Here is a 72,089-nt window from a genome sequence, read left to right as displayed (position 1 = left end):
CGGTGCTACCCAGAGTTGAGGTGGTGAGGATGGCTCCCACCTGGCAGTCCTAGAACCTACGGTGAACTACCTCCACCATATTTAAAGCCTCAGAGAAGTGGAACCAGCACCCAGGGCCACTGAGACCAAGTTGCTTAGCATTTTATAAAAGTACTCTTGGACAGAAAATGATTTCAGATACACAATAGGACAGAAATAAGAATACTGTTGTTAGAGTCCAAGAAGGACCGAGGGGATTTGGGCAATGAGACTTTTCATCAGAAGCATCTGGTTCACTGACCCAGCTAAAGAGACAGGAAGCGATCATATCAGCTGGACTGGTTCACATCAGCTTTGAGAGAGTCTGGGGCTCTCGGATTTTACCTGGGCCTAGTATGATGCAGACTGCCTTTGGGGCAGTTTGCAGCCCTCAATTGATTTCTTGGTTGACGGCGTCTGTCAGCCAAGTAGAAATCCTCTAGGACAGATATGGACTAAGGACAGAGGTTTAAGTTAGCCATCTTAAAGAACCTGAAGCTTACATGAATTCTTTTAAGTTACAAAAGAGATTAGGAAACTGACTGAGACTCAAACCTTTGAGTCATAATAAAAGCTTGGAGACTCAAAAATGATTTTGAGTTCAGAAACATTAACATCTTTTTCTTTATTCAGATGACTGGATGGGTATATACATACACATATACACACATATGTGTACTATTAATGTATTACAATATATTATATATATACACTACATATATGTGTGCTTGTATGTATGTATAGGTTTATATATTTTGGACAGAGATGTTTTCAGCATGATGAGAAGCGTTTTTAAGTATCAGAACTCCATTGATTAATATGTTAAAACTGAATTTTTGAAGTCTTGACATCATGTATTATTTTTAAGTTCTTTTTTTTTAGACAAATCATTTATCATGAAATACAAGTGGCTGATTATTGAGAGCAGTCACTACAAAGGAAGTTCCTCTAAAATGAGTAGTAAAGAGTTACATTGAAACCTGTTATTGTCATTAAATCTTTCTCACCTAGAGACCTAATAACTCTCAAAAAACAAGGCCTGGTTTCCATGTATGAAATGCCTTGACCACGTGGCGGCTGCTAAACCGGTAAAGCTACTGCTAGCTGTCAACATCATCAGAGATCTGAGAAGGCTACATCAGAGCAGGAAGTACAAATGGCTCTGTATTGGTTAATGTGGCGGAGACTTACCAGCTCCCTGCACGATTACCCTAGCCTCCTATGGTGGTCTCCTTGACTTCACTGGGGAGGGGACAGAGCTTGTAAGGCTCTCATACAGGACATTAGCTTTCTACTGTCAAACAGAAAGTCTGAGAGATTTTCCTGTGGAGGAAGAACTTGGGAAAACTGACCTGCTCTGACAAAGCAGAGTAGAGCAGTCAGCCCCACAGTGTCCACAGGGCCCGGTGGGCGGGGCCTGGTGGGCGGGGCATAGTGCCCAGTGGTTAGCATTACCACAATCCAAATGGAGCAGTCCGTGCCCTATTGTCTCCTTTGGAGACTTTGGGGTTGCTTCTAGGACCTGTCATTTCTGTCTATCATGGGAAGCTTTTTCATTAAATATTTTAAATGCCATATTCAGCGGATCTCTGAAGAGTTTCAGGACCATTATCTATTAAGAATACCTAATTTTAAATACATTTTGTTTGTAGTTATTTGCTTTAGGTTTGACCTTGAAAACACATATATAAGCCGGGCGATGGTGGCGCATGCCTTTAATCCCAGCACTCGGGAGGCAGAGGCAGGCGGATCTCTGTGAGTTCGAGACCAGCCTGGTCTACAGAGCTAGTTCCAGGACAGGCTCCAAAGCCACAGGGAAACCCTGTCTCGAAAAACAAAAAACAAACAAACAAACAAAAAAAAAGAGAACACATATATAGAAGGCTAAATAAATTATTCTTATAAATAAATTGCATTTGTATTTAGCATTTACAAGTATAGACTTGAACATATTAAAGGATTTGATCATTTATAAGGTGACTATTAACTTGCATCACTTAATCATGACTGGCCAGTCAACACTGCATTGAGAGGAGTCTACTACATCAAGAGCTAAAGTTTTGGTTCTGTTGGTATAATATTCATTGATTTGTAAAAATAAAATAAAATAAAAAATAAATTAAAAACCAAAAAAAAATACAAAAAAAACAAACAAACAATAAAAGGCACATGCAGGAGGTCCAGTAAAGACTGAATGCTAGAACCAGGTGTGGCAGACACTTGTAATTACAGTTCTCTGGAGGAGGCAGATGTGAGGTCAGGAGGCTCTCAAGGCCAGCCTGGGATACATAGTGATACTCTGAGAAGAGAGACAGATTGAGAGGGAGGGGTAGGAGGGAGAGGATGAAGAGAAAGGGAAGGAAGGGAGGCCAAACACATGTGTTTTATTCATTGAACACCTTACAGTTTGCTGGCAAGGACCTTGAAACATTGTAGAGTTGTGGCAATGAACATGGCTCTGGCCGGTACTTCAGCCACAAGGCTGGATTGGCAGAAAGCTAAGGAATGGGTAGGCTTTAATCCTACCCATATTGCTCAGTAATTTAAAGGCTCATGTGGTCAGAAAAAAGAGAGAAAGAGATACAGTAAAGGGAGATTCAAAAACAAAGAAAACCTCTACATGATTTACAGTGTGTTAAAAATATATGCAGGCTAAAAGTTAAAGTTCTTAAAGTAAAAAACAAAAAGAAAGAAAGAAAGAAAGAAAGAAAGAAAGAAAGAAAGAGAATAGTTGGGTGTGGTAGTACACACCTTTAATCCCAACACTTGGGAGGCAGAGGTAGATTGACCTCTGTGACTTCAAGGTGTGGTAGCACATGCCTTTAATCCCAATGCCTGGGAGGCAGAGACGGATGGATCTCTGAGAGTTCAAGGACAGCCTGGTCTACAGAGTTATTCCAGGAAAAAGATACACAGAGAATTATTTGATATAAATTTTGTTTTGTTGATATAAATTTAAGGTCAATTTTGTTATATGTATATGTATTTCTGCTCTTAAGGTATTGTGATTGTGTAGTTCATTTAAAAATGTAATGTATATAGGTTGTTAATGGATAATCATCTATAATAGTCAAGCTTGTAGTCATGTTAGTTAGATTTTTTAGATGTGCATAGATATATTTCAGATAGGCATTCTTCATACCTTTCAAAGACTACAGAATATGGCATTTAGTATTTTAATAACTTAGGGCTTTTCAGGACAATGAGATACGTCTGCTCCTGACAGCACCAATCTACTTCAAGAGGAAGATGGGCATTGAAGAGGTTCCTTATGGAGTTTGATAGCCATTTGGGCAAGAAACTTCTCTTGCCTGGACTATTGCATAAACTGGACTCAGTGGCCAAAAGACACTTAAGGTCATGCTCAACTTCCTTAGCCATCAGGGAAATGCAAATCAAAACAACTTTGAGATATCATCTTACACCTGTCAGAATGGCTAAAGTCAAAAACACCAAGGATAACCTTTGCTGGAGAGGCTGTGGAGGAACTGGTACCCTCATCCATTGCTGGTGGGATTGCAATCTTGTGCAACCACTGTGGAAGTCAGTGTTTCGATTTCTCAGGAAATTCGGGATCAACTTACCCCTGAACCCAGCAATACCACTCTTGGGAATATACCCAAGAGATGCTCTATCAAATGACAAAAGCATTTGTTCAACTATGTTCATAGCAGTATTATTTGTAATAGCCAGAACCTGGAAACAACCTAGATGCCCTTCAATGGAAGAATGGATGAAGAAAGTATGGAATATATACACGCTAGAGTACTACGCTGCGGTAAAAAACAATGACTTCTCGAATTTTGCATGCAAATGGATGGAAATAGAAAACACTATCCTGAGTGAGGTGTCCCAGACCCAAAAAGATGAATATGGGATGTACTCACTCATAATTGGTTTCTAGCCATAAATAAGGACCACGGAGTCTACAATAGGTGAACCTAAAGAAGCCAAGTAAGAATGTGAACCCAAGGAAAAACATATAGTTATCCTCTTGGCTAAGGGAAGTAGACCAAATTTCCGGGGAGAAAATGGGATCTTGGGGGTGGGGTGGGATGGGGGTAAGGGGAGATGAGGAGAGAAAAGGTAGAAGGGAAGGAGGGGGGACCTGGGGAAACAGGAGAATTATAATAAAGGAAAGGTGGATAGGGGAGCACGGAACCACAATTCTTAGTTAAGGGAGCCACTTTAGGGTGGGCAAGAGACTTGACCCTAGAGGGGCTCCCTAGTGCCCAAGATGAGGTTCCCAGTTAGTTCCTTGGGCAGCTGAGGATTGGGAACCTGAAATGACCCTATCCTAGAGCAATACTGACGAATATCTTGATTATCATCATAGAATCTTCATCTGGTGATGGATAGAGATAGAGACAGAGACCCACACAGGAGCACTGGACTGAGCTCCCAAGGTCCCAAGGAGGAGCAGAAGGAGGGAGAACATGAGCAAAGAATTCGGGACCACGAGGCGTGCATCCACCCACTGAGACAGTGGAGCTGATCTACGGGGAGCTCACCAAGGCCAGCTGGACTGTGACCGAAAAAGCATGGGATAAAACCGGACTCTCTGAACATGGCGAACAATGAGGGCTGATGAGACACCAAGGACAATGGCAGGGGGTTTTGATCCTACTTAATGTGCTGGCTTTGTGGGAGCCTAGCCAGTTTGGATGTTCACCTTCCTAGATATGGACGGAGGGGGGAGGACCTAGGACTTACCACAGGGCAGGGAACCCGGACTGCTCTGTGGACTGGAGAGGGAGGGGGGGGAGAGGAGTGGGGGGAGGGGGAGAAGGGTGGGAGGAGGGGGAGAAGGGTGGGAGGAGGGGGAGAAGGGTGGGAGGAGGGGAAGGGAAATGGGAGGCTGGGAGGAGGTGGAAACTTGTTTTTTTTTATGTTTTTTTTCTTCTTTTCGCAATAAAAAAAAAATTAAAAAAAAAAATAAACTGGACTCAGAGAACCCTCAGAGAGAGGACTGCTGAACTTGCCTAAAGGTGAGATGATCTTTCGGGGTTCCTGATTCATGAAAGAGTCTGCGAGACATTCTGCAGGACACAGCATATAGTGACTGAACTGCCTTTGAAATTTCCTGCTTTGAAATGTCTGCTGGAAACTATGGGCCTGATGGCCGAAGATGGATGCCCCAACGGTACAAAGGAACTTTGGGTGACTGTCCAGGCAGCGAGATGTCTCTGTGATTTCTAGAGTTTTGTAAGTTGCTTACTTCTAATTTACTTAAATAATATTATATCCTTCTGGAGTCTTGATGGAGTTGAAGAATAGATAGATAGTTATAGTTATTTTCCTTTGTTATGATAAAAAATAAAATATAAATATTGTAACTGTAATTCTTATTTGATAACTGTTTTGTTATATGTAATTTTGCTATGTTAAAGTTAAAGCCTTTTTTTGTTTAAACAGAAAAAGGGGAAATGATGTGGGAGGGTCTTCTGTTTTGTGTTGATTTCATTGGTTAATAAAGAAACTGCCTTGGTCCTTTGATAGGACAGAAAATTAGGTAGGTGGAGTAAACATAACAGAATGCTGGGAGGAAGTAAGGCAATCGCCATGCCTCTCCTCTCCAGGGCAGACGCGATGAAGCCAGCCGCCAGGTCAAACATGCTGAATCTTTTCTGGTAAGATAGCACCTTGTGGTGCTACACAGATTATTAGAAATGGGTTAAGCAAGATATGAGAGTTAGCCAAGAAGAGGCTAGATATAATGGGCCAGGCAGTGTTTAAAAGAATACAGTTTCCATGTAATTATTTTGAGTAAAGCTAGCTGGTGGCCGGGAGCTAGGTGTCGGGAAGTGGCCCGCAGCTCCTTCTACAGTAAAGGGCTTAATAAACTTCTCAAGTTCAGTCAATTCAGTGGGAACAGACAGGGTCTAAGAAATGCATATTTAAAAAAAAAGAAATGCATATTTATTAGTGAACTATGGGCAAATCACGTGTGTAGGAGAAGGCCTGGGTATAGTGGTACACACTCTAGTCCCAGCACTCTGGAGGCAGAGGCAGGTGGATCTCTATGAATTCAAGGCCAGCCTCATCTATATTCTGAGTTCCACACTAGCCAAGGCTACACGGTGAGATTCTGTTTCCAAAAAAAACAAAAACAAAAATAAAACAAAATGTAAAAAGTTTAGGTAAGTGTTGGAAAAACAGGTGCAGTTTCTTATTTTGCTCTTTGGTTTCCTTCACTGGTGTTAAGTTTTGCTTTTGAAATTTTTAAGAGGAAGAAAATTAAGTGAGCTGAGTCAGTCAAGGGAGATGGAAAAGCTTGCTAGAGAAGTGTAGGGAGAAAAGGTGAGCAATGCCACCATGAACGAAGAGGCCTAGCTTGGGCCTTGTGTGGCTTTGCCACTGATGTCCCACCACTTAGATAAGTCATTGTCACCGTCACCGTTTCTACACATGAGAAAATGGACTGGAAAAAATGTGTGTGCAATGTCTCTCTTCCTGACATGATATGGACATTATTCTAATATGTTCTCTAAGTCTAGTAGACAAGTGAAGGCAGCAAGGACATGGCATCCTCACTGCTGAGTTCACAACTATCCAAAGTGTGACTCGGGTTTCTCAAGAGGTCCGGCTCAGGAGGAATCTCTTCCAATGCTAGCCTCAAGTCATCCTGCAAGAGGCAGACCCAATCTACCATTTGAAGCCAGTCTAGCCGAGGTGTGGCACCCAAGGCAAGTGTCCTTGCTTTGCCAAGTCATTCTATGCCAGTGTCCCCCTCTTTCCCTCCTCACCCACTGAGAGAGTCCCAGTCCAAAATCAACCTTAGCTAGATGTGCACAACTGGACTCCATCCATCCTGGCAAGGGTGCCTGCCTTGTGGAGACCGGAACAAACTGGTTTCCCACAGCAAAATCCTACAGTTTAATCTCCTGGCTGGAAAAGCAGGGTACAGTGTGACAGAGAAGCTGTGAATGAGAAAGCCCACCAGGGAGCTGTTAGACAAAAGCCCACCAGGAAGTCAGGTCAACTGAAGCTGCTTCTCCACAGCTGGGTTCAAAGGACAGAGTAAGAAAGTGCAGTCCTTCCTGAGGTGCTTCTAAACTTCGCTTTATTTCTTCCAAGTTATTGTCATTATAATTTTAATTTTATGTTTTGCTTTGTTTACGTGTATTTCTATATACGAGGTGGGTGCTGGGAATCAAACTCAGGTCCTCTGTAAGAAGAGCCAGTGCTCTTAACTTCCAGACATCTCTCCAACCCCAAATATTACTGCTTTTATTTCATGTGCAAGAGTGTTGGCCCATGTGTATACACGTTCACCATGGGTGTGCAGGAGCCCACAAAGGCCAGAGAGAGGTATCAAAGTCCTTGGAACTCGAGTTACATATGGTTAGAAGCTATCTGTGTGGTGTGGGACAATTCTGTATTCTGTCAATTATGTTTTAAATAAATGCTGATTGGTGAGTAGCCAGGCAGGAAGTATAGGTGGGACAACCAGACAGGAAGTAGAGGTTGGGGCAGTGAGAACAGGAATATTCTGGGAAGAAGGAAGTTCTTCTTGCAGTCCTGCCCAGACACGAAAGAAGGAAGATGTGACCTGCCCTGCCGAAAAAGGTACTAAGCCATGTGGCTAACATAGATAAGAATAATGGATTAATGTAAGTTATAAGAGTTAATAAGATGCCTGAGCTAATGGGCCACTCAGTTTTATCATTAATATAGACTGCCGTGATTTTCTTTGGGGGCTTACTGGCTGTGGGAACTGGGCAGGGCAGAAATCCCAACAAACAGGTCCTCATATTACATCTGTGGTTGCTGGGAACTGAACCAGCTCCTCTGAAAAAGCAGACAGTGCTCTAACCTCTGAGCCATCTCCACAGCGTTGCTTTGCTTCATTTCTGCGAACGAGGAGCTTGACGGTCTACTCTTGACAGACTTCCCCCACAGAGTAGGTATTTAATAAAGTTTTATTGAAATAAATCAACAAGTGCATGAACACATCTGCTGGTGTGTGGTCCTGAACGCTATGAGCCACAAGGATGAAACATGCTCCTTAGGAGAGACAGCATCTCTGGGACAGGAACACCATCCTCGCGACCAGAACAGCTTTCCCACTACAGATCCTCTCAGGAAGAGCTGTAATGGATCCCACGGAGGTGCTTCCTCAGACAAGGCACACAGGACCATGCATTGTTTGCCCATGATTTCTGAGAGCTTGTAGTCTAACTGAAGGAAAGCGTGTCCATGTAGAACACGAAGAATCACACAAATCAGTAAATAACCAATCTTAAATGAACTGAGAGGGAAGTCTGGTTAGAATCAGAATTCAAAGAAGGCAGAAGAGTGGGACTGGGCCAGTCCAGAGAGCTGCACTGGAGACGAGGACCTTGACAATGGTGAAGAGAACAAGTATGGGGGCTTGTGTTGGTTTTCTGGGCCCTGTTTCATGTGGAGCATCACAGTGCTACTGTCCAGATGTATGCCCAAGTCCTCCCCTCAGCTGCATGGTGGGCAAATCTCCCATCAGCACTAGAGCAGAGAAGGGCCCACAAAGAGCAGCACAGTTTGAGAGTGGCTAGGGTCAATGGGTTCTGTTCTGGGGTGGCTAGGGCTTCCCGGCTGCACCCAAGACATAAATTGGCTGCCTCAGGTGAGCCTTCAGGAGAATCAGCTGCGGAGCGCTAATCCTGAGTGAAACCACCTTGATTACAATGGAAGACGTGGCAAGGCGATATTATTTTAACTGCTGCCGCTTCCAACGAAACACAAAGCGGCATTAGTGTTCTCTGCCTGCGATGCTGAGGTTTAAGCAGTTAATCTCATTTCGGATGAATGGCATGTTCATTACAGCAAATAAGTAAGTAATGTGTGGGATTACTGAAGCGGAAAGATGAATTAAACCAGCTCTGGGCATCGTGTTGATATTTTCCTAACCGTCTGCTAGAATTTGGCATTTTTCAACAGTTGGAGCTAATCAACACTCACTTAGCAGATATCAGGTGACGGGACCGAGAAGGATGGTGCCTGACTTAGGATGCTAGGTTTAAGGGCAACGACACACGCTCCCTGGCACCCACTGAGGCCTGGAACTTTTGGTGCAGAAGGGGAAGTTTCCTTAATGCAAGATAGCCTATCCCACAACCCACTGCAAAGCTATGCTTCTGCCATTTACGCTTTTCACAGCAGCTGAAGGACTCACTCAAGGACCCTAAACATCCTTTGACATCTGTCATTCTCAACCTGTGGGTCTTGACCCCTTTGTGGTTGAATATCAGAGATTCCACATATTAAATATTTATATTATGATTCATGACAGTAGCAAAATTACAGTTATGAAGATTCAGTGAAATAACTATGTTTGGGGGTCACCACAACATGGAGAACTGTACTAAAGGGTCACAGCATTAGGAAGGTTGAGAATCAGTTTCACATGGACCTGCTACAGAGACATTTCACAGCATGGCTCAATACTTTTGAGCAATGACACTTTCCCATCTTCCATCAGATAACCATTACACTGACTCCAAACCATTCATCAAATTGACGGGACAAGAGACAAAGGAGATGAAGTCCCTGAAGTGGAAGATGTTACAATGTAGCCAGAAGATAATGTGATCACAAAGATAAAGACTCTGGGGAGCCGGGTGGTGGTGGCGCACGCCTTTAATCCCAGCACTCGGGAGGCAGAGGCAGGCGGATCTCTGTGAGTTCGAGACCAGCCTGGTCTACAGAGCTAGTTCCAGGACAGGCTCCAAAGCCTGTCTCGAAAAACCAAAAAAAAAAAAAAAAGACTCTGGGGAGCAACCAGGCAGGCATATGTCAAGAGCCAAAGCACAGCATGGAGGAGGCAGAGGCAAATGGGTCTGGTCCGTGTGGAGGCTGCATCGTGAGACACTGTTCCAAACAAGAGAAGAAAGAAAAAGCCCAACTGTGTGTTCATTTTGTGCACAGAGAGTTCCTCAAGGGAAACCACGGGCAAGTGCTTTGGAGCATTACTGAGCACTATTAGGTGCTTACTTAGTATTTGTATATTTCATCTTATTCAATTTGCACAGTAATCTTTGTCATTACTTCTCATTTCTTTAAGGCAGATTCTCACTATGTAGCCCTGGCTGTCCTGGAGCTCACTATATAGACCAGGCAGACTGGCCTGGAGCTCACAGAATCCTCCTGACTCTGCCTTCCAAGAGCTGGGATTAAAGCTGTGCACCCCTATGCAGCATTATCTCCCGTTTCACAGATGTGGAAACTGAGGCTCAGAGACTTAAGCTGTTTGTCTAAATAAGGGGGAATGTAGGAGTTTATACTTAGGTGTGATTTCAAAGTTCTTCCCCTGCCCATATGGTAATTTGCATCCTTAATATAAGGGAGGAAGTGGGGTTGGAGAGATGGCTCAGCAGTTAAGTGCATTTACTGATTATTGAGGACTGAATTTTGTTCCTGGCACCCATATTGAGCAGCTCCAGGGATCTAATGGCTTTGACCTCCTTAGGCACCCAAGCTCATATGCACATGTCCACATGCAGATACACATATATGTAATTAAAAATAATGAAAGTAAATTCTTAAGCAGATTGCTGTATGTGTATGTTTGCCTGCATGTATTTATGTGCACCATATGCACATCTGGAGCCAGCTGAGGTCAGAAGAGGGCATGCAGTCCGTTAGAAGTGCATGACAGATGGCCATAAGCTACCATGTGGCTGCTGGGAACTGACCCTCAGTCCTCTGCAAGAGCAACGAGCAGTCATAACCACTGAGCCACATCTCCAGCCCTAAATTCTTTCTTTCTTTCTCCTTAAAGAAATATGAAGCAGGACCTGGAAGATGGTTCAGTGACTAAAGACCTAGCTCTAAAGTAAAGGACCTGTGTTCAAATGTTCAACACCCGTGTAAGGGCCAGCATGGCTACCCATGCTCCAGTAGATGGTCCTGCACCCACGCACATCCTGGCAGCAGGACATGGACTCAGGTTTCAGGGGGCGGGGGAGAGCAATGTAGTGGGGAGGAAAAGCGAGGGTGCAGCAGAGTTAATAGGGGGTCGATTTGATCAAAGCAAATTATAAGCATATATGAAAGCCTCAGTTTACACCCAAACATCAGGTTTAGCATGGGTGTGATCAATAATTTTTAAACTAAAATATTGTATGAGTAAGTCTGTGTGCTTTGTTTTTGTGGGTGGTTTGAGGCAAATATCTATCATGTCTTCTCTTAATAAAGTCACCCATTTATTAAGTCAAAAAGAAAAAAAGAAAAGAAAGTCTCAGTTTAAAGCTGTCTATTAGGGCCAGCAAGATGGCTCAACAGGCAAAGGCACTGCCACCACCCCTGATGCCCTGACTCTAATCCCCAAGACCCACATGGTGGGAGAAAACCTACCAGGTGTCCTCTAGCCTTCATGCATGTGTCCCTCCCAACCCCCCAAAACAGATTTTTTTAAAAAAAAGTATATTAAGAATAAAAAATTATAGTATAGCACTTCCAAGAAACATGAGAAAATAGTAACATTTACCAACTAAATCCTTGGGTTATTCACTTGTTTAGAGTTGTGCTCCAGGCCGGAGTGCAGCTTAGGGAAGAGCACCTGCTCAGCACACACACGGCCTCCAGCTCAATCTCCGTCTGCCACTACTCTGACTTTTAGATAATGTGTGTTAGACTCTGAAAAACGCTATTTTACCCCCCAAATCTGGCACCAAAAATTCCAAGGTATATTTTATTTTCAGTAAAAGTATTAATTAGATAAGTAACAAAACTCAAAGCTAGAAAAGCTAAAGAGTGATGTTCTATCTCAAGTCATTTAAATAAACTAAGAATTCAATTACAGTCGTTTGTAGTGGTACACACCTTTAATCCCAGCACTTGGGAGGCAGAGGCAGGTGGATCTCTGTGAGTTCAAGGCCAGCCTAGTCTACAGAGTGAGTTCCAGGACAGGCAGGGCTACACAGTGGGACCTTGTCTCCATAATAATAATAAATTAAGAGAATAAAAATCAATTACAGCACTACAATTTCCTTGGCATTTCCTTTATTGTAAAGCATAAGGAAAAAGGTTTCTCGTCACATACATAGCCCTGTGTGTACATTTTTCACGACCATAAGATGAAATTCTTAGGCACTTCAGCAGAACACTTAGCATATGTTTTTCAAATCTATTTCTGATGCAACTCATAGGGAGCGAAGACCTTGCTGAAGTGCTCATTAGCTTTTTATCCAAAAGCAATGGTTTGCACACAGGACTGAAAGGGGCTCAAGGACCCACCACTCACCCTTCAAATGTGTCACCTTGCTAACATGTAAACTGGTTTCGTCTGCATTAATGAAGATTGCCTTCAATGGCCCTCAGCCACGGGCTTCCAATCCAGACAGCGTCCTTAGGAACTGCAGCAGGGACAGTGACAGCACACTGGAGCAGGTCCCAGCTGGTGAGCAAAGCTGAGCCAGCATCATCTGACTGTCACATCTGAGGATGAGCCTGCTCTCACACGCGGCACGTGCGGTTAAACAGAAACCACGAAACACTCCCTTCTCCTCCTAGAGTGCATCACAGTCTGGAAGGGCCTTCAGACTCAGCAGTCAGCCAGGGAAGCCTCCAAATTTACAACCTGTCCCCACTCAGAAACAGAATTAACAAGCAAGATCATCAACTCTTATACCCCAAGAAATAAAACTGAAGGATACTGAAACAAAACATTGTTTGAAAGGTTGATGGAAACATTCCAAAGTAGACCTTGTTTCCTGACAGGGAAACATGTGATTTCATTTCTGTCATATCGCTTTCATCCTATACGTAATCGGAGGGGACATCACCTTGGCTGAAGAGCTTCCGGTGTGAGACTGTTACCCAGCTACCTCCCCTATAAACTATGCAGTGCCTGCTCAGTGAGCACCCCTCCTCCCTGTGTGCTCCCTCAACTTTAGATTCTCAGTGAGCACCCCTCCTCCCTGTGTGCTCCCTGAACTTTAGAATCTCAGTGAGCACCCCTCCTCCCTGTCCACTCCCTCAACTTTAGATTCTCAGTGAGCACCCCTCCTCCCTGTCCACTCCCTCAACTTTAGATTCTCAGTGAGCACCCCTCCTCCCTGTCCACTCCCTCAACTTTAGATTCTCAGTGAGCACCCCCCTCCTCCCTGTCCACTCCCTCAACTTTAGGCTCCGGTATTCCTCCTTCACCTCTCTCCAACTCTCCAAATATTCCAAGATGAAATTTTCATTAAAAAGCACAATCATACAGTGTGACACACTTGTACTATATTTCATTAAAAAGCACAATTATACAGTGTGACACACTTGTACTATATTTCATTTAAAGAATAAGTTACAAGTCGCCAAATAATTTAATGAAATTCACAATGTAAATCCATGGCATAAAATAAACCATCCTGTCCTGAAGCTAATAGAGAAGTCCAGTGATTTTAAATTACTTATGAAATAAAGGCAAAAATAAGGTGTAAAATACTATTTATAAAAGTCAAGTAAGAAAACCAGTTACCATACATCTTTTAACAAAGACGAATGTACGATGTGGCTCATCACGTCTGAAAATTGTTAAGGAGGTTTACAATTAGTGGTTTCAAATATGACTTCAGGGAAACTAGAGAGTGCATTATTTCAATGTATAATATATTAAATACTTATATATACACATACACAATAATACTGCAATAGGAAGTCATTTACATTACTCCTTGGGCCGGCTGCCATCTGGGTCGGCAATAGTGGCTAATGTGTGTACGGCAGTCTCCAGCGGCCTGGGTTCTGTGGACTTCGAAGTGTCAATGAGGAGATATCAGGAGTGCCAAGTAGTCATACGCCCGCAAAAACAAAGTCCTCGCTGCTACTCTAACACATACACCTTAGAATATGTAACACTACTGTATCCGAAAATTAAAAATACAGAAATCTTTACAAATGGGTGGGCAGGGAAAGGAAATGTGAAAACTGTCGTTCAGAATACATTATAAATACGCGGCGCTGGCATTTCATAAGAAGGTGATGTGTCAGATCCTGGTTCATCGTCTCCTGACCACACGGTGGTCCAACCACCCACTCACGCCATGTGAGGTCGAGTCCACGCTTTGCAGGTTTCAGGTGGAATTTTCTTGAATGTTGGCAAAACTGGTGCTTGACTTGAGACGCTTGGCTGGGGAGACACAAGCATTGTCAGTCCAGGCGCGCTCACGGTCTACGCGCAAACCACTGTGTCTGTCTATTTATTGGCTGAATCGGATTTGATCCAATTTTTTAGAATTAAACCTAACATGTTTTTTTTTCTTTATAAACAGCATAAAATTAAGCTAAATAGAAATTACCCATGACTTGTTTAAAAGCAGTATCGAATAAAACAGGCATCTATCCCCTCTTGAGCATTCGATCTTAAACGTGTGGATAAAGAGTAAAAGTCCAGGCTAAAAATCTGACCCTAAACACCCCTTAGGAGACAAAAAATGTCTGCAAAGCCTCTACAGCAGATATATTTAAGTATGAAGCCCGAGGAATTGTTCCTAAATCTAGAACGAGACGACAGCCACTTATGGAACACTGTATACTAATGTAAGCCGTGCAATGTGGCGAGACAAGAAGAGGGAAAGTATACGCAGAAGGAACATTTCCTCAAGCAAGGCACATGCTACGAGCCTGTAATCCCAGCACTCGGGAGACTAAGACTGGGGGATTGTGGGTTTAAAACCAGCCAAGACGACATAGCAAGTTCCAGGTCAACCTCTGCAACACAGTGAAACCCTCAGACATGCATGTAAACACTTTTTGGGGGGACTAGGGAACTAGCTCAGTGGTAAAGGGTATTTAGTACCCAGCACCAAACCAGAACAGCAACAAAACTTCACCATTGTGTGTGTGTGTCTGAAAATGTCACAATGAAACTTATTGTGTTGTATAATTACTACCATATGCTAATAAATAAGGATAAAATTCAGTCAAAGGCCTCTCTAGTTTAAAAAGAAAAAGATTTACAAAGAAAACTGAGTTGTACATCACATGTACGTGCACAAATAGACAGACCATTAACAAAATGGCACAACCAGCCATGATTATGATAGTCATGGGACTGAACCACTTGTCTAAACATAGACTCACAGCTCCCTGGCTAGGTCAAGTGTTTAGAACGGTTAAGTGTGAATGCTTCTCGTGCTCCAGAGTCGCATGCTACGATCCGAGAGTGGCTGGCCTTGAAGGCTTGTAGCCCAGAGCAGGGCTGCAGCAGGGCCCTGGCACCTCTGTTCCTGTCTTGTTTAAACCCTGTCATGAGTCCCATAGCCAAAGGCAAGAATCACAGCCCTAGCCGGGCGGTGGTGGCGCACGCCTTTAATCCCAGCACTCGGGAGGCAGAGGCAGGCGGATCTCTGTGAGTTCGAGACCAACCTGGTCTAGAGAGCTAGTTCCAGGACAGGCTCCAAAGCCACAGAGAAACCCTGTCTCGAAAAACCAAAAAAAAAAAAAAAAAAAAAAAAAAAAGAATCACAGCCCTAGCATGGCTTCTTGGACCAGTGGGCAGCTTTTAAGTGTACTAAGCCTGGGGTGGATTTGGAAACCAAATGAAATCAGTAGCTCAGGTTTTTTGTTTTGGCTTGGTTTTTACTTACTTTACTAAAAACTGCTTCTTACTAATTATCAAATTACTTAATAAACTGGCAAGGTAGTAAGACCTGGAAATCCAAGGACCTGAAACTTGCTGGCCTCTCTAGTCTAGTTGGCAAGGCCCCACATCCTCTAAACTCCTACCCAAAGCATCATCTGTGGGTGTGTTCCAGTGTCCCTCACTCTGTGATGCAGTCACACTGTGCACCTCCACATCTGCACAGCTGTCATGACCGGGGTAGGATCATCACACTGTACCTTCTTCCTTTACCACATTTCATTACAGTATGTTTTGGTTAACAGTGAGTAACCGCTTATTGAACAGAAGCATAATGAGAAATACATGAGCCAGACCTTATGGGGCAGACCTGCAATCCCAGCATGTGGGAAGCTGAGGCAGGGGGACTGCCGTGAGTTCAAGGTCAGCCTGGGTGCTCTTCCCCTACCCCAACCTGATCTGCTCTGCTTCTCTTCACTGTTTTTCTATTCTCTATCTCCTGCTATCCCTCCCTCAACCCCCACAGCCCTGGCCATGTCTACTTCTTTCTCTCCCTGCTCTGGACTCTTCCAGATGCTTCTGGCTGTTCTCTATTTCATGTTTACAATAAAAACTGTCCCCTCAACCATACCATAGACCATCACGTCGTCAGCTTATGGAGGGAGGAAGGGAAAAGGGAAGAGGAAGGAGAATAAAGGTGGAAAGGGAGAGGAAGTGTCCATGAGGGCTCCTTCTGCACACTAGCGCTTGTGGGGATTTGTCGGCATGGTTTTCCCACCCGCTTCTTCCTTTCTCTCATTTTTGTTGTTTGTTTGCTTTGTTTTTTTTATTTATTTAATGTTTGTTTTTGAGCTAGGGTTGAACTGTGAAGCTGTGGCTGGCTTAGAACTGCTCTGTAGCCCAGACTGGCTTAGAATACAATGATCCATCCACCTAGTCTGCCTCCAGAATAGGTGGATGGATCGTTGTATTTGCCTGACATTATTTGATCCAGTATTTTCCCCATAGGAATTTTCACAGGAATAGTATTCTGAGGAGCGATACTATTATTAAATAGACTACATTATTATTTTGTTCAACAAATGCTCATGAGCACTCGCTGTGGCCAGGCACTTCTTAGGTTCTGGTAAGACGATGATAAACAAGAAAAAAATTCTTCTTCTGACGAGCTTCACAATCCAATCAAGGAAGACGAATCCATCAGGCAGAACAAGTAAATGAAAGTTAAGCAGCCTGCATTATTCAGCTCACACCAGCTTACTGACTGAATGCCATTAAAAAAAGACCACATGGGGCGAGGAAGACGGCTTGGCAGGCAAAGGTGCACGCCATAGTCTTTCTAAAACAGACCTACATACTTCTTCCTACTGAGCGACTTGGGCATGCAGGCCGGTGGTTTAACACTGTCCTCCCAACTCCTCAACCCCCAAATCTCCTCACAGATGCCATTAACTAAACAGAAGAAAGACTACAGCGAGGAACTTACGTAGAATGAGTTTGCGTTTCTTTTGTTCCGAGTGAAGGAAGCTACTAAGGTAGAAGACAACGGGCAGAAAGAGGATGAACACAGAAACAGCGACTACGGACACCGTGTCACTGCAGGTGACCGAACAGTTGAAGGTTCGACTCCAGAGCTTTCGGGTGATGTTCATCTGGAAAAATGCACATTATATTGTTATCTGATATCACACTTGTCTTTAGTGGATATATATAATCTTTTAGAACAGCCTTAAAAATCTACTGATAGTTGAGAATAGTTTTTTTCTGCCAGGGAAAGAAACTTGTTTACAATTAGTCACTGTATAAATTTATAACCACACAAAACATAATACTCTAAACATATGATAATCACCAAGAAATGCTAGAATGTGAACCATTTTATCTCCCAGAGAATATACAGCTATAAAAATAGAGTTAAGATTCTGTTTCGTTGTTTAAAGTTTATTTATTACTGACAGCCTGCCATTAACCAAGTACAATCCTAGGACAGAGATATAAGATCAAAGTCCTATTAGGAGCAGCCACGTTGAGTGGTTTTTGCTATCCTCAGCACTACTGTTCTAAGTTGGTTTGATATTCACACTTATTCCTAACAAGTAAGTTTAGCTATTTTGACCTTGAGTTTTCTACTTTGAGCCAAAGATCTGTTTTCCCAAATAACTAATTCTCAGGCATCATATAGCCTAGGGGGCACGACTGCCACCTAGTGGTGATGTGTGAAAAGACAAGCTATACAGTGGAGAAAAGCTTCCCCAAGCCCCAACATTTGCTCTACCAACACTATTAACAAAAGCAGCACTAAACGCCATTTTGGGCATGGTAGCACACGCCTGTAATTCCAGTACTAAGGAGATGAGGCAGGAGGATCACTTCAAGTTCAAAGCTTCCCCTACAGGCCTAGGCTTCATAGTAAGACTTCCTTTTAAAAGAAAGTGTGCACACCACGTGTTCTCTCTTTCTCTCTCTCTCTCTCTCCTGTTTTTTGTCCTACCTACTAAATGATGAATTAAGAAACACTAAGTCAAACCGGGCAGTGGTGCACACGCCTTTAATCCCTTGGGAGGCAGAGACAGGTGATTTCTGTGAGTTCGAAGCCTGGGCTACAAAAGTGAGTTCTAGGACAACCAGGACTGTTACACAGAGAAACTTATCTCAAAAACTGGAAAAGAAGCACTTGGTCCTCGTCCTCATGTGGCTTTTATTTCAGTGAGGAGACAGCCATGAGAAAATGTTTTCAGGCTATCACACATATAAAGAAGTTAATCAACAATTAAGTGACTAAGATCTCTGAAAACATGGCAGTAAAACGTCAAACCTCTTTAACCAGCACCACCGGACAAGAGCGCCACGCCCCTCAAAACCACACCCACTTTTTACTTTAAAATCAAAATGTGCTGAAGTAACTCATCCATGAGGAGCCTGGTTAATGGCCATCCTGGTTTGATACAGATCCATAAAACCTCACTACTCTGTAACTACTGCAGTTCCTTCTGGGTGAAGATGCCATGCATATTCCAGTGCACCCGCAAAGAGACGAGGGCACTGAAAGTGCACCCAACAGCTGCAAACCGTGAGCCATGCCAGAGTAGGTACTTACTGCATCTTCCACATCAATGCACAGGTGCGTGCCCGGTTCAGCCTTGTTCTCAAGCCCGTTCATTTTCTGCAGCTCATTATAAAGGGTGCTCAGATTTTTGTATGCATCATTGCAGTTTTTACACACTTCGGAGTAATTTTTTGGTGAGAGAAGATTGTATGTGCGCCCCTGAAATGACAAAGGTGGATAGGCGTATGACACACAGTACATATTGGGCATGGCACCCCTGCATGTCAACCGCCTGACACCCTCTCCCTCCAAGCCCGAAGAGAAGACACTATGGTGTGTTAAAGTACTAGCCTGACCCCAGAAACAAACCCACAGCCATAGCCACCAGACAGATGAGACAGCAAACCCTGGGGAAAGAGCTTCCTTAACAAATGGAACAGGGAACTGGATATCTGTGTCAGGTCTGGACCCAGATCCCCAGCCCTCACCGTAAAAAAATCAACTGAAAAACGGATCAAAAACCTTAATTTAAGACCTGAAACTTTGAAACTACTGGAAGAACATACAGAAAACACAAAGTTATAAGACTGGGCAATGAACGCAGCTGATGGCTAGGGTGGGGGTGGGGGTTAGGGTGCAGTCCTTGGAACCCACATGCAATCTGTCCTCTGACTTCCTCATGTACCCCCAAGTAAATATATGAAAATCATTCTAAAAGAAAGAGAAAAAGGAAGGGAGGGAGGGAAAAGGGGGAGAGGGAGGGAGAGAGGGAGAGAGAGAGAGAGAGAGAGGATACCAGGTAATGCACGCCTTTAATCCGAGCATTGGGAGGCAGAGGCAGGTGAACCTCTGTGAGTTCTAGCCCAGCCTGGTCTACAGAGTGGGTCCAGGACAGCCAAGGCGACACAGTGAACCCCTCTTTAGAAAAAGCAAACAAACCAAACCAAAACAAACAAACAAACAAAAACCCCACAAAACTCTAACAGCTCAGGGAACAGGCATGAATCACAACCCAACTGCACGGGGCTGCAAAGCCCTGCCCAGCAAAGGTGGGAGTCCTAGAAGGAGGAGGTGACCTGCCAGCTGTCCCTGATCTCTGCAGACTGAGAACGCAAGAAATACACACAGAGCTGAAATCAATGAACTCCAAAGGAACAAACAATCAATAAATGGACAGATGAGTTGATAGATCTCAAAAGAAATACAAGTGGCAATAAATACCTGAAAAAAATGGCCATCAGATGAATGCAAATCAAAGCCACTATTCCATGCAGTCAGAATGGCCGTCATCAAGAGAACAGTCAGCAGCTACCTGTCACAGCCAAGAGGTTCCACACATCTGCGACTTTCCTGTTACTCAGAGAAGTGTACCTTCCCCCCTTCCATCTCTTCTCTAGCAGGCTTTCCTTTACACTTTGGCCTACACCAGCACCTCAGGCTTCATTCCCTACTCGTCCTCGAAAGCCTCCCTCCCTGCTGCGTGGCTGCTGGTCCGCCGTGAGTCTGACCTCCACCACAGTTTCAATGGCAGAGTTGTCTTTCCTCCTCTCTGCCTCCACAGCCCAGCTGGAATGAATACACACAGGGTTTGAAAGTAAAGGGGAATAATTGGTAGAGGACCGACGGGAGGTGGAAGAGAGACAAAGGAAGGCCAAAGGGTCTGTGAGCATGATCAAGGCATAGCTTATATACATGTAAGAAAATAAAATGTCATATTAAAACTCATTGCTGCTTACAATTAACATACATTGATAAAAAGGAAGAGAGGAAATGCACAAAAGTCACTGTTAACCCAAGGAGGAGAGAGGAGATAGTGATGATGGGCTGCTATGACGGGAGGTTACTAGACCTCCTGGGCGAGGAGTCCTGAGGACTTGAGGACACAAGGCAAGGGTCTAGAACCTTCTAGATCTGGTATGCGGGCACAAAGCAAAGGCATCTAGCACTCTCTAGGTGTCTCTTAATCTTGAAAACCACTACACAGGCCTCTGATGAATGCTGAAGAGGATGCTGGAGACATGAGTAGTTTACATGCCATGGAACTTCACTGTGCATGCACACACATGCACACAAACATACCCCCCACACAAATGCATGCATGCACGTACGCACACACAAACACACCCCCCACACAAATGCATGCATGCACGTACGCACACACACAAACATACCCCACACACAAATGCACGCACGCACACACACACACACACACACACACACACACACAGTAATGTTCGATGCCAGCAACTCTCAAGTTCCAGCTTCTAGGCAGACACCCTTACCTTTGCTCTCTACTTTTTTAATTATTTACCATGGAGCGTGAGCAAAGGACATCTACTGATCATGGGGGTGAAAGAGAAGAGGAAAATCAGAGCAACTGGACCTACAATGTGACCTTTACCATCCAGCTGACACAGCGTCTCCCCTTAAACTCCTCCAAGAAAGCGCACATGGAAGGCTTTGCACAGACCCAGCACAGAATCCTGGTGGTGGTGGTGTGGGCGGGGATAATACAGTTCCTTTTACTAAAACTAAAAACGCACACACTTTTGGTATGGCATTCCACTCCTAGGAATCCACTAAACACATTCTTATAAGAACTTCCGCTGATGTGCAAAAGGCTGTGAGTGGCATTTTTTGTAACCGTCAAACACTAAAACAAACACCATCTGACCCGCTCCGAGGAGGGACTAATTAAATAAACGGTAGCATCATCGCACTCTGAAAACGGCACAGCTTCTGAAGATGAGGGAGGGAGAGGGATTCTAGAAGATGGGAGGTGATGGCACATGTGGGGGCTTTGAGGACTCCTCCCTAAGGCCCAGTGAAATGAGGCTGACGCCAGAACCTGGAAAAACACTGCACGTGGGCCCACTTCAGCTCAGGAAGCCTCTCCTACACCCACAGCACCCCAGGAAGGTGCTACACCCTTCTGCCCACGACTACCCACAGACTTGAGACACAGGGCACTGTCACAGTAGCCTGGCCTGTCCTCTCTGTGCTGTCACCAGGGCAGGCTGGGATTCGAGAGAAACCACCTGTTAGCATCCACTGCTCAAGGTGGATCTGGTGTAGCCTGTGACTCTCCTCCCTGACCATTCGCTATGCTGAAAGCCGCGGTGCCACCTGTCACATGTCTGTTGGCTGCGCCCCATCACGCAGTCCCCACTACCCTATAAAATGCTGACCTGTCCCTGGACTCAGCCCACAGAGCCATTTTACCTTCACTCTTAATCTAGCCTCACCAGAGTCAGATGGTACCCAACCTGGCAGCCCTGCCCCACCTCACCGGGACTGTGTCAGATGGTACCCAACCTGGCAGCCCTGCCCCACCTCACCGGGACTGTGTCAGATGGTACCCAACCTGGCAGCCCTGCCCCACCTCACCGGGACTGTGTCAGATGGTACCCAACCTGGCAGCCCTGCCCCACCTCACCGGGACTGTGTCAGATGGTACCCAACCTGGCAGCCCTGCCCCACCTCACCGGGACTGTGTCAGATGGTACCCAACCTGGCAGCCCTGCCCCACCTCACCGGGACTGTGTCAGATGGTACCCAACCTGGCAGCCCTGCCCCACCTCACCGGGACTGTGTCAGATGGTACTCAACCTGGCAGCCCTGCCCCACCTCATGGTTAGCATCATCTGAGTTGGATGTCTGATAGGAGCATAAGAGTATCATACTGAACATGTTCAAAACAGAATTCTTTTAAAATTGTATTGCATTTATTTATTATTGGCTATTTATATGTGCGTGTGCATACATGTGCAAGAATGCACAGGCACACACTTGCTGTCCTGTGTAAGCAGTGGTCAGAGAGCCTGTTGGAGTGGGTTCCTACTTAGGACCATGTGGGTCCTAAGATGTAAGTCACCAGGCTTGACAGCCAGTGCCTGTACATCTCTCTGGCCCCAAACATTCTCCTCAAGGCCCTCCCCTTGCGTCTCCCTGCAGCCTGGCCTCACACAAGTTACCTCTGTGCCTCAGTGTCCTCTCAGTGAGGACGTCTGAAAACAGGGGGACATGAGTGAAACTGTGTGGAAACTTCTGAAGAACCTTTGTTCTCACTGAGTGAACCAGTGACTAACAATTGCTGGTTCTATAATATTTACCTGAGATTTTTTTAATTAAAAATTACTCCAATTTAAAAAGGAATGTTTTTCAAAATCTATTTTATGTGCATGGGTGTTTTCTGCATGTATGCATGTATACCATGTGTGTGCCTGGTGTCTACAGAAGCCAGAAGATATCCAGTGCTCATGGAGCTAGAGTTGCCATGTGGGTGCTGGGAACTGAACCCAGGTCCTCTGCAAGAGCGACCAGTGCTCTTAGCCACTGAGCCATCTCTTCAGCCCCTATTTCCTTTTAAGATTTTTTGTTATTATTATTATTATTATTATTTTGTTTGTTTTTTGAGACAGGGTTTTTCTATGTAACAGTCTGGCTGTCCTGGAACTTGCTTTGTAGACCAGGCTGACCTCACGCTCACAGAGATCCACCTGCCTCTGCCTCCCAAGTGCTGAGATTAAAGGTGTGCACCACCATACCTGGTATTTTTTAACCACTGAGTCACCTCCCCAACCCCCTACGCTTCATTCCCTTTCCTTTATCTTCCCCCACCTTTTTTTTTTAATTTTTTTTTTTTTATTTAAAGACAACCTCGCTGTGTAGCCCTGGCTGGCCTGGAAGTGGCTTTGTGTAGCAGTGGCCTTGAACTCTCAGAGATTTGCTTGCCTTTCTGCCTGCCTGCCAGCTACGGGGCGGGTCCTGAGCTTTAAGCATTAGTATTTCCAAGTGGAAATAATCTACGCGTAGAAATGAAAGCTCACTAATTCTTTTATGAGTCCAAATAAATACCACAATTGATGCTGCAAACAGTTACAATTACACATTACGGCACAAGTTTATATAACTCACCTGCAGGTTGTGCTCAAAGCACGTCAGAGTCTTGTTAAACAGACTGAGGAAATACTCGGTGTTATTTGACAAAGCTTCACTGCCGTTCGTTAAGCAATCTGTAAAGACAATGAAACAGAACGCGGTACGTAAAGGGGTCATCACTAACAACAGCATGCTGTCACTTATCTCTCGGGGACTGTTCAGTTTGGCCTACAACCGCTGCCAAACAGACAAGCATGAAGTCTTCCACACAACACAAGTTTCCAAATACTCAAAGTTTTTAGCCCTTTTAGCTTCCAAACTTATTTTTTAAACTTTTATCGAAAGTCTTAAAATAGTTGCACATTCTCTTCTTACAAAACCCTGTCTGTTAATGGTGAAAGTTAGTGAACGCTCAGCTCTCAGTGCCCAGTGTGCTATTCAGATGGAAAACTTTACCTTGTAGTAACTTTGCCTAGATCCTCCCTTGTCTTGTTACCTAGGTGTCAGATTCAGTAGCTCTTGCCTCTTCTAACCTCCCGACCTCTTTCTGTCCCTAGCAGGATGGCCTTTTCCATTTATTCTGAACGGACCAAGAGCTGGGGGCCCAGAGAGACAGCCTGGTGGGAATTTGGTCTAAAAACCTGACAGAAACTTCCTAAGGTCTGGAAAAAAACAACTGTTTCGTGTGTCTGCGGATTCCGTATCTGTGGTATTCATCGCAGCTGCTGTCCCTGCTCTAGCGTGACCTCCTGTTCTTCTGTCCCCTCCACTTCCTGTGAATACCTTGACTCTCTACCCTGCACATGCCCACAGACATCCCCATCTGCTTTATATACTCTAACTTATGATGAAAGAACTTGATTCAAATTCATTGCTTTCTGGTTTCAGGGTCATGAAACAATCCTTATAGATGCCCCAGCAATTAGCCCACAAGGGGTGCTTCAAACACCTATTCCCTAGTGCTTGGCCCATTCCTGTGTTCTTAATTTTCACACATAGTTTTATTCTGCATCCACTTGACTTAGAGAATCAGAACCATCTAGAAGGAGTGAAGAAACCCAACAGCAAGCTGTGGCTGTGACAAGGGGAGAACTGAGCAGACACCAGGACAAGCCACAAGACAGCTCACACACAGCGATCACTCCCATCTTGCAAGCTGGCGTTGCTGAATAGTATACTGCAAGTGTGGTTACACCTATGGCACATGGACTCATTTCATCCCTGAAGCGAGTCTATAAGGCAAGAGCTATTATCTCCACCTTAAAAATAAACAGCAAGGCAAAAGCACTTGCCACACGATTGAGCTAGATTCCTGGAACCCACGGTGGAAGGCAAGAACTGAGCTCTAAGAGTTGCCCTGGTGCCTCCACGGTGCCTGTACACACACGCCACAAAATAAAAGCAAACTCTTTAAAAATTGGGAGTGGAGAGATGGTTCAGCAGTTAAGAGCATTTGCTGCTCTTGCAGAGGTCCTGGGTTTGGTTCCCAGCGCCCTCCTGGAGGCTCACAACTATTTGTAACTCTCTCCAGAGGATCCAATGCTCTTTTCTGGCCTCCTCCAACATCAGATACATGCATGTGGTACACAGACATATGTGCAGACAGAACACTTGTGCACATAAAATAAAAATAAATAAATTCCTAAAAAATATACACTTGCGCACATAAAATAAAAATAAATAAATTCCTAAAAAATATTGTCTTTTAATTTTTGAGACAAGGTCTATGCTGGCCTGGAACTCATGCAGTCCAGGCTTGTTTACAAAGTCCATCTGCCTCTGTCTCCTAAGTGCTGGGATTAAAGGTGTATATCACCACACTTAGCAAATAGCTAAAATTTTTAAATAAATGAAAAATAAGAAACAGTTTAGAGAAATAAAGGAGCCGGCCCAAGCACACAAAACGGATACACAGAAAGCTGGATTTTGTGATCTGTCTGCTGCTGAGCCAGCACTTTCAAACTCTGCAGGGTAACACATATGTGCAGGCATTGACATCTACAGTCTAAACAGTTAACTCAGCACTCAAGAGTCAGCTGCATGCTAAGGCTCCTCCTCCAGCACCCACAAGAACCTAACACCTCCAGGGATTCGGGAAGTCATTGTCACCTGGTCAGAAAGAAGGAACCTGAACTTGGGTAAGAGGGCAGGACAGCCAGCACTTTAACTTCTCTGTTGTAAACTCTGAGACATTGGAAGCCGACGCTCACATGACTAGAGGTCAGCTGGAATCCAGTAGATTCACAGACAGGCAGAGAGACCCTCCTGCACACACTTGGGCAGGCCCCTCTGCACCAGTGAACATGGATGGGGTCCTCTTGGTGAGCCTGTCCTAGATGTTGCCTCTTTGAGCCCGAGAATCTACAGTCTCTAAAGTTTATCTTCTCAGACACATTAAGTCCAGTTCTAGTTGCTTGTCAATCATTTACAAAGAGATGGCTCCCTTTGCCGATGAGTGAACTATACCAGAGAAAGAAGGTGTACACCAAGACTACATACAAGTCAGTAAGAGAAAAGTGTACACCAAGACTACACACAAGTCAGTAAGCCAAAATGCCAGATGCATCTCCACACACCTGTATTTCCTGAAGCACAGCATTCTTCTTTACTAATTAAGTATTCATTATTCCATACGTCAGCATCCACAAAGCTTAAATACTAAAATCTTTTTGTTGTTGCTGTCGTTTGTTTTGTTGAGATACGGTTTTCCCTGTGTAGCCCAGGCTATCCTGAAACCCACTCTGTAGATCAGGCTGGCCTTGAAGTCAGAAATCCACCCACTTCCTGAGTGCTGAGATTAAAGCTGTAGGCTCCCAGGCCTTGTCTACTAAATTCTTTTTAAAGTAATAAATAATATAAGCTCTGTTTACATGCTATGTTATTAACATGAAGTAGCCTTGGCTCCTTTTAGGGATCAGGTAAAATAGATAAAAACAAAAATAAGCACAGTTAAACTCAGAGAACATTCGAATATCTGGCTAACAGTCTTCAGCTTGGGGATTAGTGTCTCACAGGAGTTCTGGAAGCATAGGATCATCCACAGCAAGCGGACACCAGTGTCAGGAGTCTTGCTGTGCGTGGCATGCACAGCAAAGATGGCAGGAGGGTGGCCCTATGCACACACAGCAGCAGCACAGCTGCTCTGACAGCTCTGGCAGCTTCTTCTGTGCAAGAAACACAAGTAACATGAGATTAGGACCACTGGCTGTTCTCTCAGAGGTCCTGAGTTCAATTCCCCGCAACCACATGGCAGCTCACAACCATCTGTTGTGAGCTCACCATCTATAATGAGATCTGATGCACTCTTGGCAGATAGAAATGTATGCAGACAGAACACTGTATACATAATAAAAATAGACAACTCTTTAAAAAATAACTTCTTTATAAAATTATTTATAAAGAAAGCCTCTCCGAGGAACAAAAGGATCTAATCTCTTCTGTTTTACAGCCATTTTCTTTTCACTTAAAATAATTGGGAAATTAAATGAAAAGCTAATCGAGCCGGATGGTCTGATTAAGTGCTGCGCTGGCACAGTATGGTTTTCCCAGTGACTGGTAGGCAGTGGTGTTACAAAGCACAAAGGAGTTCACTTATACAAGGAGGTTAAACATGTCTTCATTATTAGAAGCACCCTGACTTTTGATTCAAAACAAAGGAACTCTAGTAAATCCCCTTATCTACTGGGGAGAATGGGGAACCTAAGGTTGTACACAGTCAGAAGCTACACAGTTTAGAAATTAGGAAGCAGTGAAGGTGGCGACGACAAAGGTCTCTGTGAGCACGGAGTGAAGTGGTCATTGTGCTTCGGCCTCATCTCAGATAATCAAAGGAGCCTCATCAAAGGCAGATTAGCACAGCTTCTGTCTCCACGAGGACGTGGGTATCAGCTCAAGAGGCCTTTTTCAGGGCGCAGAGGATTCCAGTCAAAACCTCACACAGAAACTGGCTAAAGTACTACAACAGAATTGTGTGGATTCTGTCTTCCATCCCCAGGGCTGAGGACTGAACCTGCTCCCCCTATATAGCTAGCAAAGCACTCTGTCACTGAGCTATGCTTCTAGTCCCGAGTACCTTAGCGGCAGGGGCCGCACTCCTTTTACCTCCCTGTCCCGGCCTCCTGAGTGCTGGGATTCCAGGTGTGCCCCACCAAGACCACTCACCTTTACAGATGTGGTATCTACTAGGAGTCTGCCTCCAGATCTCTAATGATTTGCAACGATTTTCCAAGATTTATTTATGTACATGAGTGTTTTGCCTGTACACATTGTATATGTGGTGTGCGTGTGTGCGTGTGCGTGTGTGTGTGTGTTGCCCAAGGAGGTTAGAAGATGTCAGATTCTGTGGCGGAAAGGTGTGAGCTACCTGTGAGTGCTGGGAACCAAACCCAGGTCCTGAGAACTGAACTGGGCCCTCTACAAGAGCAGCAACGGCTCTTAGCCTCTGAGCCCCCTCTTCAGCCCATCCCTGCTGCTTTAAAAGTGGTTTTATGTTGGCACATCCCTATAAGCCCAGCAGCATTCAGGGAACTAAGACAGGAGGAGCACGAATTAATTCTGGGAAGCTGAGACAGGAGGCTTGTGAGCCCATGCCCAAGGCCAGCCTGAGACACACAGACACCTGACTCACTACAAACAATACAGGTTGCCCACGGAGAAAGGGTCATTTGCAGGGGCTGGTGACATGGCTGAGAAGGTAAAGATGCTTGCTGCCAAGCCTGACAACCTGAGTTGGGGTCCTAGGCACCCACAGGATTGAAGGAGAGGATGAACATCATGGAGAACAATGATCCCCGCTTTCTGAAAAGTTGAGCAGGCTTCAGAAAATACAGACTAAACAGTGAGAGTGTTGTAATTAGGTTTAAAAATCTGAAAACTATCTAAAAATTATACAAAGAAGGGCTTTTCCACATAGACAGCACCTGACAAAGAAGGATTCTGCCTGGCAGCCCCTCTGATCCAGCAGCATGTTTACTGCTAATGGTTTTGTCACGAATACTTTAGTTGAAGGCTAGTTTCCCTTTGATGAATCAGGATGCTCTTCAAGATCACAAGGCGCTTCGGTGGCAACATCACGCTCATAATATACCAGCCAGGACACTGGAATTACAGGCAGCCTCTAAAGAAAGAGTGCATTTCCAGGGGTTGGCGACAGGGCTTTAGAGGGTAAAGGTGAGCTGAGTTGGGGTCCAAGGGACCCGCGTGATGGACGGAGAGAACTGACTCCTGTTTCATAGTGCAGGTGAGTAAAGGTTTGGCTCAGGAACTTGCTATAGCTTTTACTTCACACATGTTTAACACTTTGGCTTTTGAACTCTGCTTCCAGCAGGTATACACCCTACACAGCAGGATGGAGAAGAACACTTGCAACCTTCCCACCCTGCCCCCATCTATTCCTGACTCTTCACCTGCCATTCACACATGCCCTCACCTTCTCACCTCACACACGGGGCTCTGTGTGAAGCTCACAGGGGAATGGGGTGAGAGACCCTTTCACAACCCTGCTCACTCCCATTTCCTTCTTCATCCAGATTCCCAGTGTCTCGTTAGACTGTGGAACACAAGCAAGAATGCTTTGTGACATTCTGATAAGTGAGATTTCTCTCTTGGAGCTGGAGACCCAACCCTGGGCCTCAGGCAAGCACGCTGCCACTTGCCTAAGCCCCAACCACTATAAATATCTTTAAAATTTCTAAAAATTCTTTTTAAATGTTTCAGATATCTTCATGAGTTAGGTGTGCAGAGAGCATAATTAGAAGGGCTTATACACTTGGTGAAGAGTCTAGTTTAAAATGATTACACTAGATGCCAGCCACGAAAACAGAAAGCAGTAAAAAAAACTTAAGGAATTAATCTGGGACCAGATAACAATAATAATAACCAAAAAAAAAAAAAGAAAGAAAGAAAAAGGAAGAGGAAAAAATGCTACTATTGAATAAAGCAAAAAACAAAAAAAAATGAAATTTATTGGGTCCAATCTCTTAAAGCTATTTCAATTCCATTTAAAAGTCAGTCTAGAAATTGTGAAACATTTTAAAATAGGATTAAAACAACAAATGAGAAGTCAGTTTTAATGCACAATCCTGGAAAATAAAACATTTGGCCCCTCTGACTGCATCTGACACAGAAATGCCATATTCTGGACATCCTGAGGAGCTTCTGAGTGTTCTAGATAGCTCTGAATGGGAATTAGACGCATGCAGCATACAGTTGAAAGCAGGTAAATGCGAATTTAGTGAAAATGGAGCCCTCGTTTCCTGTCCCTCAGCTGACCTACTTCCACTCCCTAAAACACATCCGCACCTTTAATTCTTTCGCCTGGCTTGTTAATTAATTCTAATTAGGCAATAATAACCTCTTGAACAACTTGTTTCTAACCGCTTAGAGGTGCATTCCTCAGAAGTTCAGTCAAAGCAATATTTTCAAGATAGGATGGTTCAGAGAACAAAAGAACACACAGCTGCGACCCCAGCACCTGGGAGTGGGAGGGCAGGAGGACCAGGAGTTCACATGCATACAACTACAACTTCAGCACCTGGGTGAGGGCAGGAGGACCAGGAGGTCACATGCACACAACGGTGACCCCAGGACCTGGGGGGGGGGGCAGGAGGTCACGTGCACACAACTGTGACCCCAGGACCTGGGGGGGCGGGCAGGAGGACCAGGAGGTCACGTGCACACAACTACAACTCCAGGACCTGGGGGCGCGGGCAGGAGGACCAGGAGGTCACGTGCACACAACTACAAGTCCAGCACCTGGGGGTGGGGGCAGGAGAACCAGGAGGTCACGTGCATACAACTACAACCCCAATACCTGGGAGTAGGGGCAGGAGAACCAGCTGTGAATACATAGTGAGTTTGAGGCCAGTGTGGACTCCATGAAACCCTATCTTAAAAAATAAATTGTTATAAATCTCATCCAGAAGCTAGAGATTTAGCACTTAAGAACACTGGCTGCTTTTCCTTCTAGAGGACCCAGTTCTGATTCCCAACACTCACTTGGTGGCTTACAACCATCTTTAACTCTTGTCCCAGGAGATCTAATGCCTTCCTCTGGCTTCCTAGGACACCAGGCACAACATGTGGTATATGTACATATGAGCAGGCAAAAACTTGGTGTGGGAAGTCCTTCTGGATATGTGTTGTTTTTATTGGTTAATAAAGAAACTGCTTTCAACCAATAGATTAACAGAATTTAGCCAGGCTGGAAGAGATATATAGGGAGAGAGTAGGCAGAGTCAGGGAGAAACCATGTAGTCTCTCCCATAAGCCACAGCCATGTGGCAATACACAGATTAATAGAAATGGGTTAGTTTAGGATATAAGAGCTAGCTATTGGCCAAACAGTATTGCAAATGATATAGTTTCTGTGTGTTTATTGCGGGACCAGGTGGGACAGAAACCCCTTCCAACAAAAACTCATAAACATAAAATAAAAATAATTTCAAAAGTCCCATTTAAAAACAGTTCTAGTATTATTCTCTGTGTGTGTTTACATATGTGTGCAGTGTACATATGTGGAGGCCATTAGGAGTCTATCACTATCCCCCTTCTTTATTGGCACAGTCTCTCACTGATCCCAGAGATCACTGATTGGCTAGTCTGCTGGCTCATGAGCTCCTAGCACCTCCCAGGGCCTCCAAGTGGCTCCCAGAGCTTTAAGTGCACAGAGTCATAAAAAAAAAAAAAAAAAAAAAAAAAAAAAGAGCCTGTTTTTTCCACACAGGCAGTGGCGATTTGAGCTCAGATCTTTATGTTTGCAGAGCAAACATTTTACCAACTGAGCCATCTCCCCAGCCTCCTACATATATTTTGTTTGTCTGTTCTCTATTTTGAGATCTCTCATGTAGCCCAGGATGGCCTTAAACTCGCTATGTAGATGAGGGTGACTTTGATCTTCTGATCTTCCTGCCTCCACAGCCATGTGCTAGGGTCACAGCCATGTGTCACCATGCTCACTCTATGTAGTGCTGGAGAAGGAGTCCAGGACTTCATGCACTTTAGGCAAGCACTCTGCTGAGGTAGCTACATCTTCAATCCCTAGGTGATTTTTAAAAAGGCTCTTCAGTCTGTTCATACTAGTAATTTTCAACTTTAGCTGTGGTGGTGACAAATCCCTATGACCCAAACATTTGGGAGGTGAATGCAGGAGAACAACATTGAGCCCAGGCTAGCCCAGTGACATCACATGAAGCGGTTGCTAAAATTAACAGCCTGGTGCTTCACACCTGTGATCCAGTACATGGGTGTGGAAGCATGGGGGGGGGGGGGAGATCTGGAGTTCAAGGTCATCCTTAGATATATACCAAGTTCAAGGTCAGCCTGGCCTATATAAGAAATAGCTAAAAAGAAAAAAAAAGTTCTGTCAGCTAAGCCCTTTTTATCAATTTCCAGAAGCAATGAAATAATACAAAATGAAGAGCCAGCAGTCAGCACAGCATGATATACTGACAAGGGGGAAAGACACGGAGAGTAAAAGTGTAAACGATGCTTTGGGGTTTGTTTTGTTTTGTTTTTCTTTTTTTTTTATTGAAAAAAAAAATTTCCGCCTCCTCCCAGTCTCCCATTTCCCTCCCCCTTCTCCCACTCCTCTTGGTCCAGTGGCACATGTTGTTATGTTAATTCTAGTTCTCTGAAGGCTGAAACAGAAAGATCTTGAGTTTGAGGGTAGCCTGAGCTACAATAGCAAATTCAAGGCCAGCCTAGGTTACATAGCAAAAGAGCCATACAAAAACAACAAAAAATTTTTTAGCCAGGCATGTTTGTTGGGAGACAGGGGCCAGCCTGGCTTATATAGTGAATTCCAGTCTAGCCAGGGCTACGTAATGAAACCTGTCTGAGAAGAAAAAACATTTTTTAAACCTGATGTTACAGGTTTGAATCTAGATACTCTCCATAAGCTCATGTGAACACTTGATCCCTATTTACAGAAGAAATTTTCACCCAAAAAAAGTACAGTTTGGGGGCCACGGAATATTTACGGGGTGGGGTCTCGCTGGTAGACATAGGGGCTGGCCTTTGAAGGTTATTCCAGGACAGTTCTCTGCTGCTTGTCTGCAATCACATGACACCTGCCTGCAGTCTCCTTACTGAAGGGCTAACAGGCCCAAGCATTGCAAACATGGCACCAGCAGGTTTTGCCCTCTCTCCTCCTTGTCTCCTTGTCAACCATTACAGTCCCCAAGGTCTATTCCCTTATTTGGCCACTTCCTTAAGCCTAACTAAAACTCTGTGGTCCAGCTACTAAATTCATTACTTGGCTAGGCTGGCTAACCTGTCCAACTAGGACTTACCAGTTCAACTCACCTCGCACAGACTTCCCTCTTCCTCCTTAAAACCCACTCCTGCAGAGACACCTGCTGTCTGCCTTTGCCCACTCCAGAGACAGCTCCCCACCCCACCCCAGCCTCCAGGCCAATAAGTCTCCTCTGTGTGAGAACCTGGTGTCTGGGTGTGTCTGCCCACTCTGAAGCCCCTGCAGTGATGACCTGCCACCTTCCATTCTGGTCCCATGGAAAAAGCCATCCTGCCACTCCTCCCCCTCCAGGATGGACTAAAACCTCTGCAACCATGAACCAAAACAGACCTTTCTCTTCACGGCCTGTTTCTGCCAGGCACTGTCACAACAATGAGAGGTGTTAACTGTCCCAAACCCAACAGCAAACAAACACCTGTCTGACCTCAGAGCCCGTAGATCTGCTACACAATTCTAACTACCAGAACTCACCCTGGCAGCAATGTCTAATACACGGTGACCCCAGTGACAGCGCCTTCAACTCTAGTGACAATAGATTGCCTAATTTCAGCCGCCCTAAAGCTCAGTGAGATCAAATGTGACACATCACTGCAGCAGAGACACGGAGAACTGCAGCAGAGACACGGAGCCCCGCAGCAGAGACAAGGAACACTAGAGCAGAGACACGGAGCACCGCAGCAGAGACACGGAGCACCGCGGCAGAGACACGGAGCACCGCGGCAGAGACACGGAGCACCGCGGCAGAGACACGGAACCCCGCGGCAGATACCGAGCCCCGCGGCAGAGACACGGAGCCCCGCAGCAGAGACACGGAGCACCGCGGCAGAGACATGGAGCACTCACTTGCACAGTTCGCCTCCTGCCACGTGGTACTGAAAAATTCAGAGACCGTCAGGACTATTTGCATTCTGTCTGCCATCAGGAGACTTCTGGCACAGTTCGGGCTCTCTGAGGAGTTCTGGAACAATAAGAAAGGAAAAAACGGGAAGAAATACTCTGAGGATTTAGACTTTCCAACAACTCCAAAAGTCATAAAACAATTAAAATACATATTATAAACCATTTAAGATTTTGTCTGATAGGACCTGATGATAACAGCAGTAATAATAAAAATGGCAGGGAGACAAGTTTCTATCTAACATTTATTTTTTGCTGGGTCCATGTAGAAAGGAAGAAACACCTGCGTAACTGCTGAGCCGCCTCTCCAGCCCCCTTTGCTTCTGTGATGGAGCTCAACTTCTTCATTCCCGCTTGTGACTGTGTCACAGTCTCTTACTTTGCACAGGAAAAATTCCAGAATGTAGCAATGGGTGTCTCTGGATGACAGCAAGACAAATCTGATTTTCACTTTTGCTTCTCTTCAACTGCTTAAGTTTTTTCTACAGTAAATGATTCTTTTAAATCTGTGAGCAAATGTTCACAAATCCTTTGGCTTCACCTTTTGGGAAATGCTTTGGTCCAAAGGCTAGTATTCTGCCAGAAAATCCAGTAATTCATCCTTATAACATCCAAGAGTTTGTACTCGAATAGAAAAACATGTCTTCCAAGGACAATTTATCAAGAAAGAAACTCGTGCTATGCAGATAATAAAGCCGGGACCCTGATGTCTTGAACCTCAACTATTTCCTGTCTCTGTTGCCTCACAAGGGGCACTGAGTGTTGGCCCCTCCTTTCAAAGTCACTTAACTCCCACTGCTTACAGGCACCACAAGAATGCTGGCCTTCTGCAGACAGGGGATGTAGGAGAAAGCTGCCACACTGCTTCAAGAATCTGCCTGTAAACACAGACAGGTGAAAGAGACCAAGTGGGAAGACCAGGAAAAGAACTAGCCAGTCATTGCAGCAATGGGAGTATCACTGAGATTCATTTGGAAAGCTCATCCTCCATGTGTAGCACCTCACTAAGACGCACCTAAGAGAGCGCTTGCTTTTGTTATCTTTATTTTTTAACATTTATTTAGTATGTGGTGTGTGGGTAGGACAGAGGACAACCTATGCATCAGTTCTCTCCGGCCACTGTGTAGGTCCCCGGGATTGCCCTTACCTAACTAAGCCATCTCAGGGTTCCTTTTTTGGAACTGTTTCGGAGAAATAGCAATAAATAAAACATATTTATCCTTGTTTTTGTTGTGCATATGTATATGTGAGTTGTGTGTGTGTGTGTTACATGCACAGTTGCCTGCACACAGGTAGATGCTGGCAGAGGCCAGAGGCCATCAGGCATCCTTCCTTACTCTCTTGAGACAGGCTCTCTCACTAACCCTGGAACTAGGCTTAGGCTGGTGGACAGTAGCCATCAGGCCCGGCAGTTTGCCTGTCTTTACTCCCCACGTCACTGGGGTTACAGGTGCATGCAGTCACACCTGCCTTTTTGCACGGGTGCTGAGGAATCAAACTAGCGCCTTTGTGCTTGTACGACAAGCAGTCTTACCCACTAAGCCATCCGTACAGCTCTTCCGTATTCTTTCATTATTTGTGTGGTCCTGGGGAACCACACATGTGCTTGGCCAGCACTCAAAGCCTGAGCTACATTTTCAACCTTTCCATCTTTCTTTTTTTCCTTTTGAGACAAGATCTTGCTATGCAACCCCAGGCTAACCTCTTGGCTCAACCTCCCCAGCCCTGGCACTACTATGTTTGTCTCCTTCATTGATTCTTCACTGGAGCTTGGCAGGGACTGGTAAGAGATGATGGTATGGGCAGCTGACCCAACTCCTCTGGAGCTCAACTTCACAAGCAAGGGTCCTACACTTCCCATATTAAATGAAATACATATATTCATCAAGGAGCACAAAGCCTGGCACACAGAACCTGGTAAGTGGTGTTTCACCTGGCTCCCGTGGTGCCAAACCCAGGTGCTCTCAGGAGCGTCTGTCTGTTTGGTGAGGTGCAGGCATGTAAGGTGCATCTTCACATGCAGCTGAGGCTCCTAAAAATCACTACGGGATGCGTGGGATGACTTCGTGGATGAAGACAGCTGCCATCAAGCCTAAGAGCCAGAGTTCAGTCCCTAGACCTTGTGGTGAAAAGAGGACTGATCCCCACAGTTGTCCTCTGCCCCCCCATACTTACATATATACATGACATAAAGAAAGATTGATTTATTTATTATGTATACAGTGTCTGCCTGCATGTTAGAGGAGGTCACCAGATCTCATTACAGATGGTTGTGAGTCACCATGCGGTTGCTGGGAATTGAACTCAGGACCTCTGGAAGAGTGGTCAGTGCTCTTAACCTCTGAGTCCCCTCCCTCTCAAATGTTCTTTTACATTTAAAGGGGGATACGATATAGATATGAATAATTTGCACTGGTATGGATTTTAAGGTCAATTTTGTTATATGTATATGTATTTCTGCTCTTGATTAAGGTATTGTGATTGTGTAGTTCATTTAAAAATGTAATGTATAATAGGAAATATAGGTTGTTAATGGATAATCATCTATAATAGTCAAGTTTGTAGTCATGTTAGTTAGATTTTCTAGATGTGCATAGATATATTTCAGATAGGCATTCTTCATATCTTTCAAGGACTACAGAATATGTCATTTAATGTTTTAATAACTTAGGGCTTTTCATGACAATGAGACACATCTGCTCCTGGCAGCACCAATCTACTTCAAGAGGAAGATGGGCATTGAAGAGGCTCCTTATGGAGTTGGTTAGCCATTTGGGCAAGAAACTGCTCTTGCCTGGACTGTTGGATAAACTGGACACAAAGAACCCACAGAGTGAGGACTGCTGAACTTGCCTAAAGGTGAGATGATCTTTCGGGGTTCCTGTTTCATGAAAGGGTCTGCGAGACATTCTGCAGGACACAAAAGAAAGTGACTGAGCTGACTTTGAATTTTCCTGCTTCATGGAAATGTCTGCTGGATACCATGGGCCTGAAGGCCAAAGATGGATGCCCCAACAGTACAGAGGAACTTTGGGTGACTGTCCAGACAGCGAGATGTCTCTGTCATTTCTAGAGTTTTGGAAGTTGCTTCGTCTTGTTTACTTAGGTAATATTATATCTTTCTGGAGTCTTTGATGGAGTTGAAGAATAGATAGTCAGTTATGGTTTTCCTTAATTATTATAAAAGATAAAGTAGATATAAATATTGTAACTGTAATTCTTATTTGATAACTGTTTTGTTATATGTAATTTTACTATGTTAAAGTTAAAGCCTTCCTTTTTGTTTAAACAGAAAAAGGGGAAATTGTATAGGAGGGCCATCTGTCTATGTGTTATTTTCATTGGTTAATAAAGAAACTGCCTTGGCCTTTTGATAGGCCAGCCCTTAGGTGGGTGGAGTAGACAGAACAGAATTCTGGGAGGAAGAAAGCAGAGTCAGGCAGACGCCATGAATCTCCGACCAGAGACGGACGTAGGTTAGGATCTTTCTCAGTAAGCCACCACCTCGTGTTGCTACACAGATTATTAGAAATGGGTTAGTCAAGATGTAAGAATTAGTCAATAAGAGGCTAGAACTAATGGGCCAGGCAGTGTTTAAATGAATACAGTTTCCATGTAATTATTTCAGGTAAAGCTAGCTGGGTGGGATGAAAAGCGGCCTGCTGCTCCTTTTACAACAGAAAGAGAACTCTGAAACAGAATAAAATGATCAGAGGATGAAATACAGCTGACGTTCAGTGTGCAGGCACTGTTCGGTAGCAGAGGGTGAAGGTGCAGCTGACGTTCAGTGTGCAGGCACTGTTTGGTAGTAGTGGGTACACTCTGAACATGGCAGCACTATGGATACGCTGGGACAAGGTTGGCAAAGTCCTTAAGACTCAGCCAAAAGAAAAACACTTTCTCAAGGCTGGAAAGAGGCTTAGCAATTGAGAGCACTGGCTGCTCCTCCAGAGGACCTGAGCTCGATTCCCAGCACCCACATGGTGGCTCACAACCTTCTGTCCCTCCAGTTCTAGGTGATCTGGGGTCTCCATAGGCACCAGGCAGCTGCAGGTGGCACACAGACTTACATATAGGCCGAACACCCACACACATAAAAGTATCTAAAAATTTTCTTTTAGAAAAATACTTTTACTTTTTTCTTTTTCTTGACAGTAGAAAGTTCTTGAAGATTTTTGGAAAGGGTGATAGAAAAAGCAGTCTGGGAATACACTTCCAGGTAACGATATTTAGAGGTGAATGTGGCGGGAAGACTGACCAGACACTTGCCCTAGTGTGAGTATGAGGAAAAGCTGAAGGTGAAAGCGAGGGTGGAGAGGAAGCAACAGCAACCCCGGAGGTGAGGCTGCTGTGATCAGGGTCCTGCACGAGTACCCCACTCGCCCCTCACACCTCAGACAGGTAGTGTCGACTGAGAGCCTGCTTCTCCCACCGTGCCACCTTCCATGGGGTACTTAACCTCTCGGAGGCTCAGTTTCTTACAGCATGGTATCTCCCTGTGGATACCTAGGTTTCCCATCTGGAAATCAATTCCTGCAGGACGGAAACTTCACGTGTCTTTGTTTTCTCAACACATAGCATAATGGCCCAAACAAGCTGGCCCTTGATTTATACTTGAAAATATGAGTATCCTGATCCATCATAATCAGAACCATCTGGCCGAAGCCTAGATACCAGGAATGCAGCCACCCACTCTCATCATGGCTGCCCCTGAGAAGTGGGATGAAGGCATCAAAACACACAAAAATCTACAACCCCATCTACATACCTTTTTTTACATCCATTTTGAATCTCTGCATTCCCTGAGATGTAGGTAACAATACCATCCTTACAAGAGAATTAAAACCTGCCAACACAATCATACTGGTTTCAGACTCTAAAATCCATGGCCCCTAGCTCCTGACCAATACAGACTTCCGGTCACAGGCTGCTTTGCTCAATTCTTTCTAGCCTTCACTACAACAAACTCTCCCGTCACAGAGTTCTTTAAACACACACATTTCCTGATAGGTCACAAGGTCAGACTCCCAAAGTACCCCCAGAAACCTAATAAATCCTGGGGTACACCGCAGAAACCAGCCTTCTGAGTATGCAGGCTGGGGAAGGCTTTCCCACCTCTTGTGACCACGTCACTCCTTCTTCACATTAGGGTGAGGAGATCCGGGGTCCCACATTACTGGTAGTACCTGAGGGCCAGATGGGTGAAGGAAGCGCCTGCAACCCTGGTCTGGAAATCTTCGGCTGGGCAGTAGGAGTTCATTCATGTATCTATTGGGTGACGGCCATAATTCTAATTACTAGAACTCAGGATTGCCTGGTTTTTGTTTTTGTTTTTAACCTCCTAACTTCACAGCACGTGCTTACTCGAGAAAATTTCTGCAGCCTCAAAGGCCCATCACGATTCAGGGGCACTGTGCCAATAATAGGTCTTGTTATTTAAGACAAAAAAGGCAACCTGGAAGTTATGAAGTTTGCAGGAAAACTGACAAAACTGAAAATTCATATCTTAAGCGAGGCAACCGAGGCACAAAGAGATAAACGCCCCATGTTCTCTCTCAGATACATAGCCTGGCTTTCAATGTTGATATCTGTGCATTAATGTGGAGTCAGTGTTGAGTAGGGGCCGGGGAATCAGAGAGGAGGCCACAAGAAGAGTCACAGAAAGAAGCTGAAGGGAGGGAGGGGAGGAGGCACGGGACCACAGATGACACAAGAGTACAAGGGGGCACACTGAGAGTGAGCGGTGGATATAAAGGGTGGGAGGGTGGACCAACCATGATTATGTGGGGGACCGCCAACCTGCTATTCTGTATGCTAATTTAAAATAAACTCAGGGGTTGGGCTCAGTTAGTAGCTTGAGGAGCCCGGACAAGGCACGGGTTTGAGCCCCTGCACTGCATGAAACCGGATCATAACGATCCATACCTGTGATCTCAGCACCTGGGCCACCCGGTAAGTTCAGGATCAGTTGGGGGGGGGGGGGGCATGAAACTTCATCACAAATTAATTAATTAATTAATTAATTAAAATAGAATGAAAAGGCATCCTAAGGACAACTTAATGAAACTGCTCAAAACCAAACATAACACTCCTGAGGGCAGGGACTTTAAAGTCACAGAGAAAAAAGTGAATCTGAAGAATACTGCACCTGAGCCTATTTACACCGCTGGAAAACCAGTTCTTTCCGCAAAGACTGACTCTGGGATTTACCTAATACAAATGAACCCATTACAAAAACAACGGATTCTGTCAAGTAACATCAGAATGGTTGAAAACAAGAGGAAGCTATAGGCAAATTTCTATTTAGTCAAGTCAATTTCGACTTACAAAGCCTTTTCAGGAGACTACTGGCCCCCTCAATAGAAAAGGAACTTTTCGGGGGGGGGGGGGGGGGAGGAGTCATTCCTGGTTTTCCTCTACCAGGCAACCTCGTGACTCTCACCTGGGCTGACAGTCTAATCCTTTCCTAGAGCATACAGAACTTAGAGGCAAAAACCGCGTCTTCCTCTTTTTGTTTGCCTTCATTAAACCCTTCACATTACCTTCCAAAAGCCCAGAAAAGCTCTCAACGTATCTAGAGGAGAACAGGCCGAGCATGTCCTAAAATGTTAACCCTCACTGACCACGAGCTATTACTATCTGCCAGCTCTCCGTGGCTCCCTCTATCCCCACTTTACGGATAAGAAAACAAGCAGAGTGTGTCACTAACTTGTCCGGAGTACAAGCTAATAAACGGTGGAACTGGACTCCTCGCCAGCAGGCTCCAGACTGTCTTAATAAAAATTAATTCCCATACCTCAACATGCAGCAACTGGGATTTGGGGGGGGGGGGAGGTAGCATTTAATAAAGAAGAAACTGATGTTTTGAAAAAAATAATGGTCACAGTGCTAGAAACTGGTAGCTCTGTGTATGTCCGCGGCAATGCTCAAACTTCTAATGACTAACAGTTTCGAAAGGGTCGTTTTTTGGAACTACGAACTGAGATGGGGAAGGAGGGGGCTGAAAAATAAGATAAGGGTAGGAGTGTTGGACTCCCTGCCCCCAAGAAGGCCACTCATATCTAACTGCAAATCAATCCAAGAAGACGTCCGCTGACAGCATCGAGGGAGGCAGCATTCTAAACCCCAGGCCCCTAAAGCCACCCGCCTGCTTCTGATCCCCCAACTCCACAAACAGTTCAATGACTTTTCCTTACTTCCCCAGCCCCCAAGCCACAGGCGCCTGGGCTGCTCCTCTACCCACCGCGATGTTTCGGTTGATGTTGTCCATCTTGCTGGCGACCTGTTGGAAGAGCGGGTAGCAGGTCTGGCAGAGGCGCACGGGCCGAGCGCTGCGCACCAGACACCCGGTCAGCTCGGCGCTGCTATTGGCGAAGTCCATCAGCAGCTCCCGGCACTCGGGCTCCAGATCCGGCAGGTCGGGGGGCAGCAGCGACAGCGGCCCCAGACCGCCACCCTGCAGCAGAGACAGGGTCAAGTCCTGCACCTCCAGCAGCTGCTGCTCCGATAGGAGATCCGCAAAGCCCGGGTGGCGACTGCTGCCGAAAGGGAGCGAGCCGAGGGCGTACCCCCACCGCAGCAGCTGCAGCAGCAGCAACGTCCGCTGCCACAGCGACCGCCACCCGCTGCGCCGCTCCAGCACCGCAGCCCGAGCCATCCCCTGGCCGGCCAGCACCAGATCGCTCACCGGGTTCCTCCGACTGCAGCCGCTTCCGGCTTCGGCCGGCGCAGGCCCCGAGTGGGGTCACGAGGTGCGTGCGTCACGGCCCCGCCCACCTGCCGCAGCGCCTGAGCTAGAACGCCAGGCCTGGGAACATCAGCTGAGATGCGGGTTCTGCAGGTCATCTCGGGCCTCTCTCCGGTGTACTCCAGGCCCTGAAATTCCCTGGGTTCTAGAAGCCTGAGGAGATTGTTCTGGTGGCTGGGCTCGTGGCCAGGGAGATTACTGTCGAATAAGCTCGACTGAGAAACCCCCGTAGGCAGGAGGGTTGGGGCAGGTGTTTATTTGCTGTCGGTTAGTATGTTTTTCTTCTCTAGAGAGTGACTAACATCTTTTGGCAGTTACTGGTTTTGGAAATTGAGGCTACCAGGCTTTAATTTTTTGAATTCTCAACTGTCTATCTGGACAGAACTTCCTGCATTGATGAATATAGTCCGCCTCTTAGTAATAGGGCGACCAACTGGCCGCATGTGGCTGCTGAGCCCTTGAATTGTAGTTACTACGATTATAGAACTGATTTTTCAGTTTCACTTGATTAAATGTAAATATCTGACTGGCGTCAGCTGTGCACGATACGGATCCGGGTAGGAATCATCAAGTTTGCTTGGAACTGAAAGGATTTCAGGGTGCCTCACTTGAGTGTTTGAAATCCTGGGAAATCCTGAGCAAGCCGCTCAACTTGAGACCCTCTTTCATTTGATTGCATGCTTGGGGGGATTTTATGAACCGCTCTAGCAGTGCAGGCCTGCAAAAAGAATTTATGCTCATGACTTAAAAGGCTTTTTTAAAAAAATAAGATCTCACCTAAGTAACACTTACTGGCCTGACCCACTATGTAGAACTACTTGGTCTCAAACTACAGAGATCCGCCTACCTCTTCCTCATGAGTGCTGGAATTAAAAGCATGCACCACCGTGCTGTGCTGGAAACCCATTTTCTGACAAGTGTATGATGAACGACTGAAGACTTTGGTAGAAGACTTCCCCCCAGCCCTTCTGTCGCACAATTTTCCAGGCTGAGATTATTGTTCTGTAAGTACTGACAATAACAACCACTGCACCAGCTCCCATGGTGGTTTGTTTCTGAAGGGTCTTGGACTTTTTACCCCCATCTGTTTGGTTAACATTTTGTGTGCCTAAGTTTGGTTATGATTGCTAAATTTTGTTTCATGTTTCCGTAACCCATAAACTGATGTTTTGTGTAACAATAAATGGACTTCCAAACAAAAAAACTAAGTTGTGGTCATTTCCTCCAATATTGTTACATAACTTTTATGTGTTTTTCCATGTATATAGCAATTACTTTTCTGATGCTGTAATAAAACGTCATGACCAAGGCAACTTATAGAAGCGTTTACTTTGGTTTATGGTTCCAGACAGCTAGAGCCTACAGTGGAGCAAAGGCCCAGCTGCAGGAGGAGGAACTGAGGGCTCACATGTTAAACCACAAGCACAGAGTTAGGGGAAGCTTTGAAACCTCAAAGCCTGCCCCTGCCCCCACGTGACACACTTCCTCCAGCAAGGCCAGAACTCCTAAATGTAGGCAGACTTTTCTTCGGGTCGCCAGACATGGAAACTTATTATTAATTATGAGAGCTTGGCCTTAGCTAAGTCTTGTTACTAACTGGTCCTTATAACCCTTATCTTTTAATCTACGTCCTTTAATGTGGCTTGGTACCTTTACCTACCCTGTACTTCCATCCTGCATCCCCTCTGTCTGTCAGGGAACTCTCTGCATCTCCACCTTTCTTCCCAGCATCCTCTCTGCCCCCAAAATCTTGCCTAGCTCTTGGCCATTCAGCTTTTTATTAAACCAATCAGAAAGTGCCTATTCCATAACACCTAAACCTACCCAAACAGCACCACCAATTAAGTACCAACTATTCAAAGGTCTGAGACTATGGAGAACCTTCTCATTCAAATCACTGCGCTGCTTTAGAAGCCCCACCAAGGCTTGCTAGGAGATGACATGTTTTGTTAAACTCCTGTAGAAAACAAATTAGCCTAACAAATATTTAAAATGCATATATTCATTGACCTGCCGAATTTCAGTTTTGTTTATAACAACAAAGGGATTTCTTAAAGAAATCAGGGGGTTTTACCCTTCCCATTCTTTTCATTCCCTTCCTGGAACCATTCAGCCCTAAAGATGGGGGGAGGGGTGCGGCAAAGTAGGCGGCTGTGCCTTGTGAGCTGAGGTATCCAAGGCCTGGAAGACATCAGGGGACAGGTAAGGTGACATGGAGGAGGGAGGCAGTATCAGCCTGATGCAGATACTGCATCCTGAACAGAGTAAAAAGGGTTCTTGTGCAGAGGAGGGGATGCTGCTTCCATTCAGAGCAAGTAAGTATTTTAAGAATAGTGAGTCGCTCGTGCCATTGTTATTCCCACCTGTCACATGATAGACCAGGGTTTGATTCCCCCAATGGGATGGGGGCCAGAAGTGGGGTTGACAGGTAGGCCACATGCTGGATTGCCTTGCCCAGGTGGTGGTGGTACAAGCGTTTGCACTTGGGAGGCAGAGGCATGCAGATCTCTGAGTTCAAGTCCAGCCTGATCTACAAAGTGAGTTCCAGGACTGCCAGGGTTACACAAAGAAAAAACAAAAACCAAAACAAACTAACAATAACAATAACAAAAGAATAATAGGAACTGGTTCCCTTTTTTATTTTAATTTTATTATGTGTGTGGGTGTTTTACCTGTATATATGTCTGTGCCCTTCACGCATGCCTGTTGACCCCAGAAGCCAGGCGAGGGTATCAGCTCTCTGGAACTGGAGTTACAGATGGGTGTGAGCCTCTATGTGGGTGCTGGAAATCAAACCCAGGTCCTCTGCAAGAGTAGCCAGTACTCTTAACCATTGAGCCATTTCTGCATCCCCAGGAATCTAATTTCTTACAATCAGAAAAGAATTACTGTGGTGATATCTTATTTGTACAAATAAAGCTTGCCTGAAGATCAGAGCTAGCTAGCCACTAGCTAACCAAAGAGGTCTGGAGGTCTGTACAGACAGACAGAAAGTGATATAGCAGGAAAATTCAAAAGAATGTCCTACCCTGTCTTGGCAAGATTCAGCAGTTATTTTCCTTGAATATTGCTTGACAAGTTTGGACAGTGTGCTTACTGTCAGCAGTCGAGGCAAGAGCAGTTCTTTGCCCAAAAGGCCAGTTATGCCAAGAAAAAGACAAGTTTCAAATGGAGTGTCTTTGGTGCCCAGCATTCTCTCAGGAGGAGATCAGTGCTTCCAGGAGCATTTGTGTCTCACATCAATAGAATTTCTAAATTATTGAAACATTTAAATACCATATTCTGTAGGTCTTTGTAGTGTTTGAAGATTGCGTATCTATGAGGAGTATGTCTTTGTGTATCTAGAGAACCTAACTAACATAAATATGACAAGCATGAGTGGCTATTAACCTGTAATTCTTAATAACTTATATGACTTAAAGGCTAAAGCTTCATAGTATGAAAATAAACAATCTTTTAACAGATGTGCAGCATGAGGACAGTGACCTCAAAATTGTAACAGTATATATAAAAATATCTTGATCAGAAGTAGAAATGTGTAGTGCAATATGACAAAAATATCTTTAAATTGTATCAATATACAAAATATCTTAAGCAGATATAGAAACATATACATACAATAGAATAAAAATAATTTTACATTGTGTACAAAAACATTGTAAACAGAGATAGGAACACACAATATAACAATATAATTTTGAATTTGTATCAATATACAAATTATCTTAGAATGCAAAAATAATTTTACATATATACCAATATGCAAGAATCTATATCAACACGAATTGTCTATAACTAAAGTAGTTCATATATACTTCCTATTTATCCTAGTCTATTTCCCCCTTTTTCTCTTCCAAAAGATATTCTCAAGTCTAAACTTCATTGTTCCACTCCCAATCCATTTTCTAACCAACCCTTAACAGACAACAATTATCCATAACCATGAGAAAACAAAATCTGTTGGGAGAGGGGGCATGGTTTTCTTAAACTTCCTTCCAGCTATCTTGGGGGTGACAATATCTCTACAGAATCCTGTAAAAACAAACAAACAAACAAACAAACAGAAAACCTAAAACAATGGTTAAGTCTCAAGAGCATTAGCTGTAACACTGTAGCCAGTCTCTGAGTAGCTGGGAAGGTTTATCTGAGGTTCTGTCCAGAGTGTTGTGAGAAGGTTGACCATCTCAGCTAGCCAATCTGGAGTTGTCTTGAGCAATTTGTAGTCCAAGATAATCTTTGAGTGGTGTTTATCAGTTTGACAGCATCATTTAGAACCAGGTAGAATCACTGTTGTGGGGTCCATCTTCTTTCTGGAGACTTCAGAGATTGCTAAATGTTAGAAAATCTAATGTTCATTGTAGAAAACTTAAACATTATTAATATTAAGATAAAAAGTTTAAATTTTTAATAGATAAGTATCTAAGGAAAGATACCAAAGGGACAAAATTAAATATGGGAGAAATAGAATTTTGGGGAGGTAGCAGAGTTTTGACAGCAGTAATCCCTAAATTTCTGCTTTTCTTTTTTCCATACCAGGTGGCTCTTCTGTCATGAGGCAGAAACTCTGAAGTTTTCTTTTAACAACATGCTTGGACTTAGAGAAGGAGTGAGCCATGCTCCATCTCCAAAGTCAGTTTTGATTTTTTAATTGAGTCAGGACTATAACTTTTCTGAGAAGTAAAGAGATATAGATGTTTACATAGTGAGATTTTTAATCTGCAGAGAATATTGATACCATAGATCATAGTTTTCTTTGCTTGGTAATTTTTTTTTCTGTATAGCTTTCCTTTTTTCTTAAGATGTCTAGATGGTCAATGTCTTTTGATTTCTTGAAGATGAGTATTTCTATTTTCCTGTAAAGACAAAAACAGAATCCTGTCCTGACCCTTGTGAGTTTTCCTTACAACTTGCAGGATTGTCATATTGGTGGATGAGCTATCACTTCTCCTTATCAAGAGGTTTCTCCCGTTTGAGTTGAATCTTAATTAATTTTGATGGTATCCATAGCTTTTTTTCTCCCATGGAAACAAAAGTGAAACCCCTTCCTCAACATAGCACATATCCTGGTTTCCATTCTGAGGTTAACACATCTTTGAAGTTCACAGGCTGATTTAACTCAGAAGTTTTTATCTATTGTCCAATGTCTCTCCATAGCTCTTGTTCCTTTCTCATTAGCTTTAAGAAAATTCAATATTATGCAATCTATCTCTGGGAGTTCTTGGTTCCCTACCTGTTTATTAAGCATCTTTTTAAAAGTGTGATTGGATCTTTCAACAATCACTTGTCCTGTAGGACTGTGTGGTATACCTGTAATATGCTTTTTATTATAACATTCAAAAACTGTTTCATTTTACTAGGGCATATGGTAGAGCATTGTCAGTTTTAATTTGTGCAGGTATACACTTGATGGCTACAACTTCTAACAGATGTGTAATTACAAAATCAGCCTTTTCAGAACTCAAAGCAGTTGCCCATTGAAATCCTGAAAACATTTCTATTGTATGGTGTATATATTTTAATTTTCCAAATTCTGCAAAATTAAACACATCTATTGCCAAATTTCACTTCTTTGCATACCTTTAGAATTACTTCCTGCAGGTAAAGAGTTTGGTTGTAGAAGGAGCAAGTAGGACATTTTTCACAATTTCCTTGGCTTGTTGTCAAGTGAAGAAAAAAATCTGTTTTTAATCCTTTGCTATTGACATGGTGAAGTTTTATGAAATTCTGAGGCCTCCAGTATATTTCCAATCAATAATTGATCAATTTCTATATTACCTTGTGCTAGAGGACCTGGCAGATCATTATGGTATCTGATGTATGTTATCTATGTTGGATGATTCCTAGTCATGATTATTTCCTGTAATTGTATAAAACTTGACATTCATTCTGTTTCATCAGGTATAAACTCAGCAGTTTCAATGTGTTAAACAACTCTTCTGTGTGTATTGAGAGTCAGTAACTCTATTGAGAGGTTCTGTAAAACCCATTACTACATAAGAATGGCATAAAATTCTAACTTTTCCCAGAGTTATAAAGGCTTTGAATCACTTTACTTAAGTTTCCTGGTTTATATCCTTGATTTATTTGCATCAGCATAGAACATAGAGACTCAATAGATTGGTGTTTTTCTTACAATGCGCAGAAGGACCCAACTGTTTCTTCTTATGGTTTTAATTCTCTCACTTTTGGGACAATTGTTGCTAATCTTTCCCCAAAAATTACTGCAAACTCTTTGCCAATATTCATTATCTTTCCATAAAGAAGAAATTTCCTTACTAGTTAAAGGTATTACAATTTCCCCTAGGTCCATTTCTGTTAGTTGAGGAAGTATTACTCTTCCTTTTAAAATCAAATCAGAAATCTTTTCCATATAACTTTCTAATTTCTTATTTTGTTTATGTGATAAAATTATCAATTTTAATATAATATCTTCACTCAGCATCAAAACCGCTGAAAGGTATTGCCTAGAAGGTTATATAACCAGAATACAGTTAAGCTGCGAATTCACATGATCCACATGTGCATCTCCTGTTTTCTTTTCCACCAAAGCCAATTCTCTTTCACATCAGCTGATAATTATCTTGAACCATTTAAGCCCTGTCCCCTTCTGGGATCTTGGCCAAATTATTCAGTTCATATTTTCCTACTTCAATAGTGGATGTCTCCTAACAATCTTTGAAAAGCATTAAGAGTCTGCAGTTGATCTCTCTTGATCTGTACCTTTTGTGGTTTAACTTTTGAGGAACCTATTTTATATCCTAAAAAATTAGTAGAATCTCCCCTCTGTATTTTTTTCAGGAGCAATTTTTAATCCCCAGTGAGGCAAAATTTTCTTTCCTTCTTCAAATATTTTTTCCTAAAGTGTCTACCTTTGAATCAGCCAATAAGATATCATCCATATAATTGTAGATTGTAGAAACTACATGAATTATTTCCAATGGTTTTTGCACAAAATCATAGCACAGGGTGGTTCTATTTAACGTTCCCTGTGGGAGGACCTTCCATTAACATCTTTCAACTGGCTAAGAATTATTATAAGTAGACACCATGAAGGAAAATTTTTCGCTATCTTTTTCTTGTAAGGATATAGTGAAGAAACAGTCTTTTAAATCAGTAACTATAATAGGCCATTCTTTAGGTAACAGAAGGCAAAGGCATTCCAGGCCATAGAGAGCCCATCGGCTAAATTATTTTATTTATGGCTCTCAGGTCTGTCCACATTCTCCATTTTCCAGATTTCATTTTAATAATAAATACAAGAGAATTCCAAGAGCTGGCATGTTCTTCAATATGGCCAGCATTTAGCTGCTCCTGAAACAGCTGTTCAAAACCTATAGCTTCTCTGAAGTCATAGACCATTGCCCAACCCAGACAGGTTTGCCAGATAACCATTTTAAGGATAGGACCATTGGTACCTCTGAGAGTTCGACAGCTGTTGTGCCCTGTTTCTGTACATCCTGAATGGTCAGTGACTTTTTAAAATAGTGTCTTATAATATACTTCCCAGGATCATGAGTTGGTTTATGGTCCATTTCTGAGACTGCAGGAATGTTAATCTGGGTCTTCCATTGCTGCAAAAGATCACAACCTCATAGATTCACTGCTATATTAACCACATATGGTCTCAGTCTTCCTCTCTGTCCTTCTGGCCGTATGCATTCAACCTATTTAATGCTCTGTTTTACCTGAGATAAAGTTCCAATCCCTAAAAGCTGAACATTTACATCTTAAAGAGGCCAATTCGGATGCCAAGATTCTGGAGTAATAATAGTCACATCTGCGCCTATGCCCAAGAATCCCTCAATTTTATGTTACTGATTCATACTCCTAGCTTTGGTCTTTGGTCATTTATAGAAGTCTGACAAAATATACATTTTCTAGTTCCTTCTATAATTTTTAATTCATTCTCAAAAGCTATTCTATCATCCAGAGAAGTATGGTTTTTTTACAAGAGGAACTGGATTTTCTAATTTTTCTGGGGAGGAGTATCCTCTGCAGTAACTGAGAATGACTGGACCACATTCAACATGAGAGTCTGTGAGAGCCACCCTGAAAGGAGTTTCCCAATGGTAAAGGGTTGCCTTGTTTTTCTCTTATTGATCTACATTCATTGGTCCAATGTCAGCCTTTACTGTATCTTCTACATGTTCCAGAAGATTGGGAGCTTCTATTTTGGCGATTCCTAGAAGAATCATTATTTCTAGAAACACTCTGTCTACAATTTCTTCTCAGATGGCCTATTCTACCACAATTAAAACATTTGGTTTTTTGATGTCTCTTCAAGCCTTCAGAAATTGCCTCTCCTACCTGGTGTCACCATTAGAGTTAAGAGACTCAACAATGGCTGTGTGCAAGATTCATTTGTTCATGGGTGCTGATCTGATATTTAAAGGCCCAATTATCTTTTTTGCATTCTAAATTAGCATTTTCAAAAGCCAGAGATTCAATGGGTACTCTATCTTCTGAATCTGATAGACCTATATGTAAAGCTTTAGTCAATCTTTGCAAAAAGTCACTGAAGGTTCTTTTGGGCCCTGTACAACTTTAGTGTATGACTCAATTCTTTTTCCTAGTTCTTGAATCCTGTCCTAGCTAGACATTCAAGGCTGTTGTATGGCATAGGACGGTACCAATGCTGTACAGATCAGGTTCAATGTATGTAGCCTGACTATTTACATCAGCATAACTGCTCTCACCAAGAACCTGAAATTGGGAAACTTCACAGCCTCTGATTTTGCCTTGGCATCCAAGGGCTTCATCTCTCCAATAGCTCTTCCATTGTCACTGAGGACAATGTTCTAAAATTGCTAAGACTAGTTGAAACCAGTCACTTGGGGTAAACCTATTTCCTGAAGACTATGTATTTAACAACTGCCTCACATATGGTGAATGCATACCATAAGAAACTATTGCTTCCTTAATATCTTTTAAATATTTCATATGTATAGGCTCCCATATGTGTATATTCATTTTTGCTGACTTTTCAGAAATAGCAACAGGATAGATCATAGCAGGTGAAGTTACAACTCTTGGTAAGTCATCTCTGACTCCAAGAGGTACTGGTGATGCTAAGTCCCCTCTAATTTCTTTTGTTTGTGACCCAAGACTCTATTAATCAGTTATAACAAGTTTTTCTAAAGGTCAAAATCGATTAGTCACCACTTTCTGTAGAGTTTGAACTTCGTGAACTGTGAATGATTCCAGTGATTTTACTAGATTGATTGGCTTCTTGTTTCCATCATTCACACATGATTCTAAGGATTTCATTTCATTTTATCCACCAATAATGCCTTCTCATCCTTAGAGACTATCTGGATGACATTGCAGATCACCTTCCAAAAAATGATGTTCTATCTGCTAATTTGTCATAACCCTTTGACATGAAAAAAAATTCTGTTAATTTTTCATTTCCATGGTCTGTGGAGTGAATTTTGCCTGTCAGATGGTAATTATTATTCTCAATGGAATGAATCCTTTCAGCTAATCTCTCATTTCCTCTCTGTAAAGTCTGCATCATTTCCATCAGTTTCTCAATTTTGGCTCTGTTGTCAGACCATTTTTAAAGAATATGATATGAATTACCAAGCTAATAGGAACTATGGCTAAGAATGTATACATCCCAGGTAGGTCACATATCTCTTTTAAAATTCCATCCATAGTTCATTTCACCAATGCCTGCCCTTTCCTGGATGGAGACAGAAGCCAGAGATTGGGGGAGAGGGGCTTGAAGGGGAGGATGGGGGAGGCTGCAGCCAGGATGTAAAATAAATAGATGAATAAAAAAATGTTATATAAATATAACAGTATAGGGTCATTCAGCAAGAAGACTCAGCAGGTATTGCAGTGATAAAATACCACAACCAAGACAACTAATAGAAGAGTTTATTTAGGCTATGGTTTCAGAGGGTTAAACTCCATAATGGGCAGGGGGAAGGGGGATAGCAGGCAGGCTGGAACAGGATGCTGAGAGCTCACATCTTTTGTTTTGTTTTTCAAGAGAGAGTTTCTCTGTGTAAACGCCCTAACTGTCCTGGAACTCACTTTGCAGACCAGGCTAGCCTCAAACCCACAAAGATCCATCTAACTCTGCCTCCCAAGTACTGGGATTAAAGGTGTGCACCACCACACCACCCAGCCAGAGCTCACTTCTTAAACAGCAAGCACAAGCTGAGAGTGTGACCTTAGAATAGCAGGAGTTTTCACATTCAAAGTCCACCTCCACTGACATACTCCAGGGAGGCCGAGCCTCCCAAATCTCTCCAAACAGTGCCACCATCTGGGGACCAAGTATTCAAAGGCCTGAGACTATGGAGGTTATTCTCATGTAGTGGTTTGAATGAGAATGGCCCCCATAGGCGCATATGTTTGTATGTCTAGTCCCTAGTTAATGTACCGCTTATGGAAGATTTAGGAGGTGTGGCTTGTTGGAGGAAATGTGCCACAGAGGCAAGGCAAGGCCTCTCTCTCTCTCTCTCTCTCTCTCTCTCTCTCTCTCTCTCTTTCTCCTATCTCTACCTCTATCTCTCTGGATCAAGATGTAAAGCTCTTTCCCACTGCTCTAGCACCATGCCTGTCTACTTCTTGCCATGATGTAATGGACTAACCCTCTAAAACTGTAAGTAAGGCCCCAATTAAATCCTTTCTTCTATATGTTGCCTTGGTCATGGTGTCTTCTCCTCAAAGCAATAGAATAATTACTTAAGACACCACCATGTCAGATAAAGACACTTGCTACCAAGCCTGAGGAACTGAGTTCAACTCCTAGGACCCACACAGCAGAAGAAACCAGACTTCCCCAGGTTGCCCTTTGACCTTCACATGCCCCCAAGTTCTCCCTGACCTCCACATACATGCCTACACATGTACACAAAACCTAGAGAAAAATGATTTTAAAAGCAACAAATATGTATAGCAGGATTAAATCAAAGCTTACAGGGTTGCTTTGGTGGTGTTTAGAGAGTATTAAAATGAAATAACCAACTAGTTTGGTGATGAGTCGGAAGCCTCTCCAAGGAGATCTTACAGGATGAGCAGGAATTCCTTGGCAACTTATAGTGCCCTAGGAGTGAGTGGCAGCAGCTGTCTAGAAGGAAGGATGAGGGGACTTGTCATAGGTTACAGTTGCAAATCTGTTGGTGCTTGGATTGATGGATTCTAGGAATGGAGCTGAAGCCAAGTCACCCTGCCTAGGGCTTTCCACTGAAATGCTTTTGTCTCAGCCTGTGGACAACAGGAACCATTAATGGAGTTAAGCAAGATAATGTCACAAACATGTAGGCATTTTAGAAAGAGAACAACTCTAGCAACAATATGGAATCCCCCAAGCCCCAGAACTGAGTGTGTCATTGAAGTAGGAGACAGAAAAGGTATAAAGGATGCTGAGGTATGTCTGGGGAAAAAGAGGAAGGTTGATTAAAGAAATGTGACACAGAAAGAATAAGAATCCCTGATTCTCTTGACCCACAATGGGAACCAATATTGCAGATTTGGGTAACCGGATAAATGATTGTGCCGTGGATAGGACTAGGGACAAGAAAAAGGAAAGCATTTGGAGTAGCAGAAGCAATGAGTCCAGCTGAAACTGTCAACTCAAGATGGTTCTGGTTGAGACACCAGAGATTATTTAAACTGCAGATGTGACTGGGAATACACGTCAGGGGTTCCCAGTTGCGAGTTGTAGCAATTGAGAAAATGCCTTGGTGAGATCAGACCATTGGCAACCTGTGGGGCATTTTCTTGGTTGATGGTTGATGGAGGGGACACTGCGGGACTTGGGAGATGGCTCAGCAGGTAAAGCACGGGCTGTGTCCTAATTTGGCTTCTGTTGCTGCGATGGAACACTATAGCTAAGAGCAACTTTGGGGGAGAAAATGGGGTTGTTTGGCTTACACTCCCACATCCCAATAGATCATGGAGGAAAGTCAGGGGAAAACTTAAGTAGAGGCTCATTTCCATGGTTTGCTCAGACTTTCTTAAACAAAGGACCACCTACCCTGCCCACAAAGGACTGGGCCCTCCCACATCAACCATGTGGATGTCCTACAGACAGGCCCACAGTCCAATCAGAGGAAAGCAATTCCTCAACTGAAGTTTTCTCTCTCTCTCTCTCTCTCTCTCTCTCTCTCTCTCTCTGGGTGACTTTATCTTTCATCGGGTTAACAAAAACTAATTAGCACACTGAACAAATGTGAGGACCAGGGTTCAGATTCTCAAAACCCATGTCAAAGTCGGGTGGGCCTGGCACCTACTTGTGGAAACAGGAAATTCCCAGAGAAAGTCAACAGCTAGCCAAACTAGCTGAGACTGGGAGCTCCAGGCTCAATCAGAGACACTGCCTCAATATAAGAGGAAAGCCATCAAGAAAGACACTTCATGGGGCTGGAGAGATGGCTTAGAGGTTAAGAATACTGGCTGCTCTTCCAGAGGTCCTGAGTTCAATTCCCAGCAACCACATGGTGGCTCACAACCATCTGTAATGAGATCTGGTGCCCTCTTCTGGCATGCAGGCATACATGCAGGCAAAATACTGTATACATAATAAATAAATAAATAAATAAATAAATAAATTTAAAAAGGAAAAAAGAAAAAGACATGCACCTACCAGTACATATGCACACCACACATACATCAAGATAATGATATGAAATGACTATTTTCCTAATCATCTACAGAGTGAGATCACAGAAAAAGTCTTGCATAGAAACCCAGTACCATACACATTAGAGTACTACGCTGCGGTAAAAAACAATGACTTCTCGAATTTTGCATGCAAATGGATGGAAATAGAAAACACTATCCTGAGTGAGGTAACCCAGACCCAAAAAGATAAACATGGGATGTACTCACTCATAATTGGTTTATAGCCATAAATAAAGGTCACTGAGTCTATAATTTGTGATCCTAAAAAAGCTAAATAAGAAGGTGAACCCAACGAAAAACATATAGTTATCCTCCTGGCTATGGGAAGTAGACAAAATTGCCGGGGGAAAAATTGGGATCTTAGGGGTGGGGTGGGATGGAGGTAAGGGGAGATGGGGAGAGAAAAGTGAGAAGGGGAGGATGGGGTGAACTTGGGGAAACAGGATGATTGGGATAAAGGAAGGGTGGATAGGGGAGCAGGGAAGCACATATCTTAGTTAAGGGAGCCTCCTTAGGGTTGGCAAGAGACTTGAACCTAGAGTGGCTCCCAGGTGCCCAAGGCGATGTCCCCAGTTAGTTCCTTGGGCAGCTATGGATAGGGAACCTGAAATGACCCTATCCTATAGCCATATTGATGAATATATTGCATATCACCATAGAACCTTCATCTGGCGATGGATGGAGATAGAGACAGAGACCCACACTGGAGCACTGGACTGAGCTCCCAAGGTCCCAATGAGGAGCAGAAGGAGGGAGAACATGAGCAAGGAAGTCAGGACCACGAGGGGTCACCCACCCACTGAGACAAAGGGGCTGATCTATTGGGAGCTCACCAAGGCCAGCTGGACTGTAACTGAAAAAGCATGGGATAAAACTGGACTCTCTGAGCATGGCGAACAATGAGGGCTGATGAGAAGCCAAGGACAGCGGCATGGGGTTTTGATCCTACTTCATGTTCTGGCTTTGTGGGAGCCTAGCCAATTTGGATGTTCACCTTCCTAGACCTAGATGGAGGGGGGAAGACCTTGGACTTTCCACAGGGCAGGGAACCCTGACTGCTCTTTGGACTGGAGAAGGAGGGGAAGAGTGGGGGGAGGGGGAAAGGGGCAGGAGGAAGGGGAGGGAAATGGGAGGCTGGGAGGAGGCGGAAACTTTTTTTTCTCAATAAAAAAAAGAAAAGAAAAGAAACCTAGTACAAAAAAAAAATGAGAAAAAAAAGGAAAGCCACTGCCCAAATTCAGGTCCTTTATGCCTCTTGCTTGCATTATTGTGCTATCAAAGAAAGACTAGCAAAGGGTTAATGCATGAATCCTCTCTATTAATCAGGCTTCCATTTACTTCAGCAAATGCCTGAAACCCATCAACATATAAAGAGAAAAGTTTCACTTGGACTCATGACTTTGGAAGTGTCAGTTTGTGGGTAACCAGCCCCATGAGTCAGGCTTGTGTCAGACCACATACCACGCCAAGGAGCCAAGAGTAGAGCAAAGTCTTGATCCTCATGGGAATAAAGGGTTATCAGGGTCCCACAACCCCACTCCTGGGACACACCCCCAATACCCCTACCACTTGAGAAGTTTCCCCACCTCCCAATAGTGTGATACTGAATTAGGCTTTTACATGTGAGGCTTTGGAGGAGAACCAACTGTTCGGACATTGTATGAATGAACAAATCTGGGCTAGACTTTTACTCTTCCAGAGGACCCGAGTTCTGTTCCCAGCACAGCTGCCTGTGACTCCAGCTCTAGGAAATACAACACCTCTAGTCTTTGTGGACACACCACACCACACACACACACACACACTTAAAAAATTAATCTTCAAAAGTTCAAGTCTAGGGGGCTGGAGAGATGGCTCAGTGGTTTAGAGCACCGTCTGCTCTTCCAGAGGCCCTGAGTTCAATTCCCAGCAACCACATGGTGGCTTACAACCATCTGTAATGAGATCTGGCGCCCTCCTCTGGCATGTGGGCGTACATGGAGGCAGAATGTTGTATACATAATAAATAAATAAATCTTTTTTTAAAAAAAGTTCAAGTCTAAAATCTTCTCTAGAAAAATTAAAAGAGGGGCTGGAGAGATGGCTCAGTGGTTAAGAGCTTTGCCTGCTCTTTAAAAGGTCCTGAGTTCAAGTCCCAGCAACCACATGGTGGCTCACAACCATCTGTAATGAGATTTGGTGCCCTCTTCTGGCCTGCAGGGACATATGCAGGCAGAACACTGAATACATAATAAAGAATAAATAAATCTTTAAAAAAAGAAAAATTAGGGGGCTGGAGAGATGGCTCAGCGGTTAAGAGCATTGCCTGCTCTTCCAAAGGTCCTGAGTTCAATTCCCAGCAACCACATGGTGGCTCACAACCATCTGTAATGAGGTCTGGTGCCCTCTTCTGGCCTGCAGGCATCCACGTAGAAAGAATATTGTATACATAATAAATAAATAAATATTAAAAAAAAAAAAAAAGAAAAAAGAAAAATTAAAAGAGACCAGGCGGTGGTAGCACAGGCCTTTAATCCCAGCACTCGGAAAGCAGAGGGAGGGGGATCTCTGTGAGTTCAAGGCCAGTCTGGTCTACAAAGAGTTCTGGGATAACCAGGGGTACACAGAGAACACGAGATTGGGCACTATACAGGCTGCTCCTGAGTTCCTTGCCAATTACACACAGCCAACGACATTGCTGGATGGGCAGGCCTTTCTGTGGTTCTCTGTCAAAAGTCTCATCCCCAGAAAGTCTGAAACAAATTTGCAAATCTACATCTCTGAGCTGCCACATGGGGTTCTTGCCAATTCCAGGGATGACCTCAAGGCCGTTTTCTTTTGTCCCAATGAAATGTACTTAGCTTCTATTTAACAATGTGAATCTCTTTAGCACCTGCATTCCCCTTGGCAGTATCTCTAACCGCCCTCTCTTGCAGGCCTAACTGCAAATTTTCTCTGACGTATTTCTACTCTGCTCCTCTGTAATCCTGCTTCTCACTACAAATTTGGCTCAAAGACGCTGGTAATATCCATTCTGCATGCCTAAATGCTGTATCACCCTGAATTTTCCCGATAAGCTAAAGCATCGTCTTTAAGCTCAACCTTCCACAAGGTATGGAGCAAGGATACAATATGTCCGAATTCTTTGCTATGCTGTTAAAGGTGTTATAGATCAGAAGAGTGGGTGGGAAAAGGAGCAGACACAGACTCCCCTTTCAGAAATGAGTTTCTTTAGGAGGGAGCCTTATGAGCACAGGAGGGGCCATGATTCAGGTCTTGAGGTGGGAAGAGCATTAGGAGAGACAATGTATCACTTCAGAGACAATGTATCACTTCAGAGGCAGCCTCAGGGCCTTGAAGGAAAACACAACCTTCCCTTTCAAACAGAGCAGAGCACCATAGAGAGGAGGCTCAAGTGAAAGAGTAAGAGTGATAGCCACAACAGAGAACTTGAGACCGGGCCTGTGAGAAGGAGCCTTCAGAAAACACCCCAAACAGAAGACAGTACTCTGGCTTTTCTAAATGCGAAGGTGCTGGGGGGTGGGGGAAAGCTCCTCTCTATGTGATTTAGTCTGGTTTAGTCTAAGTGGCCTCTTCTCTGTCTCAATTTTCTACATCTGCTACCATAATGTGCTCAAGGTAAACCACCTTATACAGATAAAGCCTTATTCTGACTCATCACTGGAAGTTTCTCTCTCCTCTGAGGTTGCTTTCAGGGTTGTGGTTACAGCTCATCCTGCCAAGTTTCTTTTTCTCAGTACCCACACTGAATTTGAAAGTTATTAATGAGTTAATATGATAGTGTGGCTTTTTCTTCTGGGCATAACATGACTGCCATCTTGGATTACATATTGACCCTGTAGTCATGGCAACTAATTGAGCTAAACAGTGTAGTGATAGCTAGACCTATGGGATAGTAACGAATCTAGTGACACTCCCTAGTAGAAAGAGGGAGGGTCACAGGTGGGCCCTAAATTGTGAGTCTAGCATTCCTCCTTCTTGTCCTGCTCCCAGCCCCCAACTGCAAGTGATCTTGGGAGATGGTAGAGTATACAGGAAGTAGTTTAAGTGAAATTGGGACTCTTTCTTGTTGTTGTTGTTTTCCTCCTCTTTCTCCTCCTCCTCCTCCTCCTCCTCCTCCTCCTCCTCCTCCTCCTCCTCCTCCTCCTCCTCCTCCTGTATGCAGTGTTCTTCCTGCATGTATATCTGCTTGCCAGAAGAGGACACCAAATCTCATTATAGATGGTTGTGAACCGACATGTGGTTGCTGGGAATTGAACTCAGGACCTTTGGAAGAGCTGCCAGTGCTCTTAACTGCTGAGTCATCTCTCCAGCCCAAAAGTGGGAATCGATGACACAATTTCTGTTTGGTTGTCATCAGTGATGGTGTGAGACTTTGTGGTCATTCATGTGCCTAAATGCTCTGTAACCAAGCCCAATGTGGTAGTTTGAACGAGAATGCCCCCATAGGCATATATATTTGAAAAGTTGGTCCCTATTTGCTTCAGTATATTTGTTTGAAGATGTGTCTATGTTTTGCCTCACCTGCCTAAGGCACCTGGTTGGTTTAATAAAGAGCTGAATAGTCAATAGCTAGGCAGAAGAGGATAGATGGAACTTCCCAGGAAAGAGAAATTCTGGGTTAGAATCTGGTATGACAGATTTTGCCAGTAAGACACATAGGAAGTCAGACATACAGAATGAAGGAGAAGTAAAGAGCCATATGGCAGAACATAGATTAATAGAAATAGATTCATTTAAGGTATAAGAGCTAGTGGAACAAGCATAAGCTAAGGCCAACCTTTCATAATTAATAAGAAGTCTCTGTGTCATTATTTGGGAGCTGGCAGTCCCAAAGAAAGTCCAACAACACTAGCTGGTAAAAGTGTTTTGGGAAGGATCGGGGTTGTGGCCATGTTGGAGGAGGTGTGTCACTGAGGTTTCAGAAGCCTGTGTATGCATTGTGTTCTCCCTAATGGATCAGATGTAGGTTCTTGGCCCCATCTGAGATTACCATGCCTGCCTGCCTGCTGTCAGGCTCCCCATCATGGTGGTTATGGACTCGCCTTCTGAAATTGTAGGCAATCCCCCAATTAATTGCATTCTTTTATAAGTTTCCTTGGCCATGGTGTCTCTCACAGCAATAGAACAGTAACTAAGACATCCAATAAGCTCACGGATCCACCAAGTTGGACTTGGGTGGAATTGTTACTTGGGTCTGACATCGGATCTGTATTAGTCAGCATTCTCTAGAGTAGCAGAACTTACAGAATGATTTTCTGTATATGTATATGAAAGGGATTTATTGGAGTGACTTACAGGCTGCAGTCCAGCTAATCTATGACTGGCTAGGAATGGAAAGTCCAAGAATCCAGTAGTATCTCAGTCCACAAGGTTGGGTGACTCAGCTGGTCTTCAGTATATGATGGAATCTTGAAGAAGTAGGCTTCAATGCTGGTGAAGGAATGGATGTACGAGCAAGGCGAAGCAGGCAAAGAGCAAAAGTTCCTTCTTCTATGTCCTTAGATAGACTTCCAGAAGAAGATATAGCCCCAGATTCAAGGTGTGTCTTCCCACCTCAAGATCTGGATCAAAGAGGTGTATCTTCCTATCTCAGAGGTCTGGAATAGAAGTGGGTTCACCCACGTCAAAACCAAGCAAAAAAAAAAAAATTCCTCACAGGTGTGCCCTCCATTTATGGATTGTAATTCTTTCCAGATACAGTCAAATTGTCAACCAGTAATAGCCGTCTCAAGGCCCTATCTGAAGTGAATGGACATTTGCTTAGTTTCCCTGGGAAAAGCTAACAGAACAGTTTATTAACACCAGACACATTTTGTCTTTGTATATGAAAACTTTGTTTTTAACTGTTGGAAAAGGATATTATGTAATCTCCACTAAATATGCGAAATAAGAGGAAAGCAAAGGGTGTAGGATAAGAAGGTAGGCAAAGGTGATTAGAGGCTCAGGCACCAAGGCCAGACTAGTCTCCTGAGTGACATCCTTTATACCTGTAGGCTTTCAAAGCCCAACTTGTATCATGTTGCTCTTTATATTCTGATCGTACTCTTGGCTACAATTCTCACTCAAAGTTAATGACCAAGGTTATTTTAGAAGAATCCATGTATCTGCCACGTCTACTGCCCTCCACCCCATGTATCTTCTGCCATACTGCATTCCAACCCATGTATCTGACACTTAGAATGTCCTCCAATCTATTTGTTTTTCTCCATAGCACTTAAAATTATTTTTTAAAAAAAATCCATATATATTTCTCAGAAAATTAGGAAACAACCTTCCTCAAGACCCAGCAATATCACTTATGTGTGTGTGTGTGTATATATATACATATATATATATATATATATATATATATATATATATATATATATCTCCAAAGGATGCTCAACCGTGCCACAAGGACATATGCTCAACTATGTTCAGAGCAGCGTTGTTTGTCATAACCAGAACCTGGAAACAGCATAAATGTCTCTCAACCAAAGACTAGATAAGGAAAATGTGGTACATTTACACAATGGAGTACTACACGGCAGGAAAAAAATAATGACATTTTGAAATTTGCAGGCAAATGGGTGAATCTAGAAAACATCATATTGAGTGAGGTAACCCAGACCCAGAAGGACAATTATCATATGTACTCCCTCATAGGTGGTTTTTAAACATAAAGCAAAGAAAACCAGCTCACAAATCACAATCCCAGAGAACCTAGACAACAATGAGGACCCTAAGAGAGACATACATGAATCTAATCTACATGGGAAGTAGAAAAAGACAAGATCTCCTGAGTAAATTTGGAACATGGGGACCTTGAGAGAGGGTTGACGGGGAGGGGAGAGGCAGGGAGGGGAGCAGAGAAAAATGTACAGCTCAATAAAAATCAATAAAAAAAACACACACAAAAAAACCCTACATATATTTTTGTCTCTTCCTATTGGGATGTAAGCTTCCCATTGAGGATACTTCTGTGGAATTGGTTCCATCTCTTGTTTTTTTTTTTTTTCTGTTCGTTTTGTTTCTGTCTTTTGAGACAGGATTTCTCTGTAGCCCTGGTTGTCCTGGAACTCACATTGTAAACCAGGCTGGCCTCAAACTCAGAGATCCACCTGCCTCTACCTCCGGAGTGCAAGAGTAAAGACATGTGCCACCACCACCCGGCTACTCTATTTTCTATAGATTTCATTAATTGTTGTTCTCCACTACTTCTATTCAGCTTCTTATTTCTGCCGCCATATTTTAATGCACTGTTTTATAAATACTGCATCTTTTTTTAAAGTTTCCTTCTTCTTTAGTCTGTTTTCTCCAGGTTATTTCATTTTTGGGGTGTGGGTGTGTGTGTGTGCACATGCACATATGTGTGGCAATGAGTGTGTGCATGCGTGTGTGCATGTCTGCTAAGGTATACGTGTATGTCAGTGTATGTGTACATGTATGTGTGTGTGCATGCATGTGTGTGCATGTCTGCTAAGGTATACGTGTATGTCACTGTATGTGTACATGTATGTGTGTGCATGCATGTGCATGCATGCGTGTGTGCATGTCTGCTAAGGTATACGTGTATGTCAGTGTATGTGTACATGTATGTGTATGTGCATGCATGTGCATGCATGCGTGTGTGCATGTCTGCTAAGGTATACGTGTATGTCAGTGTATGTGTACATGTATGTGTGTGCATGCATGTGCATGCATGCGTGTGTGCATGTCTGCTAAGGTATACGTGTATGTCAGTGTATGTGCACACCCATGTAGAGTCTAGAAGTCAACCTTATATGTCGTCTCAGGAGTCGTCCACCCTGTTTGTTTTCGTTTTGTTTTGTTTTTGAGATAGTATAATTACATCGCTTTCCCTTTCCTCATCTCCCTCCAAACCATCCCATATACCACTCATTGCTCTATTTCAACTTCATGGCCTCTTTTTTCATCAACTGTTGTTACTCATATGTGTGTGTGTTTTATAGTTTATGTATGTGTGTATTACTACATGTGTGTCTTAGGGTCTCTATGGCTGTGAGGAGAAAATGACCATGGCAACACTTAGAAAACATTTAATTGGGACTGGCTTACCGTTTCAGAGGTTTAGCCCATTACCATCATGGCAGGAAAGCATGTTGGCACACAGACATGCTGCTGGAGAGGTACCTGAGAGTTCTACATCTTGATCCGCAGGCGACAGAAAGTGAACTGTCTCCACCTGCACATAGCTTGAACAGATGAGACTTCAAAGTCCATGCCCACAGTGACACACCTCCTCCGACAAGTAGTGTCACTTAATAGTGTCACTCCCTATAGGTGAAGCACTGAAACACATGGGGGCCATACCTATTCCAACCACCACAATGTGTATTCCTAAATTCATTAATGCCACCTGCCTAGTCTGTATAATATTACTTGTATATATATTTTTAGGGCTGACCACAGTGTGCTCTCCCCTGGGGAAGTCTATTTCTTCTACTTTCAGTATTCCTCAGTTGCCTGTAGTTCTTTGTGTAGGGCTGAGGCCACCTGAGATCCACCCTGTTTGGGAGGGGCATTGTCTCTCTCTGGTACCTAGGGCATGCCTCTTAGGCTAAGGCTGGCCAGCAAGCTCCAGAAATCTGCCTGTTGCTGCCTCCCTGGCACTGGGATTATAAGCAAGGCATGGCTGGTTTGATTTGTTTGCATTTTTATGTTGTTCAGGTCCCCATGCATAGCAAGTGCTTTATGAACCAAGCATATTTGTTTTTATTTTATACCTTTCCTTAAACGTCTGGTGGATATTATCTTTCTGGTTATATTTAGAAGAGGACTGCTATGAATCTCAATGGAAATGCTTTGCTCATGGATGGGCATAAAAATCCCAAAACAATAGATTGAAGTTATCACTATTATATTATGTTCTACTATTTGGATTAAAACTAGGGCATCAGTCATGCTAGAAACGTTCTCTACCCCTGAGCCTCATCCCCAGCTCTGAAAACATGAATATTTTAAATGTTTTTCTCTTGGACAGGTCACACTCTATGGAGAATCATCTGCCAATATTCTATCTAGCTGCCAGTAATCTCAGATGCTGGCCGTAGAGAGAGGCTGGCAGTTCAACGTTAAGACAGCAGACTTTTGCTAAGCCTCCTGCTTTAGTAAAATGCCCTGGCCCTCAAATGTGCCCAGGTTCTCTCTGGCTTACTCTCTCCAAAGAGTTTTCTGGCAGAGTTGGGGTGAAGAGGCATATTCAGTCAGGGTGGGAGTAAGGAGTGGGTTAATTTGGGGTTAGAGTAAGAGGCAGGGTAAGTCAGGGTGGGAGAAAGGGGGTAGGTTAAGTTGGGGTGGGCTGGAGTTACGGGGAAGGTATTAGAAATAAGCTTTGAGGGGCTGGAGAGATGGCTCAGCGGTTAAGAGCATTGCCTGCTCTTCCAAAGGTCCTGAGTTCAATTCCCAGCAACCACATGGTGGCTCACAACCATCTGTAATGAGATCTGGTGCCCTCTTCTGGCCTTCAGTCATACATGCAGGAAGAATATTGTATACATAATAAATAAATATTAAAAAAGAAAAAAAAAAGAAATAAGCTTTGAATTTTTATTTTTTTTGATCCTCTCTTGCCTATACTTTCTATAGCTTATCTTTTTATTTTATTTTATTTTTGGTCATTTGACTGTTCTATAATGTGATATACAGTGACTTTCCCCTTGTTATAGGCTTATAATTCAGTTCTGCTGGTTTTGTTACTAATCCATCTGTTTTCTGCCTTCTGATACTTTTTTCTTTTCTGTTCTCTATGTTCTTGTGTGTTTTGTTTTGTTTTAACTTTTACTGGGGCCTGGAGAGATTGCTCAATAGTTAAGAGGACTTACAGCTCTTCCAGAGGTCCTGAGTTCAATTCCCAGCAACAGCCATCTGTAGTGGAATCCAATGCCCTCTTCTGGTGAGCAGGTATACATGCAGACAGAGCACTCAACCATAAAAAATAAAGAAATCTTTTGGAGATAGAGACAGAGACCCACACTGGAGCACTGGACTGAGCTCCCAAGGTCCCAATGAGGAGCAGAAGGAGGGAGAACATGAGCAAAGAAGTCGGGACCACGAGGGGTGCACCCACCCACTGAGACAGTGGAGCTGATCTATTGGGAGCTCACCAAGGCCAGCTGGACTGTGACTGAAAAAGCATGGGATAAAACTGGACTCTGAGCATGGCGAACAATGAGGGCTGATGAGAAGCCAAGGACAATGGCACGGGGTTTTGAACCTACGTAATGTGCTGGCTTTGTGGGAGCCTAGCCAGTTTGGATGTTCACCTTCCTAGAAATGGACGGAGAGGGGAGGACCTAGGACTTACCACAGGGTAGGGAACCCTGACTGCTCTTTGGACTGGAGAGGGAGAGGGAGAGGAGTGGGGGGAGGGGGAGAAGGGTGGGAGGAGGGGGAGAAGGGTGGGAGGAGGGGGAAGGAAATGGGAGGCTGGGAGGAGGTGGAAACTTGTTTTTTTTTCTCCTTTTCTCAATAAAAAAATGGAAAAAAAATTAACAAAAATATCCTCGTTGTTAGTTTTGTGGGATATCATAACAAGTCCTGCCCACTTCCTTCCCACCAAGCAAGAGGATCTCTTCCTGCCTCCTCTACAGCCCCCCCTTTCCTCGCTCTGCTCTTTCTGTCCCCCCTTTTCTCTCTCCCCTTCTCCCCTACCGTCCTCCATAATCCCTTAGTCTTATACCATTCCCAATACTCACTAAATAAATTCTATACCCAAGCTCTCTCCGCATGGCATTTCTGCCTGTCTCTCACTCGCCCCGGTTTCCCACCCACCAAGGGGAGCACCACACCTGCCACCACCCATCATGGGACCAGTCTCGGGTCACCCTGCTTTGTGAATGATAACACTGGTGCCAGACTCGCCCAGGCTCTCTCTGCGTTCCCTCCTGCCCGCTTGCTATCTTACAACACATTCTCTCTGTTTTCACCTGGCTAGTTATTAAAATCAGAATACACATCCTATGCCACTTCCCACCATGAGGTAATAGTCTCGTGGAGAAAGTAGAGCACAGCCCTTTTATATTTGTGCACCTGAAGTGCCTGATCTGCTGTCACCCACTTGAAGGCAATCACAAATGTGGTGGTTTGAATGGGAATGTTCTCCATGGGTTCAGATATTGAATATTTGGTCACCCAGTTGGCGGTGGTGTTTGGATAGGATTAGAGGGTGTGGCCTTCCTGAAGGAAGTATGTCACTGGGCCTGGGTTAGGGGGCTTAAAAGGAATGATGCACCATAACAGTTTTCTCTTTCTGCTTGGTGCTTCAGGATGTGAGCTCACAGCTTCCTGCTCCTGTCACCATGCTTCCAATGCACCACCATCGTGAACTCTGACCCTCCTGAACATAAGCCCAAATAAACTCTTGCAGAAGTGGCTTTGGTCATCCAAACAAACTCTTTGGTGTTTTATCACAGCAAATAGAAAACTAATACAGTAACCCTGCTATGATGAATTTATGTACTGCAAAACTCGTTAGCTTAATACTGGTTACAATAAATGTTTTTTAAGATTTATTTAAGCCAGGTGTGGTGGTGCACACCTTTAATCCCAGCACTCAGGAGGCAGAAGCAGGTAGATCTCTATGAGTTCCATGCTAGCCTTGTCTACTAAGTGAGTTCCAGGACAGTCGGGGCTGTTGCACAGAGAAACCCTGTCTTGAAAAACCACAATAAATTAGATAGATAGATAGATAGATAGATAGATAGATGATAAGAGAGAGAGAGGGAGAGAGAGAGAGAGAGAGAGAGAGAGAGAGAGAGAGAGATTAATGTTTATGGCTATTTTGTCTGCACATCTGTCTGTACACCAGAACAGGGTATTGGATCCCATGGAACTACAGTTACAAACAGTTGTGAGCCACCAGGTGGGTGCTGGGAATTGAACTCAAGACCTCTGGAAGAATAACTAGAGGTCTTAACCACTGAGCAATCTCTCCAGTTCAGCACTAAATTATGTTCACATTGATCAGGGAAATGTATCTTTTTTTTTTCAGTGAAATGTATTTTATTTTCCTAATTCTTTAGTATACAAAAGCTCAAACAATGGCTAGCGAGAGACCAGTGCACTGTAACTAACCTTACCGTCCACGCACTTTGTAAACATGACTAGGATGGCCTGACACTGACATCCGGAAAATGTAAAGCCTGTTATTCTTTTTTTTTTTTGCATCTTAATTTTATTTTAGCTTTTGTGTGTGGGTATTCTACCTACTTGCATGTCTGCAACACATGCATGCCTTGTACCCACAGAAGCCAGAAGAGGGCATTGGATTCTCTAAAACTGGACAGAACCCCTAAAGAGTCAATGCTTCAAAGAGCTAAAACTGGTGAAATCCAGGGTTGCCAACCAAGTATTCTGTGAGGAAGGGGCCCTTCAATTTTATTACAGTTATTTGTTTATTCAATGCATGTGGGCTCTTTGTCTGCATATATGTCTGTGCACCATGTGTGTGACTGGTGCCAGCAGAAGCCAGAAAGTGGTGTCAGGTCCCCTGGAACTAGAGTCATAGACACTTGTAAGCTGCCATAGGGGTGTTGGGAATCGAGCCTGGCATTGAACCCAGCGAGACTGCTCACTGGATCTTCTGACCACAGCTTACACGGGCAGCTTTTCTGGATCTCAGGTCTTTGGACTCAGACTGGAACTACATATTACATGTCCATCTTCTGACTGAAGATCTAGGACCCAGCATCCACAGTCATGTCAGCCAACTCCTTATAATAAACAAGTGTGTGTGTGTGTCTCATCTCTCTCTCTCTCACCCATCTCTCTCTCATCTACGCTATCTGTCTAACATCCATCGCCTCTTCTGTTAGTTTTATTTCTCTGGAAAATCCTGGCTCATAAAGATACTATAACTAAAAATAGAAAATTTATTTTTACCAATAAAAATCTCATTAGTTATTCAATGATTATTAATTACTACATTTGGATTTTTTATGGATTAAAAAATGTCTCCTGACAGTTTCAAAATATGTTTATTAATAATTATTACGTAACTCCCTAGGACATACAGATTGCTAAACAAATGAACACAGTACTTTTTTATGTATTTTACTTTTAAAACAAAAAATTAGTAGCCAGGCAGTGGTGGTACATGTCTTTAATCTCAGCACTCAGAGGCAGAAGCAGGTGGATCTCTGAGACCAGACCGGCCTGCAGAGTGAGTTCCAGGACAGCAAGGGCTATGCAGAGAAACCCTGTCTCAAAATCTCAAAAAAAAAAAAGCCAAAATGGGGGGGGGGATAAAACTGACCCACCCTCAGAATTTATTTCTGTTGTTCTGACCACCATAGAGAGATGGCTCCCTTGCATCAATCATCTGATAACATTGTAGAGACTGTGACAGTTATTTCAACTATGACTTGGTTCTGCAGTAAAGAATTGTGCATGCATGTGTATGTGCATTAAATCTTAAACTAATCAAATGTCAATGAAAAGTCTATTGACTGTCTTGCTGTTCCTTCTTTGTTTTTCTCAGCCTTCAGAGACTCCATCCTTTGTACATTCAAGGAAAACAAACTGATCTGATATCGATGGCAATAATGTTGTGGGTATCAGATATCAGGGTTCAGGGGCTCCTCCAGAGAGGTTCCAGGTTCTCCTGACCTAGAACAAGAATTTGCTTTTGGTTTGTTTGTTTGTTTAGATAAGATCTTGCCATGTAACTATGGCTGGCCTGGAATTTGCTATGTAGACCAAGCCAGCCTCAAACTCATGGAGAGCTACCTACTTCTGACTCCCAAATGCTGGGATTAAAGTCAAGCACTCAATCTCGGCTAGAGAAAGGAACTGGACTAAGACATGAATTTCTACTGAAACAGGGGTGGTTTAGTAAGACTCAGCGCTCAGCTTGTTAGCTTATCTCAGTGGTAGATATACCTGACTAGTGTAAAAATACCTGACTAGTGTGCATGAGGCCCTAGGCTCAGTGCCCAGTACTGGGGTGCACACACAGAGAGCGAGGTTCTAGACTGGGGAAACAGCATGCTGAAGCACAGAAGGTTTAGCATATAAGATGCTGAGCAGAATATCGGGGATTTATGCCAAATAGCACAAGCTTTGAGGGCATTTGCATAGCACAGGTTGTTCACATGCAGGCTGTGTGACATGCAGAGTGTGTCTCCTCAGCATCTAAAACCTCAACCAAGAGGTGTGTGTTTAATCTTACAATGATATCATCTTTGGACACTAGACTGCTGGGCGAGTCTAGTCAGCCTTGGCCAGGAAGTTTGCAGGACTCCTCTGCCAACAGGTTCTTCTCATATGCAGATTTCCAGCCTTTTCTTAAGACTCTCCTAACTGGAGACCAAGCAGAAATCCTTGACATATGCTGATGCTAGAGACCGTGTGGATGTTCCTGGTCCATGCTATTGCCAGAAACTATGTAGAAGTCCAGGATCCATGCTCCTGCTGACTATAAAGGTCAAGGAAGCTACGTTTGCAGTGGTGTTGATGACTGCGGATGCACAGTTGGGAGAGACAGCGTCTTCAGTGACAACCCCTACTCCCTTCTAGTATCTCCCTCCCCCCAAAATAAGAAGGAAGTCATCAAAGATAACCTTAAAAATTGTTCTAAGGGGCCAGCAACCTGGGCTGGAGTGGGCCTGGGACAGTGAACTCCACAGGAGCAGGAGTAGATCCAGAAAAGGGACATTTTTTGAAGTAGGACTGGGCCAGCGACCTAGGCTGGAACAGGCCTAAGGCAGTGAGCTCCACAGGAACATGTACAGGGAAGCAACTGCTGAGCTAGTGGACTAGAGCCAGAGACGGCTGAGAGTCTGGGTGTGAGTCTGTGACCTCTGAGGAACTAGGCCTGAGCCAGGACCTCTGCAGGTCTGGGCGTGAGTCCTGGGACCTCTGAGGGAGTAGGCCTGAGCCAGGTCCTTCCTCTGCGGATCTGGGCAAAACCCAAGCCTGGGACCTCCAAGGGAGAAGATCAGAGCCAGAGACTTTTGCAGGACCAACCCCAAGACAGGGACCTCCACAGGAGCATATCCAGACTAGGAACATTTACAGAAATAGGTCTGAGCTGGCAACCTAACCAGAACAGACCTGAGACAACAAACTCCATGGGAGTGGAGCAAACCCCGGGAGTGCTGAGTGACCTCCAGGAACATGGAGTGACCAACAGGGTAACTAGAACCGTGGCACTGACTGTACCACGAGTAACAACCGTCTGAGCCTTGGTTCCACTGACGCATAGAAGATTAATCACCAGAGTCACAGACAACCCCAACCACACCAATTAGAAGAAAAGATGAGTAGACAAGGCAAGAACACACAACATCACAAAGAGCAACACGACACCAGTAAAATTTAGGAGACTCTACAACAGCAAGACTTGAACAACCAAATATTGATGAAGCAGAAGAAAACGACCTAGAAAAAAATAACTTTTGAAACTCTTAAAGAGGAAACGAGAAATTCCCTGAAAGAAATGGAGGAAAAGACAAATAAAAACTTGGAAGAGGGCCGGAAAGATGGCTCAGAGGTTAAGAGTACTGGCTGCTCTCCCAGAGGACCTGAGTTCAGTTCCCAGCCACCACATGGTGGCTCAGGGCCATCTACAATGGGATCTGGTGCCCTCTTCTGGCGTGCAAGCATACAAGCAGACAGAACACTGTATACATAATAAATAAATAAATCTTAAAAATAAAAAACTTGGAAGACATCAGCAAATCTCTTAAAGAAAACCAAGAAAAAGTAATCAAACATATGAAAGAAACTATTCAAGACTTGAAAGCTGAAATAGAGACAATAAATAAAACACAAGCCAGGGGAATTATAGAAACAAAAATCATGAAAAAACTATCAGGAACCAAAAATGCAAACATAAACAGCAGACTACAAGAGATGGAAGAGAGAATCTCAAGTGCTAAAGATACAATAGAGGAAATAGACTCATCAGTCAAAGAAAACATTAAATCTAACAAAAGCTTAACCCAAAATACCCGGGAAATATGGGACACCATGAAAAGACCAACCTAAGAATAACAGGTATAGAAGAAGGAGAAGAAGTTCAACTCAAAAGCACAGAAAATATATTTAACAAAATCATAGAAGAAAACTTTCCAAACCTAAAGAAAGATATGCCTATGAAGATACAAGAAACATACAGAACACCAAATAGACTGGATCCAAAAAAAAGTTCCCTCACCACATAATAATCAAAATACTAAACATACAGAATAAAGAAAGAATATTAAGAGCTGCAAAGGAAAAAGGCTAAGTAACATATAAAGGCAGACCTATCAGATTATACCTGACTTCTCATTGAAGAAAATGAAAGCCAGAAGGTCGTGGTCAAGCATTATGCAGACATTAAGAGACCACAGATGCCAGCCCAGACTATTATACCCAGCAAAACTTTCAATCACCATAGAAAGCCAAAACAAGATATTCCATGACAAAACCAGATTTAACCAATACCTAGCTACAAACCCAGCCCTACACAAAGTACTAGAAGAAAAACTCCAACCTAAGGAAGTTGGCTACATCAACAAAAACACAGACAATTGATGATCTTACAGCAGCAAATCCCAAAGAAGGGAAAAACACACAAATTAATATCACCAACAATGAAAACTAAATTAAAAGAAGATAGCAATCACTGGTCGTTAATATCCCGTAATATAAATTGACTCAATTCATTTATAAAAAGACACAGGCTAACAGATTGGTTACAAAAACATAATCTATCCTTCTGTTGCATACAAGAAACACACCTCAACCTCAAAAACAGACATTGCCTCAGAGTAAAGGGTTGGGGGGAAAAATTTCCAATCAAATGGACCTAAGAAAAAAGCTGATGTAGCTATCCTAATATCTAACAAAACAGACTTCAAACTAAAATCAATCAAAAGAGACAAAGAAGGACATTTCATATTAGTCACAGGAAAAATCTATCAAGAGGAAATCTTAATACTGAACATCTATGCTCCAAATACAAGGGTACCCTCATATGTAAAGAAAATACTTGTAAAGCTTAAATCATACATTAAACCCCACATGCTAATAGTGGGAGACTTCAACACTCCACTCTTACAACTGGACAGGTCAGTCAGACAAAAAATTAACAGAGAAATAAGGGAACTAACAGATGTTATGACTCAAATGGACCTAATAAGCATCTATAGAATATTCCATCCAAACATAAAAGAATATACCTTCTTCTCATCACCTCATGGAACTTTCTCAAAAATTGACCACATACTTAGTAACAAAACAACCTCAACAGATTAAAAAAATTGTAATAACCCCATGTATCTTATCAGATCACCATGACTTAAAGCTAGAGTTAAGCAGCAGTACTAATTCTAGAAAGCCCACAAACACATGGAAATTAAACAATGCCTACCTGAATTGTCAACAGGTCAAGGAAGAAATAAAGGGAGAAATTAAAGACTTCCTAAAATTCAATAAAAAAAAAATGATCACACAGTATACCCAAATTTATGGGACACAATGAAAGCAGTGTTAAGAGAAAAGTTCATAGCACTAAATGCCTACTACATAAAGAAGTTGGAAAAATCCCACTCTAGTGCATTAGCAGAACATTTAAAAATTTTAGAACAAAAAGAGGCAAACTCACCCAGTGACGAGATGATAGGAACTAATTAAATTGAGATCTGAAATCAACAAAATAGAAACAAAGAAAACAATACAAAGAATCAATGAGACAATGAGTTGCTTCTTCAAGAAAATCTGCAAAAAAGACAAACCTTTATCCAAACTAACCAAAAAGCAGAGAAAGAATATCCAAATTAACAAAATCAGAAATGAAGAGGGGATATAACAACAAACATGGAGGAAATACAGAGAATCATCAAGTCATATTTCAAAAACCTGTATTCCACAAAATTTGAAAACTTAAAGGAAATGGACAACTTTCTGATAAATATCACTTACCAAAATTAAATCAAGAGCAGATAAGCAAATTAAACAGATCTATAACTGCTGAAGAAATAGAAACAGTCATCAAAAGTCTCCCAACCAAAAAAAGCCCAGGACCAGATGGTTTCAGCTCAGAATTCTACAAGATTTTCAAAGAAGA

At 43.6% G+C, this 72,089-nt stretch overlaps 1 protein-coding gene across 1 annotated transcript; it reads right to left on the bottom strand.

The window, feature by feature from the left end:
- Nucleotides 1–11,989: 11,989 nt before the first annotated feature.
- Ostm1 (osteoclastogenesis associated transmembrane protein 1) lies at nucleotides 11,990–41,368 on the bottom strand. The gene is made up of 6 exons (XM_041655004.1): nucleotides 40,889–41,368; nucleotides 33,592–33,706; nucleotides 23,532–23,629; nucleotides 18,666–18,833; nucleotides 17,055–17,220; nucleotides 11,990–14,116 (listed from the first exon to the last, which is right to left on the bottom strand). The coding sequence occupies exons 1-6, from the start codon at nucleotides 41,300–41,302 to the stop codon at nucleotides 14,061–14,063; spliced, it is 1,017 nt and encodes a 338-aa protein (XP_041510938.1). The 5' UTR covers nucleotides 41,303–41,368; the 3' UTR covers nucleotides 11,990–14,060.
- Nucleotides 41,369–72,089: the final 30,721 nt, after the last annotated feature.

Source organism: Microtus oregoni, unplaced genomic scaffold (genome assembly GCF_018167655.1).
Source record: "Microtus oregoni isolate MIOR12 unplaced genomic scaffold, Mior012 000006F_ref0000085, whole genome shotgun sequence".
Classification (NCBI taxonomy): Eukaryota; Metazoa; Chordata; class Mammalia; order Rodentia; family Cricetidae; genus Microtus; species Microtus oregoni.
This window is presented reverse-complemented; position numbering and strand designations above follow the sequence as displayed.

Excerpts from the sequence above, each read along its gene's own strand:
- Ostm1 (XM_041655004.1), bottom strand. The coding sequence starts at position 41,302 with ATGGCTCGGGCTGCGGTGCTGGAGCGGCGCAGCGGGTGGCGGTCGCTG. Across the intron at positions 23,630-33,591 it reads GCAGGAGGCGAACTGTGCAA|ATTGCTTAACGAACGGCAGT; the intron begins GTGAGTGCTCCA and ends TTGTCTTTACAG. Across the intron at positions 17,221-18,665 it reads GCATTGATGTGGAAGATGCA|ATGAACATCACCCGAAAGCT; the intron begins GTAAGTACCTAC and ends GCATTTTTCCAG.